At 48.1% G+C, this 70,931-nt stretch overlaps 2 protein-coding genes across 2 annotated transcripts in view; both read right to left on the bottom strand.

Annotated features, from left to right (window-relative positions):
• The window catches only part of LOC307200389 (mucin-3A-like), a gene marked incomplete at its 5' end in the record, with an annotated part of 19,388 nt that extends 16,870 nt beyond the window's left edge, over positions 1–2,518 (bottom strand). Inside the window, one exon of the mRNA XM_079948931.1 lies at positions 1,948–2,518. Coding sequence (XP_079805057.1) covers positions 1,948–2,518 — 571 coding nt within the window. The remainder of the gene's footprint in view (positions 1–1,947) is intronic.
• Positions 2,519–24,531: 22,013 nt separating this feature from the next.
• LOC307200797 (mucin-17-like) lies at positions 24,532–51,287 on the bottom strand (the record flags this gene model as incomplete). Its single annotated transcript, XM_079949747.1, has 11 exons — positions 24,532–25,026; positions 27,209–27,270; positions 30,943–31,043; positions 33,798–33,959; positions 36,861–37,023; positions 41,206–41,262; positions 42,897–43,051; positions 45,915–45,973; positions 46,125–46,243; positions 47,690–47,803; positions 50,651–51,287. The coding sequence occupies 11 exons, from the start codon at positions 51,285–51,287 to the stop codon at positions 24,988–24,990; spliced, it is 1,668 nt and encodes a 555-aa protein (XP_079805873.1). The 3' UTR covers positions 24,532–24,987.
• Positions 51,288–70,931: the final 19,644 nt, after the last annotated feature.

Here is a 70,931-nt window from a genome sequence, read left to right as displayed (position 1 = left end):
CTGCTTCTTCTGCGGAGTGAAGCCGCAATGCCATTGTCGGAGAGCGCTGACTTTTTCCTTTGAACAATTGGAGTCTAAAGCAACAACCCGTGAGTAGTATGGAAATTGGAATTTAATGAAATTTTGATGAATTAGGCACAAGCGGGGAAGGTTTAAAAAGGAAGTCCGCCCCCCCCTCTTTGTAAATAATTTAAAGCAAAGGACCTGCTAACTAAGGTCGAGAGAATCCTTTTTTTCTTTCTTGTAAAAGACTTTAATTTCACGGCTTGATATTATAAGAAATTTTACTGGAGGATGAAGAACTATTTTGGGAGCTGAAGTTCCACCTGCCCCCCCCCCCCGGACCTGGGAGTGTCCCGCGAGAGAGCCTGTTGACGAAGTATTGAAGAGTTTGACAGCTGTCAAGTTAGCTGTCAAGACGGAAAAAGAGAACTTTGTTTCTGTTGCTTCTGCTGGCTATATTTGTTACAATTTGTTGAAAATAAGGAAGGGTTGATACAAACTAACTTGTTTTTTGGATTTAAGCTGAAAGGAACATTAAGGAACCAAAATCCTTCTAGAGGGGGTTTAGGGACATTACAAGAATGGCTGGAGGAGGGAAAATTCAGGCTGAATTGGATAGAGCATTTGTTCTCTTGGGAAAGTTACAAGGCCAAATCGATGTTTTGGCTACAAATGTTACAACTCTGGACATAACAGTAAATAACATTGTTGAATTTGATAAGGATTTGAAACAGGAAGCCTATTCAATTGGACAAATAGAGAAACCTGAGAGCTTTGAGAACATGGAAAAGGAGACATATGTTGCCCCTGAAGAGAAGGAAGGAGGAGCTGTAATTTTGCAGATGTCAAAGGAGAGCTGTAATTTGAGGCCTGACATGATGGCAGCAAAGGAAAATAAAAATTTGATGTGGAAAGTCTGGCCTGAATTGGAGAGTGAAAAATTGAGAGATCTCCTTATGTGGAGATCTGAAGACCAAAGGATTATAAATTTGATTAAGGTGGAAGTTGGAGCTTTGGGGACTTTTGGACTGGAAAGGAGTATGAAACAAGAGTTGGAATACCCCATAGGCTTTACTTTTAAGTATGGAGGTCTGGCTGGAAGAAACATGGATCCTGTTGGGCCGGAGCATCTCCGAGATTTGGGGTTCAACATTAAGGACTATCACAAAGGCCGGCAGAGAGGAACTGAGAGAGATTTAAGAGCCTCGGACGTGAGATCTCCAGGCTAATAATCTATTGAGACTGATGGACACTTGCTGGGGACTGAAACCGGGAAGGGGGTGGGTGGAGTTTGGGAATCCAAAGGGTATATAATTATAATTTGTTTTGTTTTTATTTTGTTTTGTTATTCGTACGAAAATTGGGAAAGTCGTGGAAGGGAATTTTGGTCGACTTTAGGAAAAATGTTTAAGAATGAGTATTGATGTATAAGTATTGATGTTAAAGTTTGGATAAGCTAAAACTGGTCCTTAAAACGATCTAAATTAAATGAAAATAAGGTTTGTAAAAATAAATTGAGGAAATGGATGAAAGAGAAAAAATAAAATAATAACATGTTAAAATAAATTATTAAGTTAAAGTTGAGAAATAAGTAAAAAGGATTTGCTGAGCTAATAATTTGAATTGGAATACAAGAAGGGGAGGTGTGAGGAGGTCTGAGAAGCAAGTTAAAAGAAAATAAGCAATTGAAATTTTATGTGTTTTTACTTTTGTATTTTTGTATTTTTGTCATTTTTTGTTTATTTTTGTTTTTGTGTTGTTATTGAAAATGCTAATAAATATTCATTTGAAAAAAATGAAACCTGAATCTGGGGTTAGGCCTTACATGAAAAAAATGCCTCAAGGAAAAGGAAGCAGCTAAATTTCATATTAGTTTCCAGTTTCCCACACAGCTATATAGAAGCCATTGAAAACAGATTCAGAAAAATAAAACCAAACAATCACCTGTAGTGGTCTGTCTAGTAGTGGTGGTGGTGGTTGAAGTTGTAACTGGTGGCGTGGCGGAGCTGGTAGTGGTAAGCGATGTGGTGGTGGTGGTGGTGGTGGGTGTGGTGGTAGTCGTGGCCGGCGAGATGGTTGTGGTGGTTGTGGTGATAGTCGTTGCCAGTGAGGTGGTGGTTGTGGGTTTGGTGGTATTGGTGGCCGGCGAGGTGGTGGTGGTGGTAGTGGGAGTGGTGGTAGTTGGGACCGGTGAGGTGGTGGTGGTGGTAGTGAGAGTGGTGGTAGTTGTGACCGGTGAGGTGGTGGTTGTGGTGGTAGTTGTGGCTGGCGAGGTGGTGATGGTGGTTGTGGAAATGGTGGTAGTCGTGGCTGGCGAAATGGTGGTAGTGGGAGTGGTTGTAGTCGTGGCTGGTAAGGCGGTGCTGGTGGTGGTGGTTGTGGGAGTGGTTGTAGTCGTGACAGGTGAGTCAGTGGTGGTGGTGGAGGGAGTGGGAGTAGTCGTGACCGGCGAGTCTGTGGTGCTGGTGGTGGGAGTGGCGGTAGTCGGGACCAGCGAATCAGTGGCGGTGGTCATGGGAGTGACGCTAGTTGTGACCGGCGAGTCTGTGGTGCTGGTCGTGGGAGTGGTGGTAGTTGTGGCCAGCGAGGTGGTAGTTGTGGCCGGCGAGGTGGTAGTTGTGGGTGTGGTGGTAGTTGTGGCTGGCGAGGTGGTTGTAGTGGGTGTGGTGGTAGTCGTGACTGGCGAGGTGGTGGTAGTGGGAGTGGTGGTAGCTGTGATGGGTGAGGCGGTTGTTGTGGGAGTGGTTGTAGTCGTGGCCGGCGAGGCGGTTGTTGTGGGAGTGGCAGTAGTCGTGATTGGCGAGTCAGTTGTGGTGGTGGAGGGAGTGGCGGAAGTTGTGACTGGTGAGTCAGTGGTGCTGGTGGTGGGAGTGGTGGGAGTTGTGGCCAGAGAGGTGGTAGTTGTGGCTGGCGAGGTGGTAGTTGTGGGCGTGGTGGTAGTTGTGGCTGGCGAGGTGGTTGTTGTGGGTGTGGTGGTAGTCGTGAATGTCGAGGTGGTGGGAGTGGGAGTGGTGGTAGCCGTGGCCGGCGAGGCGGTTGTTGTGGGAGTGGCGGTAGTCGTGATTAGCGAGTCAGTTGTGGTAGTGGAGAGAGTGGCGGTAGTCGTGACAGTTGAGTCAGTGGTGCTGGTGGTGGGAGTGGCGGTAGTCGTGACTGGCGAGTCTGTGGTGCTGGTGGGAGTGGCGGTAGTCGTGACTGGCGAGTCAGTTGTGGTGGTCATGGGAGTGACGCTAGTTGTGACCTGTGATTCAGTGGTGCTGGTGGTGGGAGTGGTGGTAGTTGTGACCAGTGAGTCTGTGGTGGTGGTGGTGGTAGTGGCGGTAGTCGTGACCGGCGAGTCTGTTGTGGCGGTCATGGGAGTGACGCTAGATGTGACCGGCGAGTCAGTGGTGCTGGGAGTGGGAGTGGTGGTAGTCGTGACAGTTGAGTCAGTGGTGCTGGTGGTGGGAGTGGCAGTAGTCGTGACTGGTGAGTCAGTGGTGCTGGTGGTGGGAGTGGCGGTAGTCGTGACTGGTGAGTCAGTGGTGGTGGTGGTGGGAGTGGCAATAGTCGTGACTGGTGAGTCAGTGGTGGTGGTGGTGGAAGTGGCGGTAGTCGTGACAGGTGAGTCAGTGGTGCTGGTGGTGGGAGTGGCGGTAGTCGTGACAGGTGAGTCAGTGGTGGTGGTGGTGGGAGTGGCGGTAGTCGTGACAGAGGACTCAGTGGTGGTGGTGGTGGAAGTGGCGGTAGTCGTGACAGGTGAGTCAGTGGTGGTGGTGGTGGGAGTGGCGGTAGTCGTGACTGGTGAGTCAGTGGTGCTGGTGGTGGAAGTGGCGGTAGTCGTGACAGGTGAGGCAGTGGTGCTGGTGGTGGGAGTGGCGGTAGTCGTGACTGGTGAGTCAGTGGTGCTGGTGGTGGGAGTGGCGGTAGTCGTGACTGGTGAGTCAGTGGTGCTGGTGGTGGGAGTGCCGGTAGTCGTGACTGGCGAGTCAGTGGTGCTGGTGGTGGGAGTGGCGGTAGTCGTGACTGGTGAGTCAGTGGTGCTGGTGGTGGAAGTGGCGGTAGTCGTGACTGGTGAGTCAGTGGTGCTGGTGGTGGAAGTGGCCGTAGTCGTGACTGGTGAGTCAGTGGTGCTGGTGGTGGGAGTGGCGGTAGTCGTGACTGGTGAGTCAGTGGTGCTGGTGGGGGAAGTGGCGGTAGTCGTGACAGGGGACTCAGTGGTGCTGGTGGTGGAAGTGGCGGTAGTCGTGACTGGTGAGTCAGTGGTGCTGGTGGTGGAAGTGGCGGTAGTCGTGACTGGTGAGTCAGTGGTGGTGGTGGTGGGAGTGGCGGTAGTCGTGACAGGTGAGTCAGTGGTGCTGGTGGTGGGAGTGGCGGTAGTCGTGACAGGTGAGGCAGTGGTGCTGGTGGTGGAAGTGGCGGTAGTTGTGACAGGTGAGGCAGTGGTGCTGGTGGTGGGAGTGGCGGTAGTCGTGACTGGTGAGTCAGTGGTGCTGGTGGTGGGAGTGGCGGTAGTCGTGACTGGCGAGTCAGTGGTGCTGGTGGTGGGAGTGGCGGTAGTCGTGACTGGTGAGTCAGTGGTGCTGGTGGTGGGAGTGGCGGTAGTCGTGACTGGCGAGTCAGTGGTGGTGGTGGTGGGAGTGGCGGTAGTCGTGACTGGTGAGTCAGTGGTGCTGGTGGTGGAAGTGGCGGTAGTCGTGACTGGTGAGTCAGTGGTGCTGGTGGTGGGAGTGGCGGTAGTCGTGACTGGTGAGTCAGTGGTGCTGGTGGTGGGAGTGGCGGTAGTCGTGACTGGCGAGTCAGTGGTGCTGGTGGTGGGAGTGGCGGTAGTCGTGACTGGTGAGTCAGTGGTGCTGGTGGTGGAAGTGGCAGTAGTCGTGACTGGTGAGTCAGTGGTGCTGGTGGTGGGAGTGGCGGTAGTCGTGACTGGTGAGTCAGTGGTGCTGGTGGTGGAAGTGGCGGTAGTCGTGACTGGTGAGTCAGTGGTGCTGGTGGTGGGAGTGGCGGTAGTCGTGACTGGTGAGTCAGTGGTGCTGGTGGTGGAAGTGGCGGTAGTCGTGACAGGGGACTCAGTGGTGCTGGTGGTGGAGGTGGCGGTAGTCGTGACTGGTGAGTAAGTGGTGCTGGTGGTGGAAGTGGCGGTAGTCGTGACAGTTGAGTCAGTGGTGCTGGTGGTGGAAGTGGCGGTAGTCGTGACTGGTGAGTCAGTGGTGGTGGTGGTGGGAGTGGCGGTAGTCGTGACTGGTGAGTCAGTGGTGCTGGTGGTGGAAGTGGCGGTAGTCGTGACTGGTGAGTCAGTGGTGGTGGTGGTGGGAGTGGCGGTAGTCGTGACTGGTGAGTCAGTGGTGCTGGTGGTGGGAGTGGCGGTAGTCGTGACTGGTGAGTCAGTGGTGCTGGTGGTGGGAGTGGCGGTAGTCGTGACAGGTGAGGCAGTGGTGCTGGTGGTGGAAGTGGCGGTAGTCGTGACAGGGGACTCAGTGGTGGTGGTGGTGGAAGTGGCGGTAGTCGTGACAGGTGAGTCAGTGGTGCTGGTGGTGGAAGTGGCGGTAGTCGTGACTGGTGAGTCAGTGGTGCTGGTGGTGGGAGTGGCGGTAGTCGTGACAGGGCACTCAGTGGTGGTGGTGGTGGAAGTGGCGGTAGTCGTGACAGGTGAGTCAGTGGTGCTGGTGGTGGGAGTGGCGGTAGTCGTGACTGGTGAGTCAGTGGTGCTGGTGGTGGGAGTGGCGGTAGTCGTGACTGGTGAGTCAGTGGTGCTGGTGGTGGGAGTGGCGGTAGTCGTGACTGGTGAGTCAGTGGTGCTGGTGGTGGGAGTGGCGGTAGTCGTGACTGGTGAGTCAGTGGTGCTGGTGGTGGGAGTGGCGGTAGTCGTGACTGGTGAGTCAGTGGTGCTGGTGGTGGGAGTGGCGGTAGTCGTGACCGGCGAGTCAGTCGTGGTGGTGGTGGCAGTGGCGGTAGTCGTGACAGTTGAGTCAGTGGTGGTGGTGGAGGGAGTGGTGGAAGTCGTGACTGGTGAGTCAGTGGTGCTGGTGGTGGGAGTGGCGGTAGTTGTGACCGGCGAGTCAGTGGTGGTGGTGGTGGGAGTGGCAGTAGTCGTGACTGGTGAGTCAGTGGTGCTGGTGGTGGGAGTGGCGGTAGTCGTGACAGGTGAGGCAGTGGTGCTGGTGGTGGAAGTGGCGGTAGTCGTGACAGGTGAGGCAGTGGTGCTGGTGGTGGGAGTGGCGGTAGTCGTGACTGGTGAGTCAGTGGTGCTGGTGGTGGGAGTGGCGGTAGTCGTGACTGGTGAGTCAGTGGTGCTGGTGGTGGGAGTGGCGGTAGTCGTGACTGGCGAGTCAGTGGTGCTGGTGGTGGGAGTGGCGGTAGTCGTGACTGGTGAGTCAGTGGTGCTGGTGGTGGAAGTGGCGGTAGTCGTGACTGGTGAGTCAGTGGTGCTGGTGGTGGAAGTGGCGGTAGTCGTGACTGGTGAGTCAGTGGTGCTGGTGGTGGGAGTGGCGGTAGTCGTGACTGGTGAGTCAGTGGTGCTGGTGGTGGAAGTGGCGGTAGTCGTGACAGGGGACTCAGTGGTGCTGGTGGTGGAAGTGGCGGTAGTCGTGACTGGTGAGTCAGTGGTGGTGGTGGTGGAAGTGGCGGTAGTCGTGACAGGTGAGTCAGTGGTGGTGGTGGTGGGAGTGGCGGTAGTCGTGACAGGTGAGTCAGTGGTGCTGGTGGTGGGAGTGGCGGTAGTCGTGACAGGTGAGGCAGTGGTGCTGGTGGTGGAAGTGGCGGTAGTCGTGACAGGTGAGGCAGTGGTGCTGGTGGTGGGAGTGGCGGTAGTCGTGACTGGTGAGTCAGTGGTGCTGGTGGTGGGAGTGGCGGTAGTCGTGACTGGCGAGTCAGTGGTGCTGGTGGTGGGAGTGGCGGTAGTTGTGACTGGTGAGTCAGTGGTGCTGGTGGTGGAAGTGGCGGTAGTGGTGACTGGTGAGTCAGTGGTGCTGGTGGTGGGAGTGGCGGTAGTCGTGACTGGCGAGTCAGTGGTGGTGGTGGTGGGAGTGGCGGTAGTCGTGACTGGTGAGTCAGTGGTGCTGGTGGTGGAAGTGGCGGTAGTCGTGACAGGGGACTCAGTGGTGCTGGTGGTGGAAGTGGCGGTAGTCGTGACTGGTGAGTAAGTGGTGCTGGTGGTGGAAGTGGCGGTAGTCGTGACAGTTGAGTCAGTGGTGGTGGTGGTGGGAGTGGCGGTAGTCGTGACAGGTGAGTCAGTGGTGCTGGTGGTGGGAGTGGCGGTAGTCGTGACAGGTGAGGCAGTGGTGCTGGTGGTGGAAGTGGCGGTAGTCGTGACAGGTGAGGCAGTGGTTCTGGTGGTGGGAGTGGCGGTAGTCGTGACTGGTGAGTCAGTGGTGCTGGTGGTGGGAGTGGCGGTAGTCGTGACTGGTGAGTCAGTGGTGCTGGTGGTGGGAGTGGCGGTAGTCGTGACTGGCGAGTCAGTGGTGCTGGTGGTGGGAGTGGCGGTAGTCGTGACTGGTGAGTCAGTGGTGCTGGTGGTGGAAGTGGCAGTAGTCGTGACTGGTGAGTCAGTGGTGCTGGTGGTGGGAGTGGCGGTAGTCGTGACTGGTGAGTCAGTGGTGCTGGTGGTGGAAGTGGCGGTAGTCGTGACTGGTGAGTCAGTGGTGCTGGTGGTGGGAGTGGCGGTAGTCGTGACTGGTGAGTCAGTGGTGCTGGTGGTGGAAGTGGCGGTAGTCGTGACAGGGGACTCAGTGGTGCTGGTGGTGGAAGTGGCGGTAGTCGTGACTGGTGAGTAAGTGGTGCTGGTGGTGGAAGTGGCGGTAGTCGTGACAGTTGAGTCAGTGGTGCTGGTGGTGGAAGTGGCGGTAGTCGTGACTGGTGAGTCAGTGGTGGTGGTGGTGGGAGTGGCGGTAGTCGTGACTGGTGAGTCAGTGGTGGTGGTGGTGGGAGTGGCAATAGTCGTGACTGGTGAGTCAGTGGTGGTGGTGGTGGAAGTGGCGGTAGTCGTGACAGTTGAGTCAGTGGTGGTGGTGGTGGAAGTGGCGGTAGTCGTGACTGGTGAGTCAGTGGTGCTGGTGGTGGAAGTGGCGGTAGTCGTGACAGGGGACTCAGTGGTGGTGGTGGTGGGAGTGGCGGTAGTCGTGACTGGTGAGTCAGTGGTGCTGGTGGTGGAAGTGGCGGTAGTCGTGACAGGGGACTCAGTGGTGGTGGTGGTGGGAGTGGCGGTAGTCGTGACTGGTGAGTCAGTGGTGCTGGTGGTGGGAGTGGCGGTAGTCGTGACTGGTGAGTCAGTGGTGCTGGTGGTGGGAGTGGCGGTAGTCGTGACAGGTGAGGCAGTGGTGCTGGTGGTGGAAGTGGCGGTAGTCGTGACAGGGGACTCAGTGGTGGTGGTGGTGGAAGTGGCGGTAGTCGTGACAGGTGAGTCAGTGGTGCTGGTGGTGGAAGTGGCGGTAGTCGTGACTGGTGAGTCAGTGGTGCTGGTGGTGGGAGTGGCGGTAGTCGTGACAGGGGACTCAGTGGTGGTGGTGGTGGAAGTGGCGGTAGTCGTGACAGGTGAGTCAGTGGTGCTGGTGGTGGGAGTGGCGGTAGTCGTGACTGGTGAGTCAGTGGTGCTGGTGGTGGGAGTGGCGGTAGTCGTGACTGGTGAGTCAGTGGTGCTGGTGGTGGGAGTGGCGGTAGTCGTGACTGGTGAGTCAGTGGTGCTGGTGGTGGGAGTGGCGGTAGTCGTGACTGGTGAGTCAGTGGTGCTGGTGGTGGAAGTGGCGGTAGTCGTGACCGGCGAGTCAGTCGTGGTGGTGGTGGCAGTGGCGGTAGTCGTGACAGTTGAGTCAGTGGTGGTGGTGGTGGCAGTGGCGGTAGTCGTGACAGTTGAGTCAGTGGTGCTGGTGGTGGGAGTGGCGGTAGTTGTGACCGGCGAGTCAGTGGTGGTGGTGGTGGGAGTGGCAGTAGTCGTGACTGGTGAGTCAGTGGTGCTGGTGGTGGAAGTGGCGGTAGTCGTGACAGGTGAGTCAGTGGTGGTGGTGGTGGGAGTGGCAGTAGTCGTGACAGGGGACTCAGTGGTGCTGGTGGTGGAAGTGGCGGTAGTCGTGACTGGTGAGTAAGTGGTGCTGGTGGTGGAAGTGGCGGTAGTCGTGACAGTTGAGTCAGTGGTGCTGGTGGTGGAAGTGGCGGTAGTCGTGACAGGTGAGTCAGTGGTGGTGGTGGTGGGAGTGGCGGTAGTCGTGACTGGTGAGTCAGTGGTGGTGGTGGTGGGAGTGGCAATAGTCGTGACTGGTGAGTCAGTGGTGGTGGTGGTGGAAGTGGCGGTAGTCGTGACAGTTGAGTCAGTGGTGGTGGTGGTGGAAGTGGCGGTAGTCGTGACTGGTGAGTCAGTGGTGCTGGTGGTGGAAGTGGCGGTAGTCGTGACAGGGGACTCAGTGGTGGTGGTGGTGGGAGTGGCGGTAGTCGTGACTGGTGAGTCAGTGGTGCTGGTGGTGGAAGTGGCGGTAGTCGTGACAGGGGACTCAGTGGTGGTGGTGGTGGGAGTGGCGGTAGTCGTGACTGGTGAGTCAGTGGTGCTGGTGGTGGGAGTGGCGGTAGTCGTGACTGGTGAGTCAGTGGTGCTGGTGGTGGGAGTGGCGGTAGTCGTGACAGGTGAGGCAGTGGTGCTGGTGGTGGAAGTGGCGGTAGTCGTGACAGGGGACTCAGTGGTGGTGGTGGTGGAAGTGGCGGTAGTCGTGACAGGTGAGTCAGTGGTGCTGGTGGTGGAAGTGGCGGTAGTCGTGACTGGTGAGTCAGTGGTGCTGGTGGTGGGAGTGGCGGTAGTCGTGACAGGGGACTCAGTGGTGGTGGTGGTGGAAGTGGCGGTAGTCGTGACAGGTGAGTCAGTGGTGCTGGTGGTGGGAGTGGCGGTAGTCGTGACTGGTGAGTCAGTGGTGCTGGTGGTGGGAGTGGCGGTAGTCGTGACTGGTGAGTCAGTGGTGCTGGTGGTGGGAGTGGCGGTAGTCGTGACTGGTGAGTCAGTGGTGCTGGTGGTGGGAGTGGCGGTAGTCGTGACTGGTGAGTCAGTGGTGCTGGTGGTGGAAGTGGCGGTAGTCGTGACCGGCGAGTCAGTCGTGGTGGTGGTGGCAGTGGCGGTAGTCGTGACAGTTGAGTCAGTGGTGGTGGTGGTGGCAGTGGCGGTAGTCGTGACAGTTGAGTCAGTGGTGCTGGTGGTGGGAGTGGCGGTAGTTGTGACCGGCGAGTCAGTGGTGGTGGTGGTGGGAGTGGCAGTAGTCGTGACTGGTGAGTCAGTGGTGCTGGTGGTGGAAGTGGCAGTAGTCGTGACTGGTGAGTCAGTGGTGCTGGTGGTGGGAGTGGCGGTAGTCGTGACAGGTGAGTCAGTGGTGGTGGTGGAAGTGGCGGTAGTCGTGACAGGTGAGTCAGTGGTGCTGGTGGTGGAAGTGGCGGTAGTCGTGACTGGTGAGTCAGTGGTGCTGGTGGTGGGAGTGGCGGTAGTCGTGACCGGCGAGTCAGTCGTGGTGGTGGTGGCAGTGGCGGTAGTCGTGACAGTTGAGTCAGTGGTGGTGGTGGAGGGAGTGGTGGAAGTCGTGACTGGTGAGTCAGTGGTGCTGGTGGTGGGAGTGGCGGTAGTTGTGACCGGCGAGTCAGTGGTGGTGGTGGTGGGAGTGGCGGTAGTCGTGACTGGTGAGTCAGTGGTGCTGGTGGTGGAAGTGGCAGTAGTCGTGACTGGTGAGTCAGTGGTGCTGGTGGTGGAAGTGGCAGTAGTCGTGACTGGTGAGTCAGTGGTGGTGGTGGAGGGAGTGGTGGAAGTCGTGACTGGTGAGTCAGTGGTGCTGGTGGTGGGAGTGGCAGTAGTCGTGACTGGTGAGTCAGTGGTGGTGGTGGTGGAAGTGGCAGTAGTCGTGACTGGTGAGTCAGTGGTGGTGGTGGAGGGAGTGGTGGAAGTCGTGACTGGTGAGTCAGTAGTGCTGGTGGTGGGAGTGGCGGTAGTCGTGACTGGTGAGTCAGTGGTGCTGGTGGTGGGAGTGGCGGTAGTCGTGACTGGTGAGTCAGTGGTGCTGGTGGTGGGAGTGGCGGTAGTCGTGACTGGCGAGTCAGTGGTGCTGGTGGTGGGAGTGGCGGTAGTCGTGACCGGCGAGTCTGTTGTGGTGGTCATGGGAGTGACGCTAGTTTTGACTGGTGAGTCAGTGGTGCTGGTGGTGGGAGTGGCGGTAGTCGTGACTGGTGAGTCAGTGGTGCTGGTGGTGGGAGTGGCAGTAGTCGTGACTGGTGAGTCAGTGGTGCTGGTGGTGGAAGTGGCGGTAGTCGTGACTGGTGAGTCAGTGGTGCTCTTGGTGGGAGTGGCCGTAGTCGTGACTGGTGAGTCAGTGGTGCTGGTGGTGGGAGTGGCGGTAGTCGTGACTGGTGAGTCAGTGGTGCTGGTGGTGGGAGTGGCCGTAGTCGTGACTGGTGAGTCAGTGGTGCTGGTGGTGGTGGTAGTGGCCGTAGTCGTGACTGGTGAGTCAGTGGTGCTGGTGGTGGGAGTGGCCGTAGTCGTTAATGGCGATTCAGTGGTGACGGTTGTGGGAGTGGCAGTAGTTGTGGTCATTGAGCTGGTTGTGGGAGTGTTGGTAATCGTACTCGGAGAGCAGGTGGTTATTGTTGTGATTGTTGATGTGATGGCAGTCGTGACTGGTGATGCGGTGGTCGTGGTACCTGTGGTAGTCCCTACAGGCGAGGCGTTAGTTGTTGTTGTGGGAGTCTTGGTAGTCGTCAACGGCAAGGTGGCGCTGGTGTTTTCCTTTTTGGTTGTTGCGGTCGTCTCTTCTGTGGTGGCGGTTGCTCCAGTGACGGTTGTAGTGGCCAGCAAGGTCATATTATTGGTGTCTTCTCTGGTTTTGGTCGTTGTGGGAATGGTGTCATGCCCGGCTGGCAAACTGCTGGTCGTGGTCTCTTCTGTGGTGGTGTCGGGAGATCCGCTTCTTTGTTTTGGAGCACCCCTTTCCTCTACATTTCCCATCCTTTTTTCGATATTGAGAAAGTTATTCCCACTTTTGCTTTTTTCTTGAGTTGTGGGCTGAATCCTGCCTGGCCTTTCTGTTGTATCCATTTCACCTCTTTCTTCTTCATTCCCTTTTACTCTCCAGCTAACATCTACAAGATAGAAGATGGGCGTAGGGGTAATTCATAATTTCTGTGTGTCAATCTGAGGTATGATTGAGCAGTATTAGAAATGCAATTGCCCCAAAGATTTCTACAAAGCTGATTTGATACCAGCAATTTTGTTTTCAATTCCTTTCGTAATGACCCCTCGTGTGGAATTCACATTTTTTTGCAAAGCTTCATTGAGTTGTTTAGTATGACCTCAAGGTTTGCAATCGGCAACTCTATGATTCTATCGTTCTATGGCTCACTCTATCTTCCTTTAAATTGAATTACATTCTGCCATTTAACACCCGTTAACTCAGTTTGCAGATGGCTATGGGAATCATGCAACGTATTTTTCTGTTTCTTCTTTGTTTGCTACTGCTAGAATTAGTGGGGATTTGTCAGGATAGAAAAAATTGCTAGGGGGTGTTTCAATTTGATGCTATTTGTCATAGGAGCCAAATCCTAGGGACCGTGGGGGCCTCGGTCCTCACAATAAAATATTTGAGGGGGCTGGATTCCCCCCAAGTTGATGGGTATTGCCATTCAAATGTTGTGTGTGTGCCACATCATGTGATCAAGTATGTGTGGCGAGCCTTCTCTGTCCTCCCAACACCTTGGGATCCTGAACGTACCTTGGATTCTGAACGCGTTGATAATAAGACGATTTGGCTCCCAAACACTGCAAACCTGGAAGTGATAGTTCCAGTTTGCAAACTATTTTTTGGAAGTTTAATGTCTGACGGGGCTTCTGTGGCTTCTGATTGGCTGCAGGAGCTTCCTGCAGCCAATCAGAAGCTGCGCATTGGTTTCCTAATATTTTGTCATCTAATAAATTTTATTGGAAATTTTATTTACAACATAACACAACCCCCCCAACACAGAAATCCACCCCCATCAGACACAAACATAGCAAACAACAAGCATAGTATACAACAATACAAACAACCAAATACTGTAAAAGACTTTCTTTATCCTGTTTCTGGCATCCTTAGTTACTTCTTATAAGCTGTTTCCTTTATGAATAATTACTAAGATTTTTCTAATTATAACTTAAATATCCACAAAGTCTCCTGCAGACATTAATGGAAACAAGTCCAGGTATGAATTTTTGTGAAGTGTTCTCTGCATTTCCCCCATGCTTTTTGAAATTCTTGTCTAGTATGATCTCTAATTGCCTCTGTTAATCTAGCCAGTTCAATATACTCTAACAGTTTGTCTTGCCATTTTTGTTGGCACTATTTCTTTCCCCCCACTTTTTAGCAATTAGGATCCTTGCCGCTCTTGTAGCATAGAGGAATATTTTCTGGTCTTCTCTTGCTATACCTGCGTCCGTTATCCCTAGTAGAAAAGCTTCTGTAATTTTTATAAAGTTATACTTAAACATTTTTTAAGCTCGTCATATACTATGTTCCAGAAGTCAAACGGTCTTCCGGAATTGATTCCGTTCGACTTCCAAGGTACGACTGTATTTTATTCAAGTTGGTACTCCTGCTTTGTGTTGGGTATAAAAATAATCAGAACACAGCTTTACACTGAAGGAATGGTACTCTGTGCTATAACTAGTACAGCTGTACCTTGGTTGTTGAACTTAATCAAGTCCGTTCGACTCCCGAAACCGTTTGAAAACCAAGGAGCTTCCTGCACTCAAGCGGAAGCCGCGTCGGACGTTCAGCTTCTGGAAAACGTTCGCAAACAGGAACACTTACTTCCGGATTTGCGGCGTTCGGGAGCCGATTTGTTCGGGAGCCAAGCCGCTCAGGAACCAAGATACCACTGTACTGTTCAGGGTTGATGACTTGAATAAAATATTGGCAGGGCCCAGGTAAGACCTGCCCCACATAATCAATCACATGATGTGTTGCAGGCACACCATTTGAATGGCAATGCCCATCAATGCCCTCTGGGCCCCTCAAATATTTTATGGGTGGGTGCTGAGGGGACCTTGGTCTCTAGGAGTTCTGGTACTGTTACACAGCACCCTAGTCTCTGAGTTGAATGAGGCACAGCGGAGACTGTGGTGTCTTTAGGATATATGGGTTTTTTAAAACACCTATCTCCAGCCTGATGGAAGGGTTCACAGCATCAAGACCCTAAAAGGGTCTTGTTTCTCCCCTAACCTCAGCCTTAGTTTCCAGCATAAATCGGCTTCTGGCTTACATAACTCAACTTATCTGTGGCGTTATCTGTTGAGGGAGTGGCCCCCCTCATCTGCTGACTCACACAGAGCTTATTTCGTCCTCCTCAAGAAGCTAGTTTTGCTTGATTAACTTTTAACACTTCCTGGATCCAGGGATTAGAAGAATCTGGAACCCAGATCTAGGGAACAGTGGAGTCTGGCACGCAGCTTGACACCCCCAGCTCATAACAGTTCTGCCACTGCTGCTTCTCCCGCCTGGACCAAGGAAAGCCAGCTATGTGCCGCTGGTCCTGAATGTGGAGATGCAGTTTTTAAAGGCACAATAACTCTGTTCTGCCCAGTGTACTAGCTTACCTGGGAGCAAGCCCCATAAACCTCAAATAAACATACTGTATTTTTTGCTCTATAAGACGCACTTTTCCCCTCCTAAAAAGTAAGAGGAAATGTGTGTGCGTCTTATGGGGCGAATGCAGGTGGGAGGCTCTGCTCAGCGCTCCCTTTAAAGAGCCGCGTGGAGCGTCAGTCCCTTCTCCCTCCTCGGGGAAAAGCCCCCAAGAGCTGCAAACACGCTCCACGTGCTCTTTAAAGGGAGAGCAGCTCTTGGGGGAGCCTTCCTCCCGCTGCCAGGCGATCCCGCTTGCTGTTCTGGCTTCTGGGATTCAGAATATTTTTTTTCTTGTTTTCCTCCTCCAAAAATTAGGTGCGTCTTATGGTCTTATAGAGCAAAAAATACGGTAATTCTGAATTAACCAAGTATACCAGTGTACAGTAAGTTCAGTGATTCTTAAGGAGTGGGAGCCCTGCAAGTTGTTGTGTTGCAGTGGGGCAACTTCCCTTGGGTGCCCCTCTTTCATCACAGGCCAAACTATGGAAATTGCAAGGACTGCTTGGAAATAAGACAGAAATGGGAAAGTGTACTAAAGGGGAGGGAGAAAAGCAGCTCTTTGGGTCACCACAGATTCCTAATGCCCAGTGTCCAAGCAACTCAGCTATCAATCATAGATCCGACTTCACTCATTTGCTAAAAACAGTGAAAAACAGCCACCACACACAGAAGCATAAATACAATCATATTGTATTGGTCCAGCTCCGAGGGCCTTCTGGCAGTTCCCTCACTGCGAGAAGCCGAGTTACAGGGAACCAGGCAGAGGGCCTTCTCAGTAGTGGCACCCACCCTGTGGAACACCCTCCCATCAGATGTCAAAGAGAAAAACAACTACAGTTACAGACACTTCAGGTTATAGACTCCGCTAACCCAGAAATAGTACCTTGGGTTAAGAACTTTGCTTCAGGATGAGAACAGAAATCGTGCAGTGGTGGCGCGGTGGCAGCGGGAGGCCCCATTAGCTAAAGTGGTACCTCAGGTTAAGAACAGTTTCAGGTTAAGAACGGACCTCCAGAAAGAATTACCGTAAGTTCTTAACCCGAGGTACCACTGTACCAGATTTTTAGAAGACATCTGAAGGCAGCCCTGTTTAGGGAAGTTCTTAATGTTTAATGGACTATTGTATTTTAATATTCTGGAAGCCACCCAGAGTGGCTGGGGAAACCCAGCCAGATGGACGGGGTATAAATATTATTATTATTATTATTATTATTATTATTATTATTATTATTATTAGGCTATGGTTTCTTGCTAAGAAAAACCAGGTCAAATAGAGGGGAAGTTCAAGTACGAACAAATGAAAGCAACTTTATCTGTTAGGTGTTTAGCAAAGGCACAGGTGTAGCTCCTTACCACCATCTTTTTAATATTCTGACTATGGTTTAAAAATAAATTTTAAAAAATCTCAGGATATCAACATATAGAACAAAATGCCATGAAACAACCAAGCACAAAGTCACCCAGCACATCTTCCTTCCATCAAGGGCATTTTGAACCAATCTCAGGGCTCATACAGAAAACCTGAGTGCCGTTTGCTCTGATTCAACAGTAAAATGCTGGTTTTATCAAACCACTACAACATGGGTTTTAAAGCACAGATCTGTGCCTAGTAACATGTCTCAAAAGGAAGTCCTGATGAGCCCTCACTGTCCAATCCACATTATTACAGCAAGTCTCTCCGAAGCCCTAGAATCATAGAATCATAGAGTTGGAAGAGACCACAAGGGCCATCGAGTCCAACCCCCTGCCAAGCAGGAAACACCATCAGAGCACTCCTGACATATGGTTGTCAAGCCTCTGCTTAAAGACCTCCAAAGAAGGAGACTCCACCACACTCCTTGGCAGCAAATTCCACTGTCAAACAGCTCTTACTGTCAGGAAGTTCTTCCTAATGTTTAGGTGGAATCTTCTTTCTTGTAGTTTGGAACCATTGCTCCGTGTCCACTTCTCTGGAGCAGCAGAAAACAACCTTTCTCCCTCCTCTATGTGACATCCTTTTATATATTTGAACATGGCTATCATATCACCCCTTAACCTCCTCTTCTCCAGGCTAAACATGCCCAGCTCCCTTAGCCGTTCCTCATAAGGCATCGTTTCCAGGCCTTTGACCATTTTGGTTGCCCTCCTCTGGACACGTTCCAGTTTGTCAGTGTCCTTCTTGAACTGTGGTGCCCAGAACTGGACACAGTACTCCAGGTGAGGTCTGACCAGAGCAGAATACAGTGGCACTATTACTTCCCTTGATCTAGATGCTATACTCCTATTGATGCAGCCCAGAATTGCATTGGCTTTTTTAGCTGCTGCGTCACCTCCATGAGTTTGTTTAAAACCTGAAACAACTTAAAAGTTAAATGTAATTAAATAGAAATTTGGTGCTTCTGGGCAGGATAAATAAAACAGCTGTATATAAATCCCTGTTTATGACTGATGTATATTGCAAATAAACACACAGAGAGAATAGCCTCCATTTGATTATTATTTAACAATGAGTGCCTGGCTGACTCTTCAGCTTCCGAAGTCACAAAAAGCAACAGAAGACTCGCTACATGCCTTGATCCCTCAGCCTTTATTTTAGGCAGACCTAGAAGCCTTGAAGGTGGCTCAGTAAGAACAGAGGCGCCTGTCTAGCCAGAAGCATTGTTCTCTGAGATAAGGGCCGTAGCTGAGCTTATTCTATCAAACAATGGCCCTCCAGATGAAACAATTGGCTCTCCAGATGTTAATGGACTCCCCTTTGCCCCAGCCAGGATGGTGAATGCTCAGAGATGGTGGAAGATGGAGCCCCACAAGATATGGAGGTCCACAGGTTCTCCAGATCTGCTGGCAAACATGAGACATTGGAAGCCTTTCCCAGCAAACCCTTGTTAATGACCTGGGATGGTTGTGATGATATACAGTCGTACCCTGGCTCTCGAACAAATTGGCTCCCGCACGATCGAAATCCAGACGTGAGGGTTCCGGTTTTCAAACGTTCTTTTGGAAGCTGCACTTCAGTTTCTGGACATTTTGGAGGTCGAACGGACTTCCGGAATGGATTCCGTTCGACTTCCAAGGTACGACTTGGCAAAGGAAAGTCATGATGCACATACTCAAAGGCACATCCTTCTTCATTATTGCTTCGTAGCTGTCTCAAAATCCTGGGGCTGCCCCCCATTTCCCACAACACAACCTTCTCCTCACCCTAGGCCGCCACTCACCTGCCTCCGCAACGGAGCTGGCAAAACAGGTTGCCAGGAGCAACACCCAAACTCCCTTCATCTTCTGCTGCACCTTGCTATGTGAGAGAGGTCCTCTGTTGTAGGCCTCAAGATTTTGAAAAAGGCTGCCAATCACAGGAGCGAGACTGTGGCTCTGGTGCTCCAGCACACCCAGTGGAGCTGTCAACTTTTGTGTAAAGGATATGTACTCAGCCCAGTAGATCTTTGACCTTCCAGGCACAGGGCATCATGACTACTCACTTAAACGAGGAAAAAAGAGCCAGCATTCCATTGGAACACAATTAGTACTAGCAAATAAAAAATTATTGGGTTATATAATTTGCTCGGAGTTAGCAGAGAACAAGGACGGTGGACTCTCTGGCATAATAAAAAATGATGATGGTTCAACAACCCTACACTCTCCAGGTAGAGTTGATTCTTCTTATGTAATACAACACTTGATTACCAGAGAATGTCTGGCTTTGTGGACCAAAAGCTGTACCGGGGGTGGCTCATCCCATTTCGCAGTTAGAGCTAAAACTAGGAGGTGCCTTGCCAGCTCTTGGCAAAGCTAACAGACAAACTGCGAGGGAAAAGACAATAGTGACTTTGAAAAAGAATGGGAACCTTTTACATCATATCTGCAGAAACAACAAAAAAACACCAGAGTCATTGGCAGGATTTAAATAAATGTTTGCAATTTTATTTACACAAAACAGGAAACTTAATAGTATGACAATATGGAAGTATATATAAACAGCAGAATATAATATGAGATGTAATAAACCAGGGACGTTAAGTTGAGGGAAGTCAGCAGGGAAGGGGGAAATTGAAATCTGAATGTAATGTAATGATTATAGATATTGTTTTTTGTTTTTTTTTTTAAAAAAAACCCCCAATAAAAATGATTTAAAAATGATTAAAATAAATAAATAAAATAAAACAGCAGGTGTGGTCCCACCCTGCCACCGCAACTCTTCCAACATTTCCCCAATGAAAATAGAGACGCCTCATTCCATAAGGCTAATTTTACTATTTATACTCCACACATCTAACTGAGATGCCCAAGCCACTCTGGGTGGTTTCTAATATAAAAAAACCCAGAATACAACATTGAACATTGAGAAAACAAACATCCCTATACAGGATTGCCTTCAGATGGCTCGGGGGTCAGATAACTCTATACCCTCCAACCTATCTCTGATGAAAATAGGAACATCCCAAGAAAAAGCGGGACATTCTGGGATCAAATCAGAAACCGGAACGGCTTCTCTAAATCAGGGACATCCCTGGAAAATAGGGACTGCAACTTCCACCACTTGCCGTGCCACCTTCACCACCGGCAGAGAAGTAGCAGTGCCATGAGCACCAATTTTGGGCGAGAGCTGGAGCACACCACAAGATCTTGTGTGATTAGGGTAAGATCTCACCTGAAAACAACACGGAGGCCAGTGGTGGAGGTGGCAGGTTGGCTGTGGGGCCACTGCCCAAGGGGCTTCCCCTTCCCCCCACCTAATGCCTGGGCCAGGGTGAAGCGCTTGCCGCAGGTGGCAGAAGTGCAAGAGGTGGCAATCTGCCCCATCCACTGTTCCCACTGCCGCAATCATCATCATGATTGCCTGTATCATCATCATCATCAAACCTTTCTTAAAGAAACTGTGCCCATGGTATACCTACTTTCCCCCTTCTCATTTTGACTCCCCAGCTTCATATTTGTCTAAATTAACCATCCCAAAATACAGACGTGCCTTTACATTGGCTAGATGGGATGCTCTTCCTTCTGCCGTACTCGAAGGTCGTTACCAAAAGACTCCATTTGAAAAACGACTCTGCCCATGTGGAGATGGTAACACGGAAACAGTGTCCCATGTCCTTCTATCCTGCCCTATTTACAAAGACCTAAGGAATGAGATTATTACTCCACTTATTCTCTCCAACCCCGGCCGTTCACCAGACATTACACTGTATTTTCTCTTATCTGATACGGATAGTCAGATAACAGAGAAGGTCGCGAGGTACATCGAGAGAGCTGTAAAATTGAGGGCCACCATCTGAGTGACAGACTTGATCATCTGACGGACCCCCTTTTGCTTGTTCTTTTCTTCTTTTTATTCTTATTTTTATTTTTATTTTTAATTCTTGTCTAGCTGTGGCCTGTTGGCTTTGCTAATAAAGTTTTGATAAATTTTAAAAAATTTGATCAAACCTTTTACTGGCATCACATGCAAACATCCAAAACAAATCAGTACAGAATCACCACTTCCCCAGTGGCACAAAACATTTGCTAAAAGAAAATAGGCAGAGCAGTCTATCCTCACATCTCTAGGTCTCCAGGGAGATCAGACATCTGCAGTGTATTTCGACGACAAAAAACCAAACAGAGATATTTAGCCACTAACTTGATGAGCTCCTAATCATTCCCCAGTAATAGAAAATGTATGACCTCCGACTCTGGTTTCCATTTGGGGATACTGTACAGAGTTGATCTAGAAATTGCTGACGGAGATCAGCATATAGTTTACAATTGAGAACCATATGTGTAAGGCTTTCCACCAGGTGGTCTTCACATGGGCAAGTTCGTTCTCCTTCCACCCTGCCTGAGAACCTTCCCCAAAGGAAATCTGATGAATATGAATTAAACCTGGCCAGTGAAAATGCCCTTCTTTCTTGAGTAGCAGAAATTGAAGGTAATTGTGGTTAATTTCATGTGCCCAAGAAAGTTGAAAATAAAGAGCGGAGCATGTTTTCTCTGCTGCTACTGTTAGTTCCTTGCGTTCAATATCCCACAACCTAGTTTTTATTATAGCCTTGGCAGATGGTAGGGACATCGATCGCAAAAGTTCCACCAACAGCCCAAGTTGCTGTACCTTCTTGTTAAACTGTTGTAGCCCTGGGGAAAGAAAGGGGTCTAACAAAACTTCGCTGAGGAGAGGATCTTTATCTGATGTAAGGCAGAGTTTAATGGTTTATTATGTTTTTATATACGTTGGAAGCTGCCCAGAGTGGCTCGGGCAACCCAGCTAGATGGGCAGGGTACAAAACAATACTCTTTTTCTAGAAAAGAGGTGCCAGAACTCACCATGAACACCTCACTTGTTCTCTTATACAGTCGTACCTTGGAAGTCAAACGGAATCCATTCTGGAAGTCCATTTGGCTTCCAAAATGTTTGGAAACCAACGAGCGTCTTCTGATTGGCAGCAGGAAGTTGGAATGGCTTCTGTAAATCTGGGACTGTCCCTGGAAAATAGGGACGCTTAGAGGGTATGATTCCTGAGAAGATCCAGAATATGGAGGCTGCTGCCAAGAAGGGCCAGGTCACACCGCCACCTCGAAGGACCACAGAGGATGGCACTGCTAACAGTGCCTCCCCAGCTGATTTTAGAAGCATTTTTGTTAGGGATTGTAGGACAAGACCTGCCAAGGGAAATGAAGAATTTATTTATGTATGTGTAATGGTTCTAGGGGTTGCTCGTGCGGAAGTCGTTGCCACACCTGGCTGAGTTACCTGGGTGAACCCGATTCTGTCTGGACAGCCACTCACCCGTGGCTGTCTCAGTCGCTGGCAGTATCGGTCAGTGGGCGTTTCTTGAACTTCTTCCAGCAAAGAAGCTCTTTGACGCCTAGTCTCCGCCTACTCTCCCTGCGTGGAAGCCTTCTGCGCAGGGAGGGTGTGGGCAGCGGAGGACCCGTGCTCTCCCCGCTGGTCTCCGGCGAGGAGTCATGGAGCCACCTCGCCGATTCCCCCATCTGCCCCCCTTCTCCACTGGTGCTACGCTGATTTCCCTCCCCAATAGCTGGGCTGCTTCTCTCCCTCCTGGGACGCTTTCCGTAATCCCTCTGGAGCCCTCCCTCTTCCTCTGGCTCCGATGGCAGTTCCCTGACAGTATGCAACAACAGCGGCAAGAGTCTTGATAGCACAAGGATGGAAGAATGAGGAAATCCCGACGAAAGAACAATGGCAAGAGAAATTGATGAACTATGCAGAAATGGCTAAATTGACAAACAGACTTTAAAGAAGAATGAAAACATTTTACGTACAGTGGTACCTCTGGATGCGAACAGGATCCGTTCCGGAGCCCCGTTTGCATCCTAAGCAGAACTCAATCTGCGTCTGCGGTGCACATGCCGCAATTTCATGCTTCTGCGCATGCGCGTGACGTCATTTTAAGCGTCTGCGCATGTGCGAGCTGCGAAACCCGGAAGTAACCAATTCCGTTACTTCCGGGTCGCCGCGGGACGCAACCTGAAAACGCTCAACCTGAAGTGAATTTAACCCGAGGTATGACTGTATTACTTAAAAAGACAACAAAATGAATCAGACTCCTTGGCAGGTTTTGAATAAACATCCACAAATCTATTGATTATTAATGTAGTAGATAGGTAATATAAGGATTTATACAATTTTACAGTATGCAGAGAACAATATTTAGTTGAGAGATCAGAGAGAGGAGCTGAGGGAAGTCTTGTGGGGGGAGGGAGGGAGGGTTTGATGGGAGGAAATAGGGGGGAAATGATGAATATGAGATGTTTTTGTTATGTACTGAAGTTCTCACCCTGGGCCAGCAGGGAGATACTGTAGATAGTTTTCACTCAGGTCCACATATGCAAATAAGGGATTGAAAGTGACGTTCAGTGATTGGATAGTTACAGAAATTGGTTACAGTTGCGTTGTACTGGAGCTCTATATAAGCAGGCTGGCTGAACCCTTCAGTTCAGTTCTGTTCTGGCCTGTGAATAAACAAGAGCTTTTGAAGAATCGCTGTGCCGTCTGATATGTTCACCCACAAATTAACAGTTTTGATACGTTGTTATGTTGAAATTGTTAATTAAAAAAAAACACCAGTGCCTCCTCAGCTGATTTCAACAGGCAGGGAGATCTGCCCAGGAGGATGTGGTCTTCTAAGTAACTGGTGGCCAAATTTATCGAGACTTCTTTATCTAGACATCTTGAATTGGGCTCAGAGGTTGATTGGCAACCAGTACATGTCATCGCAAGTGGAGTGATATGTGATATGAAGCGCACCGGGTGCAATTTATGTGCCGTCGTCAGGAGCAACGGCATATACGATGTATGGCAACAACAACAACTGATTCCAGAGGTTATAATGGCAAGCAGGTATGTTTTTGCTTTTGGACAGAAGAAGAAAAAGCACAGCACTCTGAGAGCAAAGTTTACAGTGCAATATAAATACTTTAACTGCTTACAGAATCTGAAAACAAAACACCTTGAGAAACATAATCTCTATTCAGAACTTAAAACACACACACACACATACAAAAACCACCAGCAGCAATAAAATCATTTTCTGCCATGTCTGGAAAATCCCCTGAAATTTGATGTGCATGGGAAAGGAATGCCCGTTTTAGGGGCCGCAGCTTGGAGGCAGAAAGGAGGAAAAGTGCGTCCCCCCAAAGTATTCTATTAGCCCTATTGCACGCTTCTCGTCCAAGAAACGACACTTTATCATAAATACATGCATTTCTAAGGCATTCATCCACACAACCACCCTGTGTAGCATTCTATTTAAAAAACATTTATAACAAAATAATAGCGAGGTAAAAGCTGTGGCGGTGTGGACGCAGGTGGCGCTGTGGGTTAAACCACAGAGCCTAGGACTTGCTGATCAGAAGGTCGGCGGTTCGAATCCCCGCAACGGGGTGAGCTCCCATTGCTCTGTCCCTGCTCCTGCCAACCTACCAGTTCCAAAGCACGCCAAAGTGCAAGTAGATAAATAGATACCGCTCCGATGGGAAGGTAAACGGCATTTCCGTGCGCTGCTCTGGTTCGCCAGAAGCAGCTTAGTCATGCTGGCCACAGGACCCGGAAGCTGAACGCCGGCTCCCTCGGCCAATAAAGCAAGATGAGCGCTGCAACCCCGGAGTCGGCCACGACTGGACCTAATGGTCAGGGGTCCCTTTACCTTTACCTAAAAGCTGTTACTTGGCAGACCAAAACTATGGCTAAAGTGCTATAATGCTTGGCACACACAATGATAGAACACTCTCCATCTGTCACATTCCTTGTCCTTTTTCTCTCCTTTTATTTGCCAAAGAAAGATCTGATTTGGTGGTGGCTATTTAATCTTTCCAAAATGCCCCACATGGTGTATTGATCCATGTGGCTTTCTGAAAAACTGCCTTTTCACCCCCACACGCCTGGTACACAGTTAACTCCCCAACAAAAGGAATTTGAATGTCACACACACACGATTTGCCATGCTTTTAAATTCTTTTCTTTTGTAAAATGCATGTGCTGCTTAATTGCAAATAGAATCTCTCATTTTACGAAAAAATAAACCAAATATTAAAGGTAACAATAAAAGGAAGAGTTAAAAACAGGAAATCCAAAAATCGAAAAAAAATTAATATTATAAATTAAAATCAGTTCCAGAGTGAGGTATTGATGGTGATATATTAGATTTGAATCTATGGGTTGTCTGTGCAAACTTAGAAGTCCTGGACAACCGTGTGTATTGGAAGAAGTCGTTGATAGTGTTTGCACCGCCATTCAACGAAGCCTGGGAAAATCAACACGCAGGGTGAGTTGCGTTTGGGCAGAATTGGATTACTGGTTCGATGTGTGTCATGTCACAAAGGGTGTACACAAAGAACATCTGTGACTGTTTCTAAAAAAACTTTCAACATTCCCCTACAATTCTGTTACAGGTGACGTAAGATATATTCTTCTTTTTTTATAGCACGTTGAAACTGTATCATTATCAGTATCAGTATTAACTGTATCACCCTGTATTTTTTTTTAAAATGGCAACTTAGGAGGGGTGTATTGGGGGCACACACAAAAATGGGCTGACCACACCTGGATGTAATTTAAAGATGAAGACTCCAACATATATTGCTTAGGGATATCGAATGAACCACTCCATGATGTTTCCTTCCCTCCATGGATTGTAGCACAGTTTATGGATTCTTTTTTGTGCAAACAGTCATGTGTACCTCTTTGTTGGTTCCTCTACAGATCTGTTTTCAACAGAGTGGTCTTCTTTATAATAGGCTGAGAGTCTCATCCAGGAAACAGTTTCAGAAGAATTTTTTAAAGCTGGCATGCTGAACTCCACTGCCACCCATCAGACCCGCCTTTCTGTTAGTGGGCTTCCAGTTGTGATCCGTTGGGTGTTAAGTTTCTTCATTCACCTCAGCTCCTGAAGGGAGCTATCCGAAACGAGTCCCAGGGTAAGAATCAACACTGGGTTGTTATCTCTGGCTTCTGGAACTGCAGCTGCAAAGAGAAGAAGTATAAAGTGTGTTGTGAGGTCCATGAAAAAGCAGGGCTCATTTGAAACTAGAAGAAACGCGAAACTCTGCTTCTTCCTGACTTTGAAAGTAGCTGCATATTTAACAGAGTGAATATTGCCTGTGATCGTTGCAAAATATCAGAGACAGAATAAAATTACCACAACTGCTGAATGAGAATCAAAGTTGCATGAGTTTGCCACGACGGCAAGCTTACTGTTTACGTAAAGGATACAGGAGAGGCACGATGAAGCTACACACATTTAGGATACTTTTATCAATTTTTGGCATGCATACAGTTTATGTAATTTTATAAATTGTGATTTTGGATCTGTGGAATCAACAGGGCTTGTTAACAAAGGAGATGGGGGGGAAAAACAAATTGGTGTTTAGAATTGTGGTTGTAAATTTATTTATTTTTATAGAAAAAACAAAACCTAATTGTTAAGTTGTGGGTTGACATAGCAGACGGCACAGCGATTTCTCCAAGTAGCTCTTTATTCTTGTAAGCTGGAATAGAACTGACTGCAAACAGCTCAGCCGGCCTGCTTTTATAGGCAGCCGGCTGTCAACATTGTAGCAACAACAGCCCAGCGTTTCCCGCCTAAAATAACTGATGTGGACCTGAGTGAAAACTATCTACAGACCTGAGTGAAAACTATATACAGTATCCCCCTGCTGGCCCAGGGTGAAACTTCACTACATAACACTAATCACTTGCATATTTGAACTGAAACAGAGCGGTCGTTCCCATTGGGTTTACTGGTGCATTGCACCAGGGCGCCAGCCTCTCAGGGGCGCCCCAGCGAGTGGGGGAGCTGTGCGGCTTTGCCGGCGGCCTCCCCTTTCCCTCCTGCACGCCTGCCAGCTGTGCCCTGTCAACCATATGGCTGGTGGGTGTGCAGCTTCCTTCCCAGGCCTCCACAAGAGGAGAGCGATCCCCGCAGAGGCTTGGGAAAAGGTTGACAACTCTGGGAAACAGGGGGTGGGGCGCCATAGGGATCTTTGCACCACGGCGCAGGATATGCTTAAGACGGCCCTGAAGTGAAATATCCCCCCTTTTCACTGTCACATTTGCTAATTAATATGGAGAAGGGGCTCAGCAATTTTAAGGGAGGGTAATACAGTGGCACCTCGGGTTACAGATGCTTCAGGTTACAGATTCCGCTAACCCAGAAATAGCACCTCAGGTTAAGAACTTTGCTTCAGGATGAGAACAGAAATCGTGCTCTGGCGGCACAGCGTTAGTGGGAGGCCCCATTAGCTAAAGTGGTACCTCAGGTTAAGAACAGAACTCCAGAACGAATTAAGTACTTAACCTGAGGTACCACTGTATGGGGGTGACAAGACCGTTGTCTTGCTTCAGTAATGGACTGGATGAGAGCCAACAAACTGAAGCTCAATCCAGATAGGACTGAGGCACTGTCAGTGGGCAGTTCCCTTGACCAGATGGATGGGAGGTTACCTTCTCCCTCTGAAGGAGCAAATAAGATAGCTTGAGTGGTCCTCCTGGATTCTTTGCTGTTGCTTGAGGCTCAGGTGGCCAAGGTGGCCTTCCATCAGCTTCGGCTGGTGGTCCAGCTGTGCCCTATTAGGACTGGGATAGCTTAACCTCCGTTGTCTATGCTCCGGTAACCCTTAGGGTGGATTACTGCAAAGTGTTATATGTAGGGCTGCCTCTGAAGATGGTTCCGAAGCTTCAGCGACCTTGTTGCTCACCGGGCCAAGATGGTTTGAGCATAGAACCGACTGCCAATCATATAACCAGCTGCCAATCAGTTTCTCAGCCCAATTCAAAGTGCTGTTTTTGCCCTATAAAGACTCAAATGGCTCAGGCCTTTTAAACTGTGTGTGGTGTGTGTGTGTATGTTGTTGTTTGTTATTATGTTATTATGTTATGTATTTTTGTGTTTCTACATTTTAAAACACACACCCCACCGGTGATCCTCGGAAGAAGGGCGGAATAGAAATTTAATAAATAGTAACTGGTGCTGGCAATGATTCTTATGGTGACCGATGGTTATTACTGTACTACATCTCTCATGTTTCATAATGGCGCAGATCTCCATCCCTGCTTTCGCTGTCTACACAATCATCATCTGTTGACTGATCTCAGGAAATGATAACCGAAAAAAATCTGCCCAAGATGAGACTATAGCTGTACATACCTGCATTTCAGTATCTACTGCATCAAGAGTTGGTCTGAACACCTGTTTTCTGTCTTCAAGTCCTAAGAAACAAAGAGTATTATTATTATTATTATTATTATTATTATTAGTAGTAGTAGTAGTAGTAGTACAGTGGTGCCTCGCAAGACGAAAAGAATCCGTTCCGCGAGTCTCTTCGTCTAGCGGTTTTTTCATCTTGCGAAGCAAGCCCATTGACGGCTTAGCGGATTAGTGCTATTAGCGGTTTAGCGGCTTTTAGCAGCTTTTAGTGACTTATCGGCTTAGCGGATAAGCGGCTTAGCGGATAAGCGGCTTAGCGGCTTAGAAAAAGGGGGGGGGGAGGGAAAAAAACCCACAGGAACTCGCAAGACATTTTCGTCTTGCGAAGCAAACCCATAGGAAATTCGTTTTGCGAAGCACCTCCAAAACGGAAAACTCTTTCGTCTAGCGAGTTTTCCGTCTTGTGAGGCATTCGTCTTGCGGGGCACCACTGTATACCACTCTTCTTCCAAGGATCACAGGGCAGTTTACAATACAGAAACACAAAAATACATGCCATAGTAACACACAAAAGCAACAACACTCCTTCTACATAGTATTAGTATTTCTTAATTTAAGAGCAGCAAGAGTGTTGGAATGATTTATTGGCCGTAACCCAGAAAGCTACAAACATGAGTCTGTCCAAACTGTGGGAGGCAGTGGAAGACAGGAGTGCCTGGCGTGCTCTGGTCCATGGGGTCACGAAGAGTCGGACACGACTAAACGACTAAACAACAACAACAACAACCCAGAAAGCCCCTTTCCGCCCCTTACACAGCCTTTCCTGGGTGCACACAGTGAGGCTTCTCACTTCTTCCTCCCTAAGGGGATAGCTCAGTCGGTAGAGACGGAGACTCTTAATCACAGAGTTCAAGCCCCACATTGGGGGAAAGATTCCTGGGGGTTGGACTAGATGATCCTTCGAACCCTACGATTCTACGTTTTGGTCTGCATTGCACCAGAGTTTTGAGCCACAGTCCTGGCCGGTGGTGTCGCGTCCTTTGCCGGCACCCGGGGTGTGCATGCCGGTTAGGAATGCAGACGAGGCATGGAGGGTGAACAAAACCTGTCGGGCCAACCCAGCCATCACTGCCAATGCCACTGGGCAGGCACAGGGATGGAAGAAGAAGAAGAGTTTGGATTTGATATCCCGCTTTATCACTACCCGAAGGAGTCTCAAAGTGGCTAACATTCTCCTTTCCCTTCCTCCCCCACAACAAATACTCTGTGAGGTGAGTGGGGCTGAGAGACTTCAAAGAAGTGTGACTGGCCCAAGCAGCTGCAGGTGGAGGAGCAGAGACGCGGAGACTGGTTCCCCAGATTACGAGACTACCGCTCTTAACCACTACACCACACTGGCTCTGTGGAGAGTTCATGGGGTCATGTTGCGCTTCCTGCCCACCTGCCCAGGAGAGAGTCCGGCTGGCCGACGAGGCCCTTGGCGGTTACATCCCCCTGACGCTGGCCGGGCAGCCATTCAGCGAGGGGGCCAGGGATGCGGTGGCAAGGCCTGGCCAGGCTCTAGGGCCCAAAGGCCCCCGGCGGCAGGCAGAGTGGGGCAGGGAGCCCCATATGGTTTGCACCCTCTCAAAATCATGCACCCGTGGCCACAGCCCTCCTTCCTGCTCTCACGCTATGCCGCTGGTCCTGGCCTGTGGCCAACAAGATATCACGCTGCACATACCGCCTTGCTGATGGCATAATTGTTATAAGAATTTTAAGGTCTCAAATATAGAATCAATATTCATAAATGCACACATATCTAAATATATGAACCATGTGTCTGAAATAGTATGGGAGAGCAATTCTGAAGCCATTTGGACTCTCTCCCAATGACCTCAAATATAACTCCAAGGTAAGGGAGGCAAATGGGGAAAGCCTTCCCATTGTCTTTTCGCTCGCAAATCCTGTCTTAAGGGCGTATCTGTGTATGAATAGGGTGAGCCTAGGGCTTGATGATCAAAAGGTTGGCGGTTCGAATCCCCGCAACGGGGTGAGCTCCCGTTGCTCGGTCCCTGCTCCGGCCAACCTAGCAGTTCGAAAGCACGTCAAAGTGCAAGTAGATAAATAGGTACCACTCCGGTGGGAAGGTAAACGGCGTTTCCGTGCGCTGCTCTGGTTCTGCTGGCCACATGACCCGGAAGCTGTACGCTGGCTCCCTTGGCCAATAAAGTGAGATGAGCGCTGCAACCCCAGAGTTGGCCACGACTGGACCTAATGGTCAGGGATTCCTTTACCTTTACCTTTACGGGAGGCAAATGGGGAAAGCCTTCCCGTTGTCTTTTCGCTTGCAAATCCTTCTGTGGATGTATATATGCCTCCTTCTGTGATGTATATATAGGTAAAGGTAAAGGTACCCCTGCCCGTACGGGCCAGTCTTGACAGACTCTGGGGTTGTGCGCCCATCTCACTTAAGAGGCCAGGGGCCAGCGCTGTCCGGAGACACTTCCGGGTCACGTGGCCAGCGTGACATCGCTGCTCTGGCGAGCCAGAGCCGCACACGGAAACGCCGTTTACCTTCCCGCTGGTAAGCGGTCCCTATTTATCTACTTGCACCCGGAGGTGCTTTCGAACTGCTAGGTTGGCAGGCGCTGGGACCGAGCAGCGGGAGCGCACCCCGCCGCAGGGATTCGAACCGCCGACCTTTCGATCGGCAAGCCCTAGGCGCTGAGGCTTTAACCCACAGCGCCACCTGCGTCCCTTGATATATATATATATATATATAGGGGGGTGGTCTTGAGCTACAGGTTGGGGAGTTTCGAGAGACTATATAAGGGCTTGCACAGCATTGTTCCGGGTTCTCCTCTCTCCTGCGTGTGGCGAGTGGGGGACCCTGTTGCAACAGTTCCTTGAATAAAGATCAGGCTTACTAGCTGCTTTGCTTCTCAATATACAGTGGTACCTCTGGTTGCAAACGGGATCCGTTCCGGAGGCCTGTTTGCAACCTGAAAAGAACGCAACCTGTGACTGCATGTCTGCATGCGCGGGTCACAATTCGCCGCTTCTGCGCATGCGCGCGGTGTCATTTTGTGCGCCTGCGCATGCGCAAGCAGCGAAGCCCAGAAGTAACCCTTTCCGGTACTTCCGGGATGCAACCTGAAAACGCACAACCTGAAGCAAACATAGCATGAGGTATGACTGTACAGTGGTTCCTCGCAAGACGAAAAGAATCCGTTCAGCGAGTCTCTTTGTCTTGCGGTTTTTTCGTCTTGCGAAGCAAGCCCATTAGCAGCTTAGCGGATTAGCGCTATTAGCGCCTTAGCGGCTTAGCGGATCAGCTGATAAGCGGCTTAGCGGATCAGCTGATAAGCGGCTTAGCGGATCAGCTGATAAGCGGCTTAGCGGATCAGCTGATAAGCGGCTTAGCGGATCAGCTGATAAGCGGCTTAGCGGATCAGCTGATAAGCAGATAAGTGGCATAGAAAAAGGAGGGGAAAAGGGAAAGAAACCCGCAGGAACTCGCAAGACATTTTCGTCTTGCGAAGCAAGCCCATAGGAAATTTGTTTTGCGAAGCACCTCCAAAACGGAAAACCCTTTCGTCTAGCAGGTTTTCCGTCTTGCAAGGCATTCGTCTTGCGGGGCACCACTGTACTTCACCTACCAATAAGGAACCCACTTAAGGACTCTATGGGGGCTCTGGAATACCCCATAATGGAAAAGGAGCAGTTTTTCTTATAACATAATGAATCCTTACCACCCTCGCAGACTGCTTTATTCACGATGCTCAGGCCTGCGGAAGGCTTCCACTCTTCCTCTTCATCCTCCACATACCAGAGCTCCTCTTCGTCAAGGAAGCTGCAAGAACAATATGCACAGGTCACTCCTAGGATTATGCCTCCTAGAAAAGGTTGCACATTGTCTCTCTCTCTCTCCCTCTCGTAGGGGTGCCAGCTCAAGGGCTTCTGCTGCCTGAGGCAGCAGCCTCACTCTACCTAACGGGTGGGCTGTCCTTGTCCCTCTGTCTTCCCCATCACCACACCCTCCATGTTCTGCCTTGTTAACAGAGAAATCTGAGGGCTCCCTCGGACAAAAAACAAGGACACCAGCCAGGAATACCAGAGCAAAACAGCAGCCAGTAGGCTTGGTCTTTATTGAAGACTGTCGCGACAGGACTCCCACTTGCCACAAGGTGGAACAAGATGGAAGCCCCAAATAAAAGAGCCCCCAAACTTTTATTAGCTGCTAATCCCCATGTTAAAGGTAAAGGTAAAGGTACCCCTGCCCGTACGGGCCAGTCTTGACAGACTCTGGGGTTGTGCGCCCATCTCACTTAAGAGGCCAGGGGCCAGCGCTGTCCGGAGACACTTCCGGGTCACGTGGCCAGCGTGACATTGCTGCTCTGGCGAGCCAAAGCCGCACACGGAAACACCGTTTACCTTCCCGCTGGTAAGCGGTCCCTATTTATCTACTTGCACCCGGAGGTGCTTTCGAACTGCTAGGTTGGCAGGCGCTGGGACCGAGCAGCGGGAGCGCACCCCGCCGCAGGGATTCGAACCGCTGACCTTTCGATCAGCAAGTCCTAGGCGCTGAGGCTTTAACCCACAGCGCCACCTGCGTCCTAATCCCCATGTTACACCCCCCCCAAACTACATCACTCATACATCATGAAAGGGGAGGTCTGGTGGCAGTAATCTGAGCATCCTGGACCCTGCCCCATGGTTCTCCTTGCCCTCCACCAAACACCCATCAAGTGTAACAAAAAAGATATTTACATTTCCCTCTTTCCCAGCCAAGTTAATCACACCCTTTTGTCTTCAACTGGGTTTGTTATTTCTGGAATAACAATACCTGTCTGGCACTCAGGTATCAGGATGCTAGCGATTATCACTCAGGCAGAGGGGCTGCTGAGTAGCTGAGCTCACATGTCTATATGAATTCCTGAAGTTTTCCCAGTGAGCCAGTACATAGATACATTTATCAGTGAATTATTACATTTGGTATCGTGCCGCAAAGGCCCTTTGAATAGATAGGAAGAAACTGTGATGAAGTGTTTCGTGGGGACAAATCACAAAAGTCACAAAAGTGATTGTGCTGGTTTTGGCAGTGTGCATGTGCATGATATCTGCTGGAGGGGCACACCCCCCCCCAACCTAGACATAAATTCCCGCAACAGCCTCAGAAGTCCAATTTTTCAATTCTTTCTATCTGCACCCCCATTTACACAACCCAGAAATATAGCCCTGTTAATGTTCCTGCATGTCCCTCTCAGAGATCCGAGGACAACCTGGGCCTTTTCTAACTTGAGAGAAAACTTTGTTCAGTTCACATACAATGGTATCTCGGTTTTCTAGAGTCTTAGAAGCCGAAAACCTGGAAGTACAGTGGTGTCTCGCAAGACGAAAAGAATCCGTTCCGCGATTCTCTTCGTCTAGCGGTTTTTTCGTCTTGCGAAGCAAGCCCATTGACGGCTTAGCGGATTAGCGCTATTAGCGGTTTAGCGGCTTTTAGCGGCTTATTGGCTTAGCGGATAAGCGGCTTAGCGGCTTAGAAAAAGGGGGGAAAGGGGGGGAGAACCCGCAGGAACTCGCAAGACATTTTCGTCTTGCGAAGCAAGCCCATAGGAAATTCGTTTTGTGAAGCACCTCCAAAAGGGAAAACTCTTTCGTCTAACGAGTTTTCCGTCTTGCGAGGCATTCGTCTTGCGGGGCACCACTGTAATTGCTTCCGTTTTCGAATGCGCCTCAGAAGTCAAACGGCTTAGCCTGTGTGGGTGTCCCCCCCAATTTTCTCAATGGAAATTGCAGACGGTCCTTTGCACCTCGGTTTTCAAACGTTTCGGAAGCTGAACGGTCTTCTGGAATGGATTACGTTCGAAAACCGAGGTACCACTGTATTAATGTGAAGTCGCCTAACAATGCACACTGACGCAGGGCAATACGTGAACTAAAACACAGCAGCCCTTCAGAAACACCCCCCCCCACCATTTTCTGAATTTTGCCATGCGGTTCTTGAACCGAAACAGGCACATAAAAAAGTGTGTTGTGAAAAATTGTGCACGAAAATGCTTATATTCGTGAAAATACTGTTTCCTCCCCCACCCCCACCCCGGTGAAAATACTGTATTTTAAAAACCATTATATATGGGGAATTCGCTTGCAAAAATGGACATGGGGACATATATATATATCCCCATGTCCATATATATATACATACATACACACAATGGTACCTCGGGTTAAGTACTTAATTCATTCTGGAGGTCCGTACTTAACCTGAAACTGTTCTTAACCTGAAGCACCACTTTAGCTAATGGGGCCTCCTGCTGCTGCCACGCCGCCAGAGCACAATTTCTGTTCTCATCCTGAAGCAAAGTTCTTAACCCGAGGTACTATTTCTGGGTTAGCGGAGTCTGTAACCTGAAGCGTCTGTAACCTGAAGTGTATGTAACCCAAGGTACCACTGTATATAATGCAAACTAATGAGGCAAGAACTGAAAAAGTTGGCAGGGTGGGGGATAAACTGGGAGAAGCCGAGAATGATAGAATCATCCATCATTCTTTCTCTCTCTCAGTGAACCAAGTTCTCCATTGGAACGCTTGTGTTTCTTACCTCTCTTTAGATTTCTTCCTCATGGCTCTGAAGAGAAAGAAAGCCAGGACAGCACTGGTCACAAACAAGATGGCGAGCCCAATACCAAGGCCCACCTCACTCTTCTGGAAGCGTGTCTCGCAAAAATCTCCTGCGTACCAAAACTTGTCCATATCACTGCACCTGTGTGGGAAAAGATAGAGGCGGGGAGGGGATGAGAAATGTTGCTATGCCCCAAACCTTAGCATGCAACCCTCTTGAGGCCACTGACATCTTCATCTGCGAGCGTTTGGTGTCCCTTCACGCATCGTTCTTCCTTCCCAAATTTCATTTTAATTTGGTCATCTCTGCTTGAAAGGCAGACTTGGAGGGACCGCCGATCCCCTATCGCAGTAAACAAAGCCGGGAAGATCCTGGAACGTGCAGTGGCTCATAGAGTGGCAGCACTGGGGGGGTCGAGTAATTGACCACCCCAACATCCAGTTCAGTAAGGAGGCCCTCTACCGTGAGGATGGCGTGAATCTTTCCAATGAGGGAAATGATGTTTGGTTGAATGACATACAGTGGTGCCTCGCAAGACGAAAAGAATCCATTCCGCGAGTCTCTTGGTCTAGCGGTTTTTTCGTCTTGCGAAACAAGCCCATTGACGGCTTAGCGGATTAGCGCTATTAGCGGCTTTTAGCGGCTTATCGGTTTAGCGGATAAGCAGATAAGCGGCTTAGCGGCTTAGAAAAAGGGGGGGGGAGGGAAAAAAACCCCGCAGGAACTCGCAAGACATTTTCGTCTTGTGAAGCAAGCCCATAGGAAATTCGTTTTGTGAAGCACCTCCAAAACGGAAAACTCTTTCGTCTAGCGAGTTTTCCGTCTTGCGAGGCATTCGTCTTGCGGGGCACCACTGTATTTGCTAGGATTAGGGATTGGTTGCAGGTTTGAGGGTACTGGCAGCGAGCTTCGCTCGAGTGGCGGTTAGGCATTGGTAGGGGTATTGTTATTTAGATGTGTTGGGGGGAGGAGCGCCATCACCTCCCCCAAATATTTAAGGGTAGTCCGGTAAAGGATTCCGGGGGGCGTGGCCTCGTCCGAAGCCTATGGAGGCCAGGGCCTAAAGTGCGCCCCCAAACGGTGACCCCGGGGGAGTACCTAGTCGATGTGCATCAGCAGGGCTCCCTCTGCTGGTGTTAACCCTTTCCAGTCTTCAAGCAAACATGCTGAAGCCGGATAGTCGGATAGGACCAATGCCTAAGCCAATACCACTCTTTACCTGTAGCCGATAAAGTTGTGGCCAGTTTTAGCCCATTAACCTTAATCAATGGTGTCACATGTCTTTATTTCTACTGGGGGAGGTGAGAACTCGCCACGCAATGTCCCAATGCACATGCATTCTCTTACTTGCATTATATCAGGGTGAAAATAACTCAGGAAGACGGAAGTCGCAGCAGGACTGATGCCCACGAGAACGAGAAAGAGAAGTGAAGGCAGAATACAGGGCTGGACTTTGGCAATACGGTGTCCTGAGCAAGGACAGAATTTGGCACCCTCAAAAAAATATTTCTTATTTTCACAATAATTGTCAGGGACTGAGCAGAGGAGGGGAAGGAATGGTGGATAATGCCTTCTCAGCCTGAACCTTCCAGAGAAGAGGGAGATAGTATAGATTTACAACAGTGGTTTGCAGGGGGTCACAGCTCAGATACAGAAGAGGGGCAAAGCTGAGAAATAATGGAAGAAGCAGAGCAGAAACAGCTGGCGGACACGTTATCACTAGAGAGCGTTCCAGACCCCACTTCTCCCAAAACCCAGCAAGCGTTGAAAGTAGGAGAGCAGAGAGCTAAGAGACAATTGGCCCTAGGCAGCCACCGTAAGCGGGGGTGGAGCTGTTGACGACTGAGAAGGGGAGGGGGGAAATCCTGTCTTAAGGGCATATTTGTGTATGAATAGGGTGAGCCTGTGACCTGGGACTCAGGAACTGGAGTATTAACCATCACCAAAGAATGGCCAGGCTGCCCAGGTAAAGCAATCAGTGACCATTATCAGGTATCCTGGCAAACAGGATTTCTGCTGTAGACCCACCACCTTCTGTGATGTATGTATGATGTTTTGGGGGGTAGTCTTGAGCTACAGGGTGGGCAATTTCAAAAATCTACATAAGGGCTTGCACACCATTGTTCTGGGTTCCTCCTCCTCTGTGTGGTAAGGGGGGACCCGTTGCAATAGTTTAATAAAGATCAGGCTTACTAGCTGCTTTGCTTCTCAATATTCTCTGGTTGGCCTCCGTTATTTTCTCCTACCGATAAGGAACCTACTCAAGGACTCTATATGGGCTCTTGATACCTCATAAGGCAGGCTTCCTCAAACTCAGCCCTCCAGATGTTTTGAGACTACAATTCCCATCATCCCTGACCACTGGTCCTGCTATCTAGGGATCATGGGAGTTGTAGGCCAAAAACATCAGGAGGACCGAGGTTGAGGAAGCCTGCCATATGGGAAAAGGAGCAGGTTTTTCCTATAACAGCTGGTTTTCAACATTGAGGGAATTGCTGACGTGACAATATACTATCTTTGCCAAGGCAGAGGTAGCATCTCAGACAAAGGGTTTTTCAGAAAGCCCATCAAAGGAATCCTTGTTGCTAACTTCCCCATGCTCATTTGCAAAATCTCTGGATAAAATCTATTGATATGCATATCTCATTCTGATTTAGGTGTGTGCAAAGGCGTGGCTAGTGTCTTGCGGGCGCCGCCTGGAGCCAGCAATAATCATCCCACAAGGGTGCTGCCCGTGGCAAGCGTCCCAGGGGGGCGGCGTGGCGATGTCACTCCCCCTCAGGGATGACACCCAGGGCGGACCATGCCCCCCGCCCCCCCCCACTTTCTCTGCCAGTTGGTGTGTGCAAATTTTGCTATGTTTACATTTTGTTAACAACGTGCTAACGAGAACTTTTGCAGGACATGTGAGGGGGAAACGGTGTGTGTGTGTGTGTGTGTGAGTGCACACAGGTATAGGGGTCATTATTTCAAGCTTTCAGGCTGAAGAGCCTGGAGCTGGGGGGGGGGTTTCTGCTACGCCCCCGCCGCCTGTCCACTTACAAGCACTCAGGGCCTGTTTCACGAACGCGACACTCTCCATAGTGGCAGTTCCAGGAGGTCTTTGTGCCCTTGGTGCAGTTGGTAATACAGCGCAATGTTCCCGTGGACATATCGGCGTAATAGTAGGCTGCATATTGAGGCTTGACGATATTTTTGCAATAATCTGGGAAAGACAAAAAAGGAAGAAATCTGGTCGTTTGGTGCAAGTCAAAGCAAAGGGGCTTAACGAGTCAGTTTGCTGAAACTTAGCAAGTCTACATTCAGTGCCTAAATGAGAGATTTCCTGGTGGAATAACCCAGACCAATCAGAGTACTGGCACTCATGGAAATCTTAAAAAGCAGAGAGATAAATGGAGCAAGGGTTTGTCAATCACATCCAGTCTCAGGGATGGGATACTGTATTGGCCTGAATATAAGCTGCACCCGAATATAAGTCGCACCTTTAAAATTGGAGGAGGGGGGAGAAAAAAAAAATTAAATTAGCAAAGATCTACCACATAAATGATAATTTATGCTGGAAGTGTAAAGAAAAAGAAGGTACTTTTTATCATATGTGGTGGACGTGTCCTAAGGTGAAAGACTTATGGGAAAAGATTTATAATGAGCTGGAAAAAATGTTGAAAAATACATTTATTAAAAAACCAGAAGCCTTTCTACTTGGAATAATAGGACTGGAACTGCCCCCAAAAGACCACAGAGCCTAGGACTTGCCGATTGGAAGGTTGGCAGTTCGAATCCCCGTGACGGAGTGAGCTCCCATTGCTCGGTCCCTGCTCCTGCCAACCTAGCAGTTTGAAAGAACCTCAAAGTGCAAGTAGATAAATAGGTACCGCTCCGGCAGGAAGGTAAACGGCGTTTCCATTCGCTGCTCTGGTTCACCAGAAGCAGCTTAGTCATGCTGGCCACATGACCCAGAAGCTGTACACCGGCTCCCTTGGCCAATAAAGCGAGATGAGCACCTCAACCCCAGAGTCGGTCATGACTGGACCTAATGGTCAGGGGTCCCTTTACCCTTTACCTTACAGCAGCAGGACTGCTACTAGCTAAAAATTGAAAATCTCAAGAACTACCAACAGTAGAAGAATGGCAGATGAAGATGTTAGACTTTTTGGAGCTGGCCGACCTGACTGGAAGAAAGTAGAGGAATATCAAGAAGATTGGAAGAAATTTAAAGACTATTTAGCTAAATATTGTAACATAAGATAATTACTTGAAAGTATCAAATAGGCTTAGGATTAGAGTAAGAATGAACTGTAATACATTATGGATTTCATTATTATGAATAGAGAAGAAAATAGTAAATTGAAGGAGTTAATTTTATTAGAAAGAGGATATTGGAGAGCTGTTACAAGGTGATACAATGAAATTCAGTTAGGGAGAATTTGAGGAAGTCAGTTAACAATGAAATTTAAATTGGGTTTCAGAAGCATTATGAGTGTATATTCTTGTTTCTTGTTTCTTTTTAGTATTTTCTTTTGTGTGTTTTTACATGTTATGTCTGTTATAAAGGTGGAAAATCAATTTTTTAAAATTGAAAAATAATAAAAAAAAAGAAAAAGAAAAAATTCCCGAATATAAGTCGCTCCATTCCTTGCTGTTCCTGGCTGCCTACTGGCCAGGGGGCTCTTCCCCTTCCTCACTCTCTCCCTTCCTGGACTTGGGGAAGAGGAGGGGGGACTACACGCTGGGTGGGCACTGCTTTGCCCCCCCCCCCCCCCAGATCCTGGCTGCATACCATAAGGTCGCGAATATAAGCCACACTTTAACTTTTCAAGGTCGGAATTTGGGGGAGAAGTCAGGCTTATATTCAGGCCAATACGGTACTTGATGCTGGTGACATTGTCATGTCCATCATCACCTCCCTCTTTGCATCTCAGATTTTTTTCAATGAATCTGGGACACTTTTTTGTTTTGTTTTGTTTTTTGAAGCTGAGTAGCACCAGGGAAATCAGCCCTGAGTGCTCCCTGGAAGGACAGATCCTGAAGTTGAGGCTCCAATACTTTGGCCACCTCATGAGAAGAGAAGACTCCCTGGAAAAGACCCTGATGTTGGGAAAGATGGAGGGCACAAGGAGAAGGGGACGACAGAGAACGAGACGGTTGGGCAGTGTTCTTGAAGCTACCAGCATGAGTTTGACCAAACTGCGGGAGGCAGTGGAAGACAGGACTGCCTGGCGTGCTCTGGTCCATGGGGTCACGAAGAGTCGGACACGACTAAACAACAACAGGTGACAAAATGCATTCTATTTGGCAGGGCAGGCTACCTGCTTCCATTGGCATTTTCTGAGGACAACTGGTTTAGACACGGCTGTGTCTGCTCTGAATGGACAGGCGATGGCAGACGGAGGAGACACTTTTCAGTGTTCCAAGGGCTGCACTGCCTTGTGGGAAACATTCTGAAGGCTGCATGACAGTAGCCGGCGGGGCCTGAAGCAAAAATTGGCGAAGCCATAGATATAATAATAAAAGAAAATTATTAGAAATTAGTTTGGAGGTGGTATTTAACACCAGTCAGATTAAATCAAATAAACAAGGAATATTTTGTGTTACGTTGGAGGGGATGCCAGGAAGCCAGCATGAGGTGGGGGTGTAAATATGTACAATTTTTCTGGCAAAGGGTGTTTGAGGAGATAACAGAAATCACTGGGTTAAAGCTGACCGAAAGTCCAGAGGTTGCATTATTATCAATTTACGCCGGGGTGGAAAGTTCGCAGGGTAGAAAGGACTTGCTCACAAACTTATTGACAGCTGCACGAATTATGATAGCTAGGAAGTAGAAGGGGCAAGCAGAATATAAAATGGAAGAATAGTATAAAGAGGTGTGGGATATAGCTATCAGTGACAAATTAACACCTGCCATTAAGGTAAGAGCTGGTATGTCCCGTGGAAGAGCTTAAGGTCCACAAATGACAACATTTTGGAGGTCCCAGGTCGCAAGGTGGTTAGATTGGTCTCAACTAGGGCCAGGGCCTTTTCAGTACTGGCCCTGACTTGGTGGAACGCTCTGTCACAAGAGACCAGGGCCCTGCGGGACTTGACAACTTTCCGCAGGGCCTGCAAGACAGAGCTGTTCCGCCTGGCCTTTGGTTTGGACTCAGTCTGACCCTTATGTTTTCCCTCCCCTTATGGTTTTGATCTGTGAGCTACTTTTAAAATGAGGCTGCATTTTAAATTGCATTTTAACCTGTATTTTAAATTGAGTCCCTCCCCCCGCCCCGCCCCCGTTATGATTCTACTGTAATTTTACTGGTGTTAGCCGCCCTGAGCCTGGCTCTGGCCGGGGAGGGTGGGGTATAAATAAATTTATTATTGTTGTTGTTATTGTTATTGTTATTAGGAATTTGCAGGACAAATGATTTTGAGGAGATATGCAAGGAGCTTGTAGAATTTGTACTGTTCAAACGGAAAGGGGTCAAACCATCGCAAGAGGTGTTGAAATTTTGGGAGGTTGGATAGTTGCAATGGAATGGTCTCAGTGGCGGTGTGCGCATTTTTGTTCTTATTTATTTATGATTATTACTTTGTCAGAATAAAATAATAATAAAAAGAAAGAAAGAAAAAGAAGCCATAGATGTGATTGTTGCCCTTGAATGGGGAAGCCACATTCCAGCCAGGCAAAGGACAGAGGTTTCTCTATATGCGCACGGCCTGCACCTCTCCGTCCAGGAAAGCAAATGGTATTATCACATCGTAGCCAGACGAAAGCACTGAAGGAACACTTGAATCTGGGCTTGTGAGGGCTATTTCTTGAGGGGTGTGGCTGTGGCTTGGGCGAGAGTCCCAATGTCCAGAAAGAGAGGCCTGAGACATTTGACCCTGCAGCCCAAGGTTCCCCACTCCCTCAGCTATGGGGACAATACTGCGAATGCAACATAAGGGGACTTGAAGAGACTCTCCTGAAGGAAAGTTTTGCTTCTGCACATCACCCTAGAATGTTCAGTTCCCCATGAGTTCATGAGACATTGCATCCTGACCTGTTCTTAGTGCTTGGTTGACCACATCTACGGGTGAATACTATATATTAACCACTAGTAATAGTTTAAGTCTTGCTATATCAATCACTAGTTATAGTTTAATAAGGAGGTTTCCATGCCTGTCTAGTTCTGTGTTCCCTTTCCCAGCCTTTAATCTACTGATGATTGATCCCTGTGTGCAACCTTTGCTTTGTACTTGTGTTGACCAATCAGCAACAAGCACATATGTGGCAATGCTGTAATATTCAATAAAAGAGACTCCCCGAGACATGCTCGGGAGATGCCTCCCATATGACACCCACCACTCGTCTCTCGTTCATTTCAACCCAACACTCTCCCTTCTCCCTCCCATTCCCATATCTAGTACTCACCTTCTGCCGAAAAATTTCTAACCAGAGCGGGGGACTCTAAAACACGGAAACAGTAGTCTGGAACAAGAAGGAGAAGATTGTGTTGTTCAGTTCCAGATTATTATTATTATTATTATTATTATTATTATTATTATTATTACCCTGCACATCATAAACTATCTAATGTGTGTCACAAAGACAGGACTCGTCCACACCTCTGCTTGTCGCTTGCCTAGAAAACATGGCTCCAAGCAGTTTTCCATTTAATCAACACTTTCTGTGGGTTGGGACGCGGGTGGCGCTGTGGGTAAAACCTCAGTGCCTAGGACTTGCCGATCGTATGGTCTGCGGTTCGAATCTCTGCGGCGGGGTGAGCTCCCGTCGTTCGGTCCCAGCTCCTGCCCACCTAGCAATTCGAAAGCACCCTTAAGTGCAAGTAGATAAATAGGTACCGCTTTATAGCGGGAAGGTAAACGGCGTTTCCGTGTGCTGCGCTGGTGCCGGTTTGCCAGAGCAGCTTCATCACGCTGTCCACGTGACCCGGAAGTGTCTTTGGACAGCGCTGGCCCCCGGCCTCTTAAGCGAGATGGGCGCGCAACCCCAGAGTCGGTCACGACTGCCCCGTACTGGCAGGGGTGCCCTTACCTTTACCTTTTCTGTGGGTTAAACCACAGAGCCTAGGACTTGCCGATCAGAAGGTTGGCGGTTCGAATCCCCGCGATGGGGTGAGCTCCCGTTGCTCGGTCCCTGCTCCTGCCAACCTAGCAGTTCCAAAGCACGTCAAAGTGCAAGTAGATAAGTAGGTACCGCTCCGGCGGGAAGGTAAACGACATTTCCTTGCGCTGTTCTGGTTCACCAGAAGCGGCTTAGTCATGCTGGCCACACGACCCAGAAGCTGTACACCGGCTCCCTCGGCCAATAAAGCAAGATGAGCGCCACAACCCCAGTGTCAGTCACGACTGGACCTAATGGTCAGGGGTACCTTTACCTTTCTACACCAAATGCACAGGTCTGAGCAGTTTTCCTATTGCCCCGGTCCTTTCCCAGGGAAAAGCCTGTCCGCTTTCTAGTGCTAAATTGGAGCAAACCTCAAACCAGCTCAACAAAACACACACATGGGTAAATCTCCCTAGCTTGGAGATTTACACAGCCTGTGTGTCTTTGCTAACACAAAGACTGCATTATATTTTTTGTAATGAGGCCAAGTTCTTTGCTTTTTTAAATCGTTTGGAACCTTTCTTATTCATTACTTTTACTGCCGATGGATGAGACTTGTTTACTGGAACTACTGGGACTCTGTAAGTAAAAACTTCACTGATCAGCTAGGTGTCTGTGATTTATTCTAGCCTAAGTACTTTCACTGGAAACGTTTGTTCAAAGGTAGATGAGGGCAGATGTAAAATCCACCCAAGTTTTCACATAGCAATCAACCATAGTGCTAACTCTGCTAGGAAAGATCAAGAATCTCTTCCCAAACCTTCTCTCTCCAACAGTGAATAGTTCTTTCTTGATGTAACCAAGAGATATGTCACTGTGTATCAGTTCCCAGAGGCCAAAAATATATACATATCAGAATATTTGTTCATAAAGGGACCATAAGTCTCTGGTGTTATTTGATGCTAATGAAACCAAACTTTCTAGCTAGGTCCCTGGAACTTTGCTCAGAGGAGGGAAGCAATATTAAAACTGGAACTCTGTTCTTCAGAACTTACCTTTGTCCTGCTGGCTACAGTTCCTGGCACTGGCGTGTTCCAACTGCTTCACGAGCTCCTGTGTCCGGTTGACGATCTCTCTATCGATAGCACTGACGTTGTTCGGCATATTGATTTCCATGATGATCGTGAAGTTCACATCGATGCTGCCATTGCTAAAACAACAGTGGAGGGAGTACAACATCTCAGATGCTGAGCCACCATTTTGTGGTTTGATAATAAGAAGGGGGGGGCTGCTTCTTTTTGTTCAAACAGACTGTGTATCCAGTGTAAATAAAATAGTACAGTGGTACCTCGGGTTACATACGCTTCAGGTTACAGACTCCACAAACCCAGAAATAGTGCTTCAGGTGAGGAACTTTGCTTCAGGATGAGAACAGAAATCGTGCTCTGGGAGCACGGTGGCAGCAGGAGGCCCCATTAGCTAAAGTGGTGCTTCAGGTTAAGAACAGTTTCAGGTTAAGAACGGACCTCCAGAACGAATTAAGTACTTAACCCGAGGTACCACTGTACAATAATAGCACAGTTGGCAGAGTAAAGGTAAAGGGACCCCTGACCATTAGGTCCAGTCGTGGCCAACTCTGGGGTTGTGGCGCTCATCTCGCTTTATTGGCCGAGGGAGCCGGCATACAGCTTTCGGGTCATGTGGCCAGCATGACTAAGCTGTTTCTGGCGAACCAGAGCAGCGCACAGAGATGCCATTTACCTTCCTGCTGGAACAGTACCTATTTATCTACTTGCACTTTGACGTGCTTTCAAACTGCTAGGTTGGCAGGAACAGGGGATTCAAACCGTCGACCTTCTGATTGGTAAGACCTAAGGGTCAGAGGTCCCTTTACCTTTACCTTTAAGCATCAGAAATCTCATCAAGAGGAGAACCCATGGGGCGGGTGGAGTCAGGGAGCCCAGCAAGATGTGGGTAAAGCAGGGATGGGGGGGGGGAGAGAATTAAATCAACAAGTCCTAGTTGGAGGAAGGAGGGTCTCCCTGAGCCAAATATATCCTCATTTTCTGGAGGGCCCCCCGCCAAAGGGGGCAAAATGGTGGGGAGAAAGGGATCGTAGGATGGAAAATGAGGGGGGAGAGAGAAAGAGAGAAGCCAGAGAGAGAAAGGCTGCTACTGTTTTTGTCCTGGGGGGCTTGGATCGGGCAGTGATGACAGTCCCTCTCCTACCCTTGCACACGCCCACAAATAATAATAATAATAATAATAATAATAATAATAATAATAATAATAATAATTTATTTATACCCCGCCCATCTGGCTGGGTTTCCCCGGCCACTCTGGGTGGCTTCCAACAAAACACTAAAATACAAACAACCTATTAAACATTAAAAACTTCCTTAAACAGGGCTGCCTTCAGATGTCTTCCAAAAGTTTGGTAGTTATTTTTCTCTTTGACATCTGACGGGAGGGCGTTCCACAGGGCGGATGCCACTACCGAGAAGGCCCTCTGCCTGGTTCCCTGTAACTTCACTTCTCGCAGCGAGGGAACCGCCAGAAGGCCCTTGGCGCTGGACCTCAGTGTCCGGGCAGAACGATGGAGGTGGAGACGCACACAAACACACAAACAGCACACAAACACACAGGGCGGACCCGCCTTGGCCGCATCCTGCCCGAGCAGAGGATCCGCTTAGCTGGGAACCGAAGGGCGCGGAGAGAATTCACAAAGTTTCCAGCATGAGCAAAGCGCCCTCTCGCATCCTGCGCCCTGCTGACTTAGCACCGCTTCCACATTAGAGAGGGAGGGAGATAAATCAATGAACGGTTCTCTGAGAGAGCGCAAAAAGACTGCTTTAGGGAAAAAATTGGCAAAGAAAACCCACTTTCAGCTCGGGTTGCCATACGTTCATGTTTACCCAGACATTTACAACGGAAATTGTAAATTCCGCCCGAACACCTTTTTCGGGTGCTAAATCCTGGCGATGTCCTGTATTTTCTGGACGTATGGCAGCCCTAATCCAGCCTGCCTTGCTGCATAGCTGCTCTGTTGGGATTTTTAGTATACTTCAGCCGAGAAAATGAAAGCTCAGCTAAGCGACTGAATGTTAAAAAATGTGGCAATGAAAAATTTCCGCAGGGCCTCGGTGCCCTAAGCTCAGGCTTATTTCGCTTAACCGTTAATCCAGCCCTGCGCTCAGATCTCTATAAAACTGGCCCAGCTGGCATGGTGATTGCAGACTGGTAATCTGTTCTATTTATGCAACTAGTCCTCAGCATTCTTGGTTGGGTATCTGTACTGTGAACATTACTATTCAGTGAATGGGGCATTCCTCCGTGATCCTGAACTCTGCTCTGGGTGAGTGGAAATAAGGGCAGACCTTACTCTGTCCCTGGTGGGTTCACTAGGCCATTGGGGAACTGTACTATGAGAGAGTTTACTTTCTTGGGCTCCATGATCACTGCAGATGGTGACAGCAGCCACGAAATTAAAAGACACCTGCTTCTTGGGGAAAAAGCAATGACAAACCTAGACAGCATCTAAAAAAGTAGAGACATCACCTTGCCAACAAAGGTCCGTATAGTTAAAGCTATGGTTTTCCCAGTAGTGACGTATGGAAGTGAGAGCTGGACCATAAAGAAGGCTGATCGCCGAAGAATTGATGCTTTTGAATTATGGTGCTGGAGGAAACTCTTGAGAGTCCCAAGGACTGCAAGAAGATCAAACCTTTCCATTCTGAAGGAAATCAGCCCTGAGCGCTCACTGGAAGGACAGATCCTGAAGCTGAGGCTCCAATACTTTGGCCAGCTCATGAGAAGAGAAGACTCCCTGGAAAAGACCCTGATGCTGGGAAAGATGGAGGGCACAAGGAGAAGGAGACGACAGAGGACTAGATGGTTGGATAGTGTTCTCAAAGCTACCAGCATGAGTTTGACCAAACTGCAGGAGGCAGTGGAAGACAGGAGGGCCTGGTCTGCTCTGGTCCAGGGGGTCACAAAGAGTCGGACAAGACTAAATGACTAAACAACAACAACTATATATCTCTTGCAAGCTGGCCTCTGCCTCAGGTACTCACTTCACACTCAGTATCATCACATCACGGTATCCGTCCACATTCTTGTAGATTTGTCCCATCTATAATGTTGGGGGTGGGGGTGGGGGAAACACAGAATATCTTAATAAACAAAGGCATGAAACAGAAATATCTTCATAAAGAAAGAAAGACCTTTTCAGGTGGGAGTGGCAAGAGAAGATGTGCTAGGGTGAGCTAACGACTCATGGTTACCTCCTTCTTAAATTCTGCCTCCAGATTTTTAAACTGCACTGAGTTTGTGTCGTCGTATTCCTTTTCGTACTCCCTGTTGGTGATCTTCACCTTGGCAGCAAATTCCACGGGCACGTTTACTAAAGCAGAGAGAAAGAGAGAGAGAGACCCATATTAGCAGCAGGGACCAGGAGCTTTCCAGCAAAGTAGCTGTCAAACCTTGAAAGCCAGTCCCTGTGCCGGTAGCAAGAGCAGAAGGTTCTTCACACCAGCCAACAGCTTTGATTTTTTTTTTTTAAAAAAAAATATTATTTCTACTTAAACTGCTGAAGACAAGGTCTGTGTAACTTGTGGGATGTAATCCTCTGGAGCAGTCAAGTACAACATTTCCTGTTTGCCTAGAGTGAACATGTGTGGGGAATGTTGGACCAGCCAGTTGAACTTCCTGTTACACCTGGCTCGAGCATCCTTCCTTTTGCATGTGACTAGTTAGGTGGGCGTGACCTTTTCAGACCTGGTAAACGACCAAGTCACATAGCCACCTCTCTTATTTTTTGTCCTGCTTCCTTCCTGCTTCACCTGGACTGCAGGTTATCTCCCATATGGGGTAGACCTGTTTGTACATATTTGTAACTTTAAGCCTAAAGCCTGCCTTCAGGGATCACACTGTGATCATGAGTAAAACTACTTTTTGTTACTTATGAATAAGACTATTGTGTCTTTATTCTTTAAGAAGAAGAAGAGAAGAAGAGTTTGGATTTGATATCCCGCCTTTCACTCCCCTTCAGGAGTCTCAAAGTGGCTAACATTCTCCTTTCCCTTCCTCCCCCACAACAAAAACTCATGTGAGGGGAGTGGGGCTGAGAGACTTCAAAGAAATGTGACTGGCCCAAGGTCACCCAGCAGCTGCATGTGGAGGAGCGGAGAAGCGAACCCGGTTCCCCAGATTACGAGTCTACCGCTCTTAACCACTACACCACACTGGCTCTCAAGAGGGATCAAAGGAGTCTTACCAGGAATAATAGAACGTATTTCAATCTGGGCAAGCCAGATTGAATTGCTTATTATCTTAAGAGACTCACATGAGTATGCAACCAGCTTCTTGCTGTGCAAAGGGGAAATGCACATGGCGCGAGTTAGAAAGGATAATATTAATCAATACATCCTCTCCTGTTACCTGTCATGGTGTCCTGTTGTGCCAATAGTGGTTTAGTCATGCTGGCCACATGAGCCAGAAAGTTGTCTGTGGACAAACGTCGGCTCCCTCGGCCTGAAAGCAAGATGAGTGCCGCAACCTCACAGCTGCCTTTGACAGGAGTTAAACATCCAGGGGTCCTTTCCCTTTACCTATGTGGTTGTGGCATTCGTCCTTATTCTGATAGAAAATGCTCTGGGGAGGGGGCAAAAAAAATGGGGGGCCGAGGAGGGTCAGTTGGCAGGGAGTGAAAAATGTCCCTGTTTTCATCTGAGGGGTGTTGGAGGGTTTGCTGATGCCCTGGTTTTTCTCAACACAAAAGCCACTGGGCAGGGCAGGAGTTTCTACTAGATTGGAAGAATAGGGTCAGGCAGCTCTCGCTTCCACTTACATGTAGCCGAATCGATCTCATCAGCAGCAAATTCACACCGAGGCCCATAGAATAAATTGTCAAGGCACAGACACTTAACACCATTGTACGTTCCTCCATTTTCACATTCGTTTGCTGGAAGAGAGAAGCAGCAATCTCTGTAAAGAAGAAATGCTGGGAAGTAAACCCCACCACAGGGACGCGGGTGGAGCTGTGGGTAAAACCTCAGCGCCTAGGACTTGCCGATCGTCAGGTTGGCGGTTCGAATCCCCGCGGCGGGGTGCGCTCCCGTTGCTCGGTCCCAGCTCCTGCCAAGCTAGCATTTCAAAAGCACCCCCGGGTGCAAGTAGATAAATAGGGACCGCTTACCAGCGGGAAGGTAAACGGCGTTTCCGTGTGCTGCGTTGGCTCGCCAGATGCAGCTTGTCACGCTGGCCACGTGACCTGGAAGTGTCTTTGGACAGCGCTGGCCCCCGACCTCTTAAGTGAGATGGGCGTGCAACCCCAGAGTCGGACACGACTGGCCCGTACGGGCAGGGGTACCTTTACCTTTTACTTAAACCCCACCCACCGCAACAGAATCCCTTAAGTTCAAGTTCAAATTTTATTACGGCAAAAGCCAGCGACACAGAACACCACAAGGTCAAACAAAAGGAAATCAACAACATCAAAAAAAAAAAATTACACAAGGGAACTTCGCAGTGTGCCATTCAACAAAAGAGATTTACACTTCCTGATTGCTAGAGCGCAAAATTTGGCCACCTCATATGATATTGAGCTTGAGGAATCTTCCAGAAGGTATTTTTGTAGAATTTCGGGGGAGGATTCCAAATAATATTGTAGGGGTATAAATTTTGATAAAAGCGGCAAAATAAGTTGAACTCGTTCTTCACTATAAAATTCGCAGAATAGAAGGATGTGAGTGACAGATTCTACCTTATTAGACATACAGGGGCAGAGACGCACATGCATTGGTGCCCGCGTAAATTTGCCGTACAGCACTGCTGAGGGCATTGTCTCAAAGCGGGCTCTGGAGAAAGCCCATCTATAAGCTTCATTAGTGATGTTAGTTAAGTAAGAGAATCCCTTAACATGACAGGGGGAACTGCCCCTCACAGCTTAAATCAGTATACCCCAACATGGCGCCCTCCATATGTGGTGGACTCCAACTCCCATCAACCCTAGACAGCTTTACCAAGCCCAATGGGCAGGGATGATAAGAGCTGCAGTGCAAGACGTCAGGAGGGGCACCGAGTCGTGGAAAGCAGGCTTAAAGGATGGGGGAGTTGAATGTGTGTGGGATTGCAGTCAAACTACGCAGGAGGGCTAGTTAGTGCATGAAGGGGTTAAGACCAGAGAGGTCTGCTCCTAGACTCATCCTAGACACCTCCATGAGGGAGGAAGTGAAGTTGCTTCTCTTCCTTTCCCTCACTGTTTTCCAGCCATGTAACCAATCAGGACAGGGGTGTCTGAACTTGCTCAGACCACATGTTTGAAACGAGAGTGTGTGTTTTGCACCCATGCAGGCACGAATCAAGCCATTTTGATTTTGTACGTAAAGCATTTTAAACGTACTTAACAGTGTGTGGTCTGTTCATTGCTAGAAGGGGAGATGGGAGCGGGGGGGGGCGCAAACACTGTAAGCAAACTAAACAGGATATCAAAAAGGATCTAACAACCTACAACCCCACACCATACTGCTATTGAAATAAATAATTTTTTTTTTTAAAATGTCCAGTAGCACCTTAGAGACAAACTAAGTTTGTTCTGGGTATAAGGTTTAATGTGCATGCACACATCTTCAGATACACTGAAACAGAAGTCACCAGACCCTTATATATAGTGGGAGGGTGGGGAGGGGTTTTTCTCAGAAGGGTAGTAGGAGATGGGTGATTGACTCAATGGGTATGGTAAACCTGTTGACGACTGTTAACGACCGCAATTAGTTCTACAGGAAGAAGCAAGGGATAGTATGCAGATAACCAAAAATCGCTTCAGCATATGTAATGAGACAAGAATCCAATATCTCTATTCAGACCAGGTCTCTCCATAGTTTTCAGTTTTGTAATAAGTTGTACTTCAGCAACTTCTCTTTCAAGTTTGTTTCCATACTGCTGTTTAACTTTGCCTCTTTTAAACCCTCCTGAGCGCTCTCAAATTACCACATTTTTTGAATCCAGGCATTCAGCTGGAAGCAGGGTATAAATAATAAATTATTATTATTATTATTATTATTATTATTATTATTATTATTATGGCAATCTTTTGTTCTGCAACTGGTACTAAGAGGCATGTTGCATCCAATTGTTGAGCTTGCATGACTAGTTGCCATCGATAGTCTTTTCTCCTTCATGGATTTTCCCAATCCCCTTTCAAGGATGTCTGAGTTGAGCGTGCTCATTGCCTGAGCATGACACAAGTCCCACATTGGCTTTGGGGTAGAGCTAGGGACAAAGCTCGTGGGCACATAACCTTTGATCTCCAAAGCCAGCAGATGGACGGAAGAGCCCCACCTATGGTATCTCCACTCAAGACCCTGGGATAACAGAGGTGGAGACTGAGGCCAGACTTGGCTCCACCGAGACAGGAAATCGTATTGAAGATTGGCGATGGGGGATACAAGGAAGAAGAAAATTATTCTGTGGAGGAAGGTGGGGGAAAGGCATGTCTACATGAGGCTGCCCCATTATGAAAGAAATCCCAATTGGATCTGCACAGAGGGAGATAAGGGTGCATGTGCCCCCGAAGAAAGGAAGAAAATTCAGGACACACTCATTCTTTGGGTAGACACTGTATTAAAGGAAGAGGCATCATTAAAAACAGGGAGGCCTGAATGGCTGTAGTGGCCTGATACCTGGAATCCAAAGAGGATTGGGACCATGCAACCCAATTCAGAAGCTATCTTGATGTTCCAGTTTTGGAGACGGAGCAAAAACAACCCTCTTAAAAATACAGTATTCACAAAGAAAAAGTGATTCTTACCTTGAGGAGTAGTTGTGTGGCTGCTCTGGGTATCTGGGATCGTGGGTGTTGCAGGAGGAGATGTGGTAGAAATAATAGTACTAACTTCTGGTGTTGTCTTGTCACTAACTACTGTTGAATTACTGGTGACAATTGTTGTTGTGGTGGTAATATATGTTGAGGACTCCGAGGTGACGTTCTCTGTTGCGCTGCTGGTGACTGGTGAGGAAAAAGTTGTATCCTCTGGTGCCATGCTTGTAATAGCTGAGGAAAAAGTTGTGTCCTCTGGTGCCACACTTGTGAAAGGTGAGATGGTGCTGGCATCAGTGGACTCTGAGGTGACGTTCTCAGTTATGCTGCTGGTGACTGGTGAGGAGAAAGTTGTGTCCTCTGGTGCCACGCTTGTGAAAGCTGAGATGGTGCTGGCATCCGTGGACTCTGAGGTCATGTCTTCGGTTGCGCTGCTGGTGACTGGTGAGGAAAAAGTTGTGTCCTCTGGTGCCACGCTTGTGAAAGCTGAGATGGTGCTGGCATCTGTGTACTCTGGGGTGACGTTCTCAGTTGCGCTGCTGGTGACTGGTGAGGAAAAAGTTGTGTCCTCTGGTGCCACGCTTGTGAAAGCTGAGATGGTGCTGGCATCCGTGGACTCTGAGGTCATGTCTTCGGTTGCGCTGCTGGTGACTGGTGAGGAAAAGGTTGTGTCCTCTGGTGCCACGCTTGTGAAAGCTGAGACGGTGCTGGCATCAGTGGACTCTGAGGTGATGTTCTCAGTTGCGCTGCTGGTGAATTGTGAGGAAAAAGTTGTGTCCTCTGGTGCCACGCTTGTGAAAGCTGAGATGGTGCTGGCATCAGTGGACTCTGAGGTGACGTGCTCAGTTGCGCTGCTGGTGAATGGTGAGGAAAAAGTTGTGTCCTCTGGTGCCACGCTTGTGAAAGGTGAGATGGTGCTGGCATCAGTGGACTCTGAGGTGACGTGCTCAGTTGCGCTGCTGGTGAATGGTGAGGAAAAAGTTGTGTCCTCTGGCGCCACACTTGTAATAGCTGAGATGCTGCTGGCATCAGTGGACTCTGAGGTGATGAATTCAGTTGTGCTTTGTGTGTCAGGTGAGGAGAAAGTTGTGTCCTCTGGTGCCACGCTTGTGAAAGCTGAGATGGTGCTGGCATCTGTGGACTCTGAGGTGATGAATTCAGTTGTGCTTTGTGTGTCAGGTGAGGAGAAAGTTGTGTCCTCTGGTGCCACGCTTGTGAAAGCTGAGATGGTGCTGACATCTGTGGACTCTGAGGTGATGAATTCAGTTGTGCTTTGTGTGTCAGGTGAGGAGAAAGTTGTGTCCTCTGGTGCCACGCTTGTGAAAGCTGAGACGGTGCTGGCATCAGTGGACTCTGAGGTGATGTCTTCAGTTGCGCTGCTGGTGACTGGTGAGGAAAAAGTTGTGTCCTCTGGTGCCACACTTGTGAAAGCTGAGATGGTGCTGGCATCAGTGGACTCTGAAGTGATGTCTTCGGTTGCACTACTGGTGACTGGTGAGGAAAAAGTTGTGTCCTCTGGTGCCACGCTTGTGAAAGCTGAGATGGTGCTGGCATCAGTGGACTCTGAGGTGATGTCTTCAGTTGCGCTGCTGGTGACTGGTGAGGAAAAAGTTGTGTCCTCTGGTGCCACACTTGTAAAAGCTGAGACGGTGCTGGCATCAGTGGACTCTGAAGTGATGTCTTCGGTTGCACTACTGGTGACTGGTGAGGAAAAAGTTGTGTCCTCTGGTGCCACGCTTGTGAAAGCTGAGATGGTGCTGGCATCAGTGGACTCTGAGGTGATGAATTCAGTTGTGCTTTGTGTGTCAGGTGAGGAGAAAGTTGTGTCCTCTGGTGCCACGCTTGTGAAAGCTGAGATGGTGCTGGCATCAGTGGACTCTGAGGTGATGAATTCAGTTGTGCTTTGTGTGTCAGGTGAGGAAAAAGTTGTGTCCTCTGGTGCCACACTTGTAAAAGTTGAGATGGTGCTGGCATCAGTGGAATCTGGGGTGACGTTCTCAGTTGCGCTGCTGGTGACTGGTGAGGAAAAGGTTGTGTCCTCTGGTGCCACGCTTGTGAAAGCTGAGACGGTGCTGGCATCAGTGGACTCTGAGGTGATGAATTCAGTTGCACTGCTGGTGACTGGTGAGGAAAAAGTTGTGTCCTCTGGTGCCACACTTGTAAAAGTTGAGATGGTGCTGGCATCAGTGGACTCTGAAGTGATGTCTTCGGTTGCACTACTGGTGACTGGTGAGGAAAAAGTTGTGTCCTCTGATGCCACGCTTGTGAAAGCTGAGATGGTGCTGGCATCAGTGGACTCTGAGGTGATGAATTCAGTTGTGCTTTGTGTGTCAGGTGAGGAGAAAGTTGTGTCCTCTGGTGCCACGCTTGTGAAAGCTGAGATGGTGCTGGCATCAGTGGACTCTGAAGTGATGTCTTCGGTTGCACTACTGGTGACTGGTGAGGAAAAAGTTGTGTCCTCTGGTGCCACGCTTGTGAAAGTTGAGATGGTGCTGGCATCAGTGGACTCTGAGGTGATGAATTCAGTTGTGCCTTGTGTGTCAGGTGAGGAAAAAGTTGTGTCCTCTGGTGCCACACTTGTAAAAGTTGAGATGGTGCTGGCATCAGTGGAATCTGGGGTGACGTTCTCACTTGCGCTGCTGGTGACTCGTGAGGAAAAGGTTGTGTCCTCTGGTGCCACGCTTGTGAAAGCTGAGACGGTGCTGGCATCAGTGGACTCTGAGGTGATGTCTTCAGTTGCGCTGCTGGTGACTGGTGAGGAAAAAGTTGTGTCCTCTGGTGCCACACTTGTAAAAGTTGAGATGGTGCTGGCATCAGTGGACTCTGAAGTGATGTCTTCGGTTGCACTACTGGTGAATGGTGAGGAAAAAGTTGTGTCCTCTGGTGCCACGCTTGTGAAAGCTGGGACGGTGCTGGCATCAGTGGACTCTGAGGTGATGTCTTCGGTTGTGCTGCTGGTGACTGGGGAGGAAAAAGTTGTGTCCTCTGGTGCCACGCTTGTGAAAGTTGAGATGGTGCTGGCATCAGTGGACTCTGAGGTGATGAATTCAGTTGTGCTTTGTGTGTCAGGTGAGGAAAAAGTTGTGTCCTCTGGTGCCACGCTTGTGAAAGTTGAGATGGTGCTGGCATCAGTGGACTCTGAGGTGATGAATTCAGTTGTGCTTTGTGTGTCAGGTGAGGAAAAAGTTGTGTCCTCTGGTGCCACGCTTGTGAAAGCTGAGATGGTGCTGGCATCAGTGGACTCTGAGGTGATGAATTCAGTTGTGCTTTGTGTGTCAGGTGAGGAAAAAGTTGTGTCCTCTGGTGCCACGCTTGTGAAAGTTGAGATGGTGCTGGCATCAGTGGACTCTGAGGTGATGAATTCAGTTGTGCTTTGTGTGTCAGGTGAGGAAAAAGTTGTGTCCTCTGGTGCCACGCTTGTGAAAGCTGAGATAGTGCTGGCATCAGTGGGCGCTGGGGTGATATTCCCAGTTGCGCTGCTGGTGACTGGTGAGGAGAAAGTTGTGTCTTCTGGTGGTGTGCTTGTAAACCCTGGGACATTGCTGGCATCAGTGGACTCCGAGATGGTGTACTCAGTTGCACTGCTGGTTTCGGGTGAGAGGGAAATTGTTTTTTCTGGTATGGAATTTGAAAAAACAGATTCAATCCTTTCTTCTGTGCTTGTGTGCATTGTGTCTGTGCTGGGATTCTGTCTTTGTGTGTCACTGATGGCAGGAAACATGTCCATCCTGAGATCTCTTGTATGTCTGGAATCAAGTGCTGCTTTCTGAACGTTTCTATCTTCCTCTTTTCCCATCAACCACGTTTCCCATTTTTCAAGATCCTGAGTCTGAATTTTGTCTCTGACTTCATCTCTGAATCCACCTGTCAAAACAGCAAAGTCAATACTAGCAATGTCACTTTTGCTCCTTACCTTTTATGAGCTAGTCTGGATTTCTTAAATTCAATGGTTCTTTTTGAGGCCTGAAATCTGTTTCTATTTCTGAAGTATTTGAGGGAGCAGGTTTATATCTTGTAAAAGGAATAACAGCTCCCTTAAATCCCAATACATTTTGAACTATAGAGTATTCAACAGTGAAACCAGAGAGTTCTATAAGAATGAAAGAAGACCATCAGGGACCCAACAGATTGTATCGAAAATCTGTGAGATTCCCTGAAGGGTGTGAACGTTCTTCGTTTTCTAGAGGATGTGAAGTCCAGTGAGACCATCCTATGAGCCTGACCATCAGAGAATCCCCTCTGACCTCTCCAATCCATACAACTAAAATACTCGGTTGGAGGATGGATGGCAGCTAACAGATTGAGGTTGAATCCTGACAAGACAGAAGTACTGTTTTTGGGGGACAGGAGGCGGGCAGGTGTGGAGGATTCCCTGGTCCTGAATGGGGTAACTGTACCCCTGAAGGACCAGGTGCGCAGCCTGGGAGTCATTTTGGACTCACAACTGTCCATGGAGGCACAGGTCAAATCTGTGTCCAGGGCAGCTGTCTACCAGCTCCATCTGGTACACAGACTGAGACCCTACCTGCCTGCGGACTGTCTCGCCAGAGTGGTGCATGCTCTGGTTATCTCCCGCTTGGACTACTGCAATACACTCTACGTGGGGCTACCTTTGAAGGTGACCCGGAAAGTATAACTAATCCAGAATGCGGCAGCTAGACTGGTGACTGGGGGCGGCCGCCAACTCCATATAACACCGGTCTTGAAAGACCTACATTGGCTCCCGGTACGTTTCCGAGCACAATTCAAAGTGTTGGTGCTGACCTTTAAAGCCCTAAACGGCCTCAGTCCAGTATACCTGAAGGAGCGTCTCCACCCCCATCGTTCTGCCCGGACGCTGAGGTCCAGCGCCGAGGGCTTTCTGGTGGTTCCCTCACTGCAAGAAGTGAGGTTACAGGGAACCAGGCAGAGGGCCTTCTCGGTAGTGGCGCCCACCCTGTGGAACGCCCTTCCAGCAGATGTCAAAGTGATAAACAACTACCTGACATTCAGAAGACATCTTAAGGCAGCCCTGTTCAGGGAAGTTTTTAATGTGTGATATTTTACTGTATTTTTGGTTTCTATGGAAGCCGCCCAGAGTGGCTGGGGAGGCCCAGCCAGATGGGCGGGGTATAAATAATAAATTATTATTATTATTATTATTATTATTATTATTATTATTATTACTCAGATTGGAGGTCCACAACCTTTGTGGAGCCCACTGCAGATTTGGAGATTTAAAAAAGTGTTCTGGGTACCACAAAATATCCACTACATAGAAGCATAACTGGTGGTAGTCTGTTGTTAGCCGCCCTGAGCCCGGCTTCAGCTGGGGAGGGTGGGATATAAATAAAATTTTATTATTATTATTAGTCAGAAACTGCCCCCTCTTCACTGTGTTGCAAAACACCTTTGCCCGCAAAGCAATTTAAACATGGACAAAAAAGCAGGAAAAACTCTGCTCTCTCCTCTGCCAACCATCTAGTCTTCTCCCCCTCACAAAAAGGAGGGGAGACCTTAATTTGTAAAATAAATTGAGAGGGGCAGGAGACCTAGAGAAATTTTATGTTATGAACTGCCCTGAGATCTATGGGTATAGGGTGACATACAGATTTATTTATTTTAAAAATGTCAGCTCCTCAAGATTCACCTTCTGTATCACCCAAAGATGAAGGAAGGGTCACAAAGGGCTCCCTCCTTATGAAAACCATTTTCAAAACACCGTTGACTTCAGCCAACTATCATCCAACTCTATTCTCTTTAGTCTGAAAATCAATGGGGCTCCTCAGTCTTAAAATCCACCTTTTCGTTTTGTTTTGACTATTTAAAATATTTGCACCCTGCCTTCCAATAAAACATTTTCAGGGTGGCTTACAAGATATATTTTAAAACAGCTAACAGTGCAGCAATAATAACAGTGAACCAGGAAAAAAAATGCGCCATCCCAGCAATCTATTTTCTGAAAGAGAGACAGAAGCAGCCATATCTGCCACTCCGGCCCCCGCCATCTGTTTGAAGGCTTCCTGGGGGCCTTAGCATCACTCACCTGCTTCAGAGCTGAAAGTGGAACAGTGGAAGATGAAGAAGAGGAGAAGGGGCAGAACTTTCCCCATTGGTGAGCTTCAAAAGTCTCTGTGATAATTCAGAAGTCTGGTTCGGACTCAAGCGCTAGCAAGGGCTGCGGTCTGGATTCTGAAGGGGAGGCAGAGTGGTGTGAGGACCTTGGACTTCCTGGAAGGAGATATTAGCTGGCAATTTAGCTCAGGTGCGAGTCACGTGTGGGTGAGGTGGGAAATGAAAAGAAGCTAGAACTTTGCTTGCCAATGCGGAAGAGAAAAACAAGTCTAGGTTGGTACCTGAGATACCTTTTGCCACTTCTCAGCTGGACTCCCGAATGAAGGAAACACCCTTTGTCTGTGTGGCCAGGGGAGCCTTGAATTTCAAAAGTCAGCCAACGCATTAACAAGGGTGAAGAACCCCTGGCCCTCAGGGTTATTTGGATCCACTAGGACTCCCCAGTTGCCCCATGAAACTGCTTTTGGTCAAGTCCCTTCACCTTCCTACAGCTGACACCATATATGATCAACTGCACCTACAAATCCCTGTGTCCAACAGCAACGATCAGCTGACTGTCAGGGCCTTTAAGGAACCGCGTGTGAAGGAATGAGGGCCCTAACTTTTGCACAGAGCTCAATCATTTAGGTGAGTGCATCATCCTGTCAATCCATACTGTGCCACTGCCATAAACAAGGTGAAACTTTTTTCAGGTAAGCCCAGGTATAATAATACAGTGGTACCTTGGGATACCACTGTAGGGATGCGGGTGGCGCTGTGGGTAAAACCTCAGTGCCTAGGACTTGCCGATCGTATGGTCGACGGTTCGAATCCCCGCGGCGGGGTGAGCTCCCGTCTTTTGGTCCCAGCTCCTGCCCACCTAGCAGTTCAAAAACACCCTTAAGTGCAAGTAGATAAATAGGTACCGCTTTATAGCGGGAAGGTAAACGGCGTTTCCGTGTGCTGTGCTGGTGCTGGCTCACCAGAGCAGCTTCATCACGCTGGCCACGTGACCCGGAAGTGTCTGCAGACAGCGCTGGCCCCCGGCCTCTTAAGTGAGATGGGTGCACAACCCTAGAGTCGGACACGACTGGCCCGTATAGGCAGGGGTACCTTTACCTTTTTACCTTGGGATGAGAACAGGATCCGTTCCAGAGCCCCGTTCGCATCCAGAAGCAAACATAACTAGCGACGGCACATCTGCGCGCACACACGTCCCTTTTCGCAGCTTCTGCGCATGCGCGTGATGGCATTCTGAGCGTCTGCGCATGCGCGAGCGACGAAACCCAGAAGTAACGCGCTCCGTTACTTCCGGGTTGCCGCAGAGCACAACTCGAACACGCTCAACATGAAGCATATTCATCCCGAGGTATGACTGTAATAGTAATAGTAGTAATAGTAATAGTAATAATAATAATAATAATAATAATAATAATAATAGTGGTATCTCAGGTTACATACGCTTCAGGTTACAGATGCTTCAGGTTACAGACTCCACTAAGCCAGAAATAGTACCTCAGGTTAAGAACTTTGCTTCAGGATGAGAACAGAAATTGTGCTCCAGCGGCGTGGTGGCAGCGGGAGGCCCCATTCGCTAAAGTGGTACAACATCTCCAGTCAGATATCAAAGGGAAGTTTCTTGCCAATGCAATTGGGACTTTGGCATGATTTCTCATTGAGCAAAGAGCACCTAATTGCCTAATTTGCATTAAAAATAATAATTCCAGTAAGAACTCATAATCTATAAGTAGCGATAAAGAATTATAAAGTGGGGAAAGTCCTCAAAAGTTCAACCAGGATGAAGGAAGTCCACCATTGTGGCACTCTGAGAGGTGCTATCCAGTATAAAATCACACCTATTATGCCAGTTCAATAGACCCAACAGTAGAAAATAATCAGTGGGGAAATGATCTATAAGGAAATGAAGAAAAAAAAAAACTATTTAAAAATACAGAGGCAAAAAACAGAGTCATTCTTTTTAAGCTCCCCGGGGCCAGAAAAGTATATTTATGTATACAACTACAGCAGCTTGGATGTTGTTAGCTCAAAAATGGAGGGTGGGAGAGGACCAGGAGAAGGAGGAATGGCAGCTAAAAATGATGGAGAATGCAGCGTTAGCAAGTCTAACCAGCAGGGTGACAGAACAACAAGTTCAAGTTTATAAAGAGGAATGGAAAATATTTGTGGAGTACCTGGAAAATAATTGTAAGCAAGTGAAAACGCTAGCAGGATTAATGTAAACTCAGCAGTATAACTATGTTTGAGGGGATACGGAAAGGAGGGAAAATTGATTGGTTGAAATAGACCAGGCATGTCCAAAGTCCAGCCTGGAGGCCACTTGCGGCCCCCGGGCTGGTTTCAAAGGGCCCCCCAGGCCATTTTGAAAAAGCAATCACTTGACGCCCACAAGCACCTGTCCACCAAAGCCATTTCCTTTTCACGGGTTTGTCACAAGCTCTCCCCTCTGCTCAGGGGGGCGTGGCTAGCCCCATGCCATTAGGGAGTCCCCGGCTGTGTCACAACTTGGGTCGACCAATCTGGTCGGCCGGGTGGCATGCCCAAATAAATAAATACTACAGTACACGCTCGGGACGTTGATGCTGCAGCGATGGCGGTGGCAGAGGGGCGGTCACCGCCTTGAACCAGTGCCGGATTTATGTACAGTGGTGCCTCGCAAGACGAAATTAATCCGTTCCGCGAGTCTCTTCGTCTTGCGGTTTTTTCGTCTTGCAAAGCACGGCTATTAGCGGCTTAGCGGCTATTAGCGGCTTAGCGGCTTAGCAGCTATTAACGGCTTAGCGGCTTAGCGGCTATTAACAGCTTAGCGGCTTTAAGAAAAAGGAAACAAACTCGCAAGAACTCGCAAGACGTTTCATCTTGCGAAGCAAGCCCATAGGGAAATTCGTCTTGCGAAGCACCTCAAAAAACGGAAAACTCTTTCGTCTAGCGAGTTTTTCGTCTTGCGAGGCATTCGTCTTGCGGGGCACCACTGTATAGGCTAAGTATGCTGAAGCCTAGGGCCTCTAAATCTAGGGGGCCTCGCCAGCCTGCCCCCCCCCCAGCGGGCAGCCTCCCCTCTCCCAAAATTGCAAACCCAAGACTTCATGCGAGGGCAGGGCAACTCAGGCCCAGCAACTATGAGAATCAGGTCCAGCCAGTGGGGCCCAATTTGAAGCAGTGGGGCGCAACTTGATTATTATTTTTTTGTAGGGCCCCAGTTCACAGCCCAATTCTGCAAAATCTCATAGATATAAATATAATCCGTCTAGATTGCCCTGGTGCTGGGGCCCACTTAGGAGCGGTCCATGGGGCCCAATTTGGCCCAATTGCTCCAGTTGCCCTCATGAGACTATGCAGGGATTGGACTAACAAGCCCTGCACCTTCTAGGTCCCTGGTGTCACCATTCAGAGTATAGACTCAAGGACTTGTTAGGGAAATAAAGGGGGGCACTTATTGGAAATTCGTTTTGACACCTCTTCCCACCCCCCCACCCCGCAAACCCTGAGACGAACTCCAAAATACAGGCTAAAAGAGAGTAGGTCTGGGAAGAGCGAGGCATACAATGGGCACCACCAGTGAAAAGGCACTGCTCCATGTAGCTCCTGCCCTGTCATTTGGTAGGGTGCCCACTTGCCCTCCTTCTTGACATGGAATGCTCTCTATTGGAGTCTCCAGGTCCAGTACAAAGACCATAAGAAGGGAGAGCAGGGACCTTGAAGTTCCCAACAGCTGTTAATCAAGCAAGCAAGAATACAGGTCACCTTTGTCACATTCAGGACGCCTATGTCCTGGCCAGGCCTGCACCCAATCTTGTTTTTGTACAATCTTGTTTGTCCTCAGTAACCAAAATTATATTATCAACATATACAAGCAGAAAAGTTGTTTTCCTTCATTTACAAGGAATCGTACAAAACAAAGTGGCACTAATAAAGAACAGTTCCAGGGTGGCAACAGAAAGCAAACTAAAAATGCTTTTGCAGTTCATCAAAACTATCCAGCAATATCAAGTTATAGGAAAACTGGTACTATTAACAGGAATCCTTCTAGTTGGTTAATTGGTTCAGCAACTTCCATGCACAAGACGTGTGATGCTAATTTATTTTCCCCAAGTGTTAAATGATAACTAAATCAGAGGCAGCTACAGTTGCAAATGGCAATAAAATATCTGTAAAAGGAAGAGGAACAGGTTTGCCCAAGTGTGTTGCAGGTAGAAATACTGTTTGTAATGAAGTGAGAGCAGTAGTTTACTTGCTCAAATTAACAAATAAGGAAGTTTTGAGAATTTAAATTCTAGATTAAAATTGGTTACTTGATTGAAAAGGGGATTGTAACAAAAACACTGGGGCCTAATTTGAATAGTAGAGTGTCTGGTATCTGGTGGGCGGACCAAAAGCACTCCTCAGGAGAGCTTTGAGATTCAGGTGAGCGTCAGATGCCTTGTCAATCCCAGCAAGTATAAAACAGGAAAATCCGGCCTGCCCAGGCCGTGGGCTGCCCGAAGATCAAACCTCTCCATTCTGAAGGAAATCAGCCCTGAGTGCTCACTGGAAGGACAGATCCTGAAGCTGAGGCCCCAATACTTTGGCCACCTCATGAGAAGAGAAGACTCCCTGGAAAAGACCCTGATGTTGGGAAAGATGCAGGGCACAAGGAGAAGGGGACAACAGAGGACGAGATGGTTGGACAGTGTTATTGAACCTGCCAGCATGAGTTTGACCAAACTGCGGGAGGCAGTGGAAGACAGGAGTGCCTGGCGTGCTCTGGTCCATGGGGTCACGAAGAGTCGGACACGACTAAACAACTAAACAACAACAACAACAACCACATATACTAAGTCAGACCATTAGTCCATTTTGCCCAGCATTGTCTGCAGTTACTGACAGAAGCTCTCCAGGATTTCAGACAGGGATTTCTCCTAGCTCTACCTGGAGATGCCGGAAACCGAACCCAGGACCTTCTGCTGGCAAGGCACATGCTCTGTCACTGAGATATGACACGACCCCTAAGTAGCAGCTGGGGACAAAACAGCAAAGGCTAGCCTGTGGGTTAATTTCCCAGGGCGTCCTGAATGGACTGTTGATTTGCAAGACCCCAAGGTGGTTATCACCTATGGAAGCTAAGGCTGTGAAAAGACCTAATATGGAGGTCAAATGGCCGAAATATTGGGAAATATTAGAAAGAGATGGAGACAGTTGGAGATTGCAGAGTATGGAGAAACTTAAAGATAAGGTGAGAGATTGGTTACATTACGCTCAGATTAAAGAGGCTTTTAAACTGGATAAAAAGTTAGGATTCCAAGTGGAAAAATCGAAATTGGAAACAGAACTGTTAGAACCTAAGACTAAATTACTTTCAAGAATGTATAACTTGCTGCTGAGGTGGAATACGCAGGATGAAACGGTTAAATCAGCTATGATAAAATGGGCACAGGACATTGGGTATAATATCATGTTTGCTGACTGGGAAAAGTTATGGACTACCGACATGAAGTTTACGGCATGTAATGCCTTGAAAGAAAATATTATGAAAATGATATATAGGTGGTACATGACCCCAGTCAAGCTAGCTAAAATATATCACCTGCCAGATAACAAGTGTTGGAAATGTAAGGAAACTGAAGGAACATTCTTTCACCTCTGGTGGACTTGCCCTAGGGTTAAGGCCTTCTGGGAAATGATATATAATGAGCTGGAAAAGGTATTTAAGTATATCTTCCTTAAGAAACCAGAGGCCTTCCTTTTGGGCATTGTTGACCAGAGGGTGTTAAAGAAGGACCGAACATTATTTATGTATGCAACAACAGCAGCAAGGATACTTGTCGCCAAACATTGGAAAACTCAAGATTTGCCCACGCTGGAAGAATGGCAGATGCAACTGATGGACTACATGGAGCTAGCAGAAATGACCGGCAGAATCCGAGACCTGGGAGAAGAAGCGGTGGAGGAGGATTGGAAGAAATTTAAGGACTATCTTCAAAAACACTGTAAATTATATGAGTGTTAAGAAGGATGAGAGATTTGAAAATAACAGGGCACCATAAAGTTAGCTGAAAAGACTATGAGAATGAGTGAATTTCATGAGAAAGACAAATTTTGAATGAATATCATGTTAAAACTAGGTATTTAAGATTTTGATAAAAATATTCAAAGTTAGGGATAAAATATTGGAATTGTGTACAATAAGAATGAAAATAAGGTGATAAGTTGCTGGCTAAAGTTTTATTAACTTGGAATGTAGGAGCGAGAGACGTGAGGAAGTCCAAAAGGGAAAAATGAAGAAAAGATGGTTACTACAAGATGTAAAATCCTATGTTTGTTTTATTTTTTCAATGTTTTCTGTTTATTCTGTCTTTTTTTCTTTATTGTATTATTAAAACTCTCAATAAAATTTTATTAAAAAAAATAAAAAAAATATGAATGGACTGTTGATTTGATGCCCCAACATTTGCGATCAAAGCAGAATTGTGGGGTGACATGCCTGGATGCGGCCATGTGCTTGCGCCCTCAAGGTTGGGCTGGCCTAGGGAGACGGCAGGTTGCTTGGATAGGATGCTTGGATAGGATGGGCCTATGGGTAGAGATCCGGGAAGTGGATTCCATGCTTATCTCCTGGTTGCAATGGGCAGTGTCCTAGATATTGCTCATATGCTATTCATAGCCCAGGACTGTGTCTCGAGCTGCGTCACGAATGATACACTGCTTGATGAAATTGCCTAACGAAAGAGGAACAGGGTGAGGCCCATTCCTCAGTGTGTCGAGAGCGGTGTCCTTTGTGTTGTGGCAAAACGCCTGGGCCGCAGCCAATTAAGGTCTCCAAGTAATTCGGCTTCCAGTTGAGTAAATAATAGCTGTTATGGGAAGTGAGACTTTGGAACCACGTTTATTCCCATTCCTTAGCTTTGGGTGTGAGTTTCAAAGCAGTCCCATCATTTTCCAATTGTTTTTGTCTCCTGTCCTCCTTTACTGACATTTGCACCCATCCCTTTGCTGAACCGCACGCCAGTACTTCTAATGCGTTGCTTTCGCTGAAGCCTGGAGAGCGAGAGGGGTCGGTATGCACTGACCCCTCTCGCTCTCCAGGCTTTAGGGATAGCCGCCTGAAGCCTCTAGAGCGCAGCGGGAACTCGCGCTGCGCTCTCCAGGCTTCAGGTTCCTTTTGCTGAAGCCAGGAGAACAAGACTCTCCTGGTTTCAGCAGAGAGGGAGAGCTGCGCAGCGCCCCTTCAGTGAAGCGGGAAGAGAAATGGAAGGGCCCCCGTTTCTCCTGCCGCTTTGCTGAAGGGGCGCTGAGCAGAGAGGGGGAGAATGTTTTTTTCTTGTTCTCCCCCTCTAAAACAAGGTGCTTCCTATGGTCGGGTGCGTCCTATAGAGCGAAAAATACGGTAACCAACAGGAGAGGCTATTCTCTCTCTCTCTCTCTCTCTCTCTCTCTCACACACACACACACACACACACAAACTTATTTATTTATTTCTGTTTTGCAATTTTAAATACTCATTTTACATCCTTGAAATATCAATGACTTCCATTCTTCTCTTTGCATACTTCATTTTACTACTCCTACTCCTACTACTCCTACTACTAATTTATTATTTATACCCTGCCCATCTGTCTGGGTTTCCCCAGCTACTCTGGGAGGCTCCAACAGAATATTAAGATACAATAGTCCGTCAAACATTAAAAGCTTCCCTAAACAGGGCTGCCTTCAGATGTCTTCTAAAAGTCTGGTAGTTGTTTTTCTCTTTGACATCTGCTGGGAGGGCGTTCCACAGGGCGGGTGCCACTACCGAAAAGGCCCTCTGCCTGGTTCCCTGTAACTTGGTTTCTCGCAGTGAGGGAACTGCCAGAAGGCCCTCGGAGCTGGACCTCATAAACCATATAATAAATCCCTGCATATTATACAAAAACTATAGCATTCAGTGTTTCATTACTGCATCCATCAAAACTTGTTTACACTGTTGAATTTGTCTTAATGCTGCCAGCGTCGTCAGCTGTACACAATTATTTCCCATATATTTAATAAACGTTTTCCAATCTTCTCTAAACGTATGTTTTTCTTGTACTCTTATTCTATGTGTTAAGTCTGCAAGCTGCGCATATTCTGTCAACTTGAGTTGCCATTCTTCTTTCGTTGGGATCTCGCTCGTTTTCCATTTTTGCACTAACAAAACACGGGCCGCATAGTGGCATACATAAATAACCTTTTTTGACACCTGGGAATGTCAGTCTGAATTATCCCCAACAGAAAGGACTTTGGGGGTTTTTGGACAGTACTTTTAAACATTTTCTTCAATTCATTATGGATCATTTCCCAATACTCCTTTACCCAGGCTATTTTCCATCCTTTGTTCACTTGATTGGCTTACGTGTGCCAAAAGAGCTGGAACGAGATATTTTCAAAACAGCAAATCCTCACCTGAACTAGTGGCTTTTCCCAAGCAACATTCTCACAGATGACTTTGAGCAAGATGTCTAACTTGCTCAAACCATCCTAGTTGCTCCAGGCACTATCATTCTAAATCTTGCCCCAGGCATAGCTGCTGTCTGCGCTTTAGCTAAATCAGGGATAGGGAACCTGTCCAGAATTTGTTGGACCACAATTCCCATTATCCCTGGCCGTTGGCCATAACGAAGGCTAGGGCTGATGGGAGTTGTAGTCACCGGTACAAAATTATATTCCAGCATTCTGGAGCTTGATTCCTGGGTTTGAAAAATATGTGTGGCCTCAAAAAAGGTATTTAAATATACCTTCCTTAAGAAACCAGAGGCCTTTCTCTTGGGCATGGTTGGCCAATTGGTGCCAAAGAAAGACAGAACATTTTTTATGTACGCAACAACAGCAGCAAGAATACTCATCGCAAAGCAGTGGAAGACACAAGATTTACCCACCTTGGAAGAATGGCAGATGCAAGTAATAGACTATATGGAGATGGCAGAAATGACTGGCAGAATCCGAGACCTGGGAGAAGAGTCGGTGGAAGAGGACTGGAAGAAGTTCAAAGACTACTTGCAGAAACACTGCAAAATTTATGAGTGTTAAAATGATGTTGGATATAAAAATAATATGGCATTAGTGATAAAGTTAGAAAGCGTATGCAAAAATGAATTTAAAAAGGGTGAAAGACTAGAGTTATATTATGTCAAATTTAAACAATATGGTATAAGTGATTAAGTCATAAGGAATAGGCAAGAACGAACTAAAAAGAGAAGAAAGATCGGAGACATAATAGGTTGAATTATATAATTAACAATGAGATTTGAAAGAGGGTAAGGATTTGCTGAATTTGATTGGGCAAATGGGAACACAAAAAAGGGAGGTGCGAGGAAGTCAAGAAACAGAGTTAAATAAGTATAAAGTTAAAAACTGGATTTTTTCTTTTTTATGTTTTTTATTATCTTTTTTGATGATTTTTCGTTTATTTTTTTGTGTATCTTTTTTGTATTTTTGGCTATGTTTGTTTTCCTTTTCTTTGCTGTATGTATGTATGTATGTATGTATGTATGTATGTGTCTTTTTGTAAAATCTTAATAAATATTTTATTTAAAAAAATTGAAAAATATGTGTGGCCTCCTGTGGCTAGAGATTCCTGGTTCAGCCAAGGGGGAATCATGGGGAAGAAGATTTAGAGCAGCCCCCCTTTCTGTTAAGGTAGTGCGTAGGAAGAGGGTCCTATTGGGCAGCTCTAAAGGTAGCGGGTGTGACGTTACCATATATGAGAGAGTGCTGGAGGGGAAATAGTTAAATAGGATGCACAGACAGGACCCAGGGGGTGGAGTCAGTGGGTCTATAAAACTAGTTCTGAGAGGAGTTCTGGAGTTAGTTCATTGGGGGTTGTGGGTGGGTAGTGGGTTGGGTTTTGAGTGGGTTGGCTGGTTGGGAAAGGCAGTTGGTAATAGAGAGACAGTTAGGGCAGTTGGTCCGTGAGTGTGGTAGCAGAGATAGAGAGAGGAGCATAAGACTTAAGAAAGTAAAGAGGAACACTGTTTGGAATGCTGTAATAGTTTTGTTTTAAGTCTGAAATAAAATACACTCTTCTTTCTTTATGAATTGAAAAGCTGACTGAGACTGAAGTGATTTTACCAGGGAGGACCTGGTTGGTGGCAGCGGATTAGTGGTGTACGGGTCAATAGTCCGTGAGACGACCGGGGGCTCCATACGAATGCCACAACAGGAAATCTCTCATTTCAGTTCTCCTTGTCTAGTTGTTCTGTTGCAGGTGGTTCCTGGCTGAAGAGACAGCCACAACCTCACATATTTCCTTCAGTCCTCATTAGTCTGCCACAAATACACTGTGAGGTGGGCACAGTGCATTGCTCTGCCTTGATGGAATCACAGTGCTTGAAATATACTCGGATTTCATGCTCTTTATTCAGTTCATTGTGGTGAGGAGGAATGGAAGTTCCCCCAGAATGTCTGCCTTATATACATTATTTACACAATGGGCCCCACATGATTGCCTAATTCCGGGATTCTCCTGTAGGCCAATCAGGTTGCGGATTCCCTTCCACCTGGAGCTGGATTGGGTGGCTCCTGTGGACCAATCAGACTGCTGCATTCTGGATCCTATTGTTCTAGGACCAATCAGACTGCTGCATCTGAATCCTATTGTTCTAGGACCAATCAGACTGCTGCATTCTGGATCCTATTGTTCTAGGACCAATCAGACTGCTGCATTCTGAATCCTATTGTTCTAGGACCAATCAGACTGCTGCATCCGAATCCTATTGTTCTAGGACCAATCAGACTGCTGCATCCAAATCCTATTGTTCAGGTCAGGACTGGATAGTTAGATTGCCTAGGCAAAGACTGGACACTGTCTTTTAAGGCCACGTTGCGTGGCGAGTTCCCGCCCCCCACCAGGGTAAATAAAGACACGAGACACCATAATTTAAGGTTAATTGGGCGAATTAGGCCACAACTTTATTGAATTCAGGAATGAGAGGCATTGGCTTAGGCATTGGTCCTAACGACTATCCGGCTCCAGCCCATTTGCTGGAGACACGGGGAAGGGATAACCTTATATCGGGGGAGTCTCCTGCCAAGGCACGTCACCTAGGAGCTCCCGCGGGTCACCGCTCTGGGGCGTGCCTTTGGCCCTCACCTCCATAGGCTTCGGACAGGGCCACACCCCCCGGAGTCCTTTAACGGACCACCCTTCGCTCGCTGGGGGGAGGTGATGGCGTTCCTCCCCCCCACACACATCCTCTTAACCCCTTCTTACCAATGCCTACCGCCAATGCCGAGAAGTTGTGACGAGTTGCTACGAGGTAGGCGAAAAACCAAAAGGCCAGAAATCGCCAATTGGGAAAAATTCCTACCATGCCCCTTGCGGCGACAGACCGAAGTCCATAGCAAAGTCAAAGACCTACCTAAGCCTAGTTAAAGGGAGGGAGGGTGGGAAAACGTGGGGGCGAGCCGGCGAAAAGAGGGCGAGCCCCCTCCGCACCGGCCCTAAATAGGGCAGGCCATGCCCCCCAGCCAGCCAGCTGATTGGCTGGCTGGGGGGGGGGGCAGACCCAACTGGGATTCCCCTGCTCTTGCGGGGGCTGGGACCAGCCCCCGCTCACGTGGGGTGGGCGTGAAGCCCGCAACCCCACCTCCTGGGGCAGGCCGGAAGTGGCTTTATGAGAAACAGTGGGAACAGAGGAAAAATGCTCAGTTGGGGTCTGGGAAAATGTCCACTGAAGATCCACACGTGCCGCACTTACTCTGTAGAGTATATTAGGAAGGACAGCTCCATGTGATAGACTCAGCCAAGCACTTAACTGAGAAAGGAACACAAAAGAACGGACAGCCAAAAGAAGGGTCTTCTCTTCAATAAATCGATCGCCACTTTGTCGTGGAACTGGCTCCAAAATCCACTTTTCTAGTAACAATGCATCTTGCTTGATTGCAGGACCATTTAAGTGGGAGAATAATACTCCAACCTCACATACTTATTTGCAAACAAATGCAAAGGGTGCTCTGGCTTGATGCAAGGTGCTGTGATTACATGACCAGTAAACCATCACCCCACCAGCCTGTGAAAAGCAGGACCATCAGCGCTATGAGAATGACACAGGAGACCCCTACGGAAAGCAGGTAGGTGTGGGCTGCCCTGTTTGAAAGTCTTGACGACAAAACCACAACCTTTGAGAACTCTGAACCAGATTGAGCAGGGAAAAACAACCTATAAATGTATTTTGGGGGCACCAGAGGGTGCTGTTGCTTTCACCAATTCCATCTATTTCCATGTTGTTTGTTACCCATAGAGGCAGGAAAAGTATTAGATCAAGGGCGCTTTCTGGTGTATTTCTGTTGTGACTCAGAAGTGCTGTGGTGGAGCAGCAACTGGGGAGGGAGGACTGCAGATCATTTAAAAAAAAAAAAGACCAGCAGCATCAGCGTCATCTGCTAGAGCGACTGAGTGACAGTCCTTGTGTCAAAGAGGCAGCCAGCAGTTCAAAGTTGGGGTTAACTCTCTACAGTCGTACCTCGGCTCCCGAACACCTTGGGAGTCAAACGTTCCGGCTCCCAAACGATCGAAAACTGGAAGTGAGTCTTCTGGTTTTCGAACGTACTTTTGGAAGCTGTACGTCTGATGGGGCTTCCGCGGCTTCCGATTGGCTGCGCTTTGGTTTCTGAATGTTTTGGAAGTCAAACGGATTTCTGGAATGGATTCCATTCGACTTCTGAGGTACAGTCATACCTCAGGTTGAAGTAGCTTTGAGTTGAGCGTTTTCGAGTTGCGCTCCGTGGCGACCCGGAAGTAATGGAACGTGTTACTTCCAGGTTTCGCCGTTCGCACATGCGCACGTGCTCAGAATGAGATGTGAGGAACAGTAGAAAGACATTCAGGCTAATAACTCATGATGTATACAGTACATGGAGTGTTGTAAGTTAAAATATTCAGCATTAAAGGATAAACATAGAACAGTGGGGGTGGAATGGGAAGTCAATGGATAAATTACTGTAAATGTAATGTTGATGGTAAAGTATGTAAATTTCGGAAAACTAAATAAATGTTAGAAAGAAAGAAAGAAAGAAAGAAAGAAAGAAAGAAAGAAAGAAAGAAGTCTACTGTATAAAGATAAATTTAAGGAGGTTTTAATGTTTGATGTTTTATTGCTTTTTTATTAGTATTACTAATAATATTTTGTTGGGAGTGGCTCAGAGTGGTTGGGGAAGCTCAGCCAGATGGGCGGGGCATAAATAATAAATAATTATTATTGCATTATTATTATAAATTTAAAAATTATTACTCCACCCGCTTTTGTACCCGGCCCTGCTCCCCACTGGGCTGTGGCCCTCAAAACACTACCCAGAATAGAATGTGACCTTCAGACTGAGAAGGATTCTGCACCCATATGGTCGGAAATTGATATATATTTCCTTAAACTGATGCGGGCTTGTCGACTTGTATGAGCACGATATTTCGTGGCTGGGGAGATTCCCTGTTCCCGACAGTCGGTGTGTCTCTTCCAGCTTTCACAGTCGCCTATTGCAAAGGTCCCACGATGCTCCTAACAAAGGACAGTCATCCCTACCAAATGACCGCGTGTAATTTTGTAGCACCCTGCTTGTGGTTAACGCTTAGCTGGAATGAAATATTCAACACAGCAATAGAGAAATTAAAATAATAATTTATTTGTCAGACAAATAAATATGAGGCACAGTGGTATATGGTTACCAAGCTCTGGCCTGGCCTCCTGCCATTCTGGCCAGCACTTATATTTCCTTAATCCAGCCCCCTTGCTCCTCCTGTGGCTGCCTCTGTCCAATCAGCCTGGTTAAAATTCCTATTGGCTGTTTGCTAGAACCAATCACAAAAGATACACCCATTTCCTTTTGCCCTTTTATGGGACACAAAGAGCTATCTATAAATGACAAATAAGTAGTAATATATCTTACATGTGTCTCAACAAGGAATCTTAATTACCAGCTCACCTCTTGCCCTCCTTGCCCTATTGCCTTCCAAAACAGATGGTTAATCTTGAATTTTTATCTTAAACATATGTCAAGGATTTTGAGTTCACATCAACATTGAGAGATCTCCTTCATTTGAAGGTTTCTAAACAAAAGGCCTGACAACCATATATCAGGAGTGCTCGATGGCGTCTCCTGTCTGGCAGGAGGCTGGGCTGGTGGCTGACTTAATTTCAGGATAGTTACAACTCTTACAACTATATGAAATAAGAATCTAGCATTTCTTAAATCCTTTGCATAATTATATTTAAGCTAATATATTTAATACATAAAT

The sequence above is a fragment of the Podarcis cretensis genome (assembly GCF_951804945.1).
Source record: "Podarcis cretensis genome assembly, chromosome: 13".
Lineage (NCBI taxonomy): Eukaryota > Metazoa > Chordata > Lepidosauria > Squamata > Lacertidae > Podarcis > Podarcis cretensis.
This window is presented reverse-complemented; position numbering and strand designations above follow the sequence as displayed.